Source organism: Gastrolobium bilobum, unplaced genomic scaffold (assembly GCF_033153095.1).
Source record: "Gastrolobium bilobum isolate Gb01-03AN ecotype WA unplaced genomic scaffold, APGP_CSIRO_Gbil_v1 utg1078, whole genome shotgun sequence".
In the NCBI taxonomy this organism is placed as follows: Eukaryota; Viridiplantae; Streptophyta; class Magnoliopsida; order Fabales; family Fabaceae; genus Gastrolobium; species Gastrolobium bilobum.
Window position 1 is genome coordinate 172,726 of NW_026898172.1, and position 72,089 is coordinate 244,814.

Here is a 72,089-nt window from a genome sequence, read left to right on the forward strand (position 1 = left end):
TATTTATTTTAGTATGTTGGTCTCAGAACAGATTCATGATAGTGATGATTTATTTATTTAGATTGAAAATGACGATTGAGTTTAATATTTTACCGTTAAAACTCTTTTATTGATCCGAGTTAATTGTCTTGGACTGGATATGGTTGATTCATATTTGTTTGAACATTATTTTGATCACTCTATTGGATTGTGCTATATGGTGAACATAAGCTCAATAGGTGAAATCATGGTTATTTGGGTCCATATGTGCTGGAGCCCAATAGCTTGCATTATATCTAGGATTTTCTAAGTTGGAGGTAACAATGTTGAGCATTCCAAACTTGATGTCTCTTGGTGTAATACTTCAAGCACCTCTAAACCCTTCTCTCTAAAATTCATAACCTCCAACATATTTTTCCTTAAAAGTTACAACTTTTTATAACTATCTATATGACCAAAAGAACATAAATGATGCTTATAACTAAAAGAGTTGTATGAACTTGAAAGGGTATGATTACTATCTATATGACAAAAAAAGGACTCACGACAAAAGGCGTGTATGAACCTAAGGGGGCAACCACCTTCCCTAGCCATTCCTTTGCTTCACCATTAGGGGTGTAAATGGACCAGGCTAGTCCAGCCCAGCCTACAACCCGGCCTACATTAAGCCCGGCCTAACCCGGCCTTTCAGAAAATTAGAGTAGGCTTAGACTTATAATAAAGCTTTTATAACAAATAGGCCATAAGCCAATTTTGTCAAGCTCGGCCTACAGCCTTGTAGGCTGGCCTATTTAATTTATTAAAATAAAATAATAAAATTATATTTATTTTATGTGGCAAAGTACCAATACCAACCCTAATTTTTATGTGCACCGTCGCTTCTCACTCTCGGCTTCGTCTTTTACTTTTTGTTGGTTTTATTTTATGAAAGGAAAACTTGTCTAATGTCTCCAAATTTTACATGCTGTTGCAGCTTAATACCATGGAGCAATGGGTACCTTGCTGGATTATGATGTTACTGATGAAGATCTTTCAATAATACTCTTCTTTCCCTTGTCTTGATGGTCGTTTAAAGATTTTTAGATGAATGACATTCTCTTTTTTTGGAGTTACCCAACCCTAATTATCTCTTTGAGACGAGTTGGCTCCCTCCGGTATCCCCACGAGCTTCGACTCTTTGAGCCGGCTATGGGACTAATCCGGAGTGCGAGGGAACAGTGATAGCTAAAGGTTCAGCCCCCTCCCCAAGAATGCATTCAGCGGGAATCGAACACATATCCAACTCCACTAACTCAGCGCCAAATTACCAACTGAGCTGCACCCATTGAGTATGAATGACATTCTCTTGTAGACTTTATTTCAGCATCGAGTAATTGTATTTTTCTTATTTTCTCCATTTCTTTGACTCTATTCCTCTATGATATACATTCTAGAGCTGGGGTATTATGTTGACTCTTTCTTGTTTGTCATTTTTTTCTTATGAGAAGTACTAGTGCATACATGAATGGAACTTTCTTTGCTCTATACAATTTTTTTTTCTCAGTATCTACAGTGGTAGGCCTACAAGGCCTGTAGGCCATGTCAGTCTTTCTTATTTTTAAAAATGGGCCGGGCTTGGCCTACAAATAAAGCATTTAATAAGTCAGTAGACCAGATAAGCTGAATTGTTTTTTTACGTAGTCTTGGACCAGGAAGGCCAAAGCCCAACCCATTTACACCCTTATTCACCATTGCTCACTCCTATGCGTTGACCTTTTTAGGCACTTCATCCATCTACGTTCACTTTAACTCATCCTTCTCAAAGGTAATTCTACCTAACAAATCTCTCACATTCTACTGCCGAGCAATCCTCCTACTTACATTACTTCACCAACATTTATCACGTTGTTCATGTAATAGATAGCACTTCTAATGACGGAGCACTTAGGTTGTGTCATATAGTGTGTGCCAGTGCTCATTCCTATTACGACTTTGGTCTTGTGTTTATAGCGTATCCACTCCGACAATAAGTTTTTCATCTTACTCAAAATTATCATGGACTATTCATGTTTTTACTGAGATAAGATGTATTAAATGTTTAGCACTGAGTAATGCATACCTACGCATGGTTGGATATTTAGATATCAGAGCAGGAAATCATTTGAATTCTATTTTTGGATAACGAAATCCTTTGAATTCTTCCTTTGAAGCTTTATTCTTGATGAGCAGAGGATAATTGAACATTTCAAAAGGATTTGACGAGATTTTGTTTAGGCAATTTGAAATAACTTTCACAAAGCACAGCTGATTTGAGCTTATATGAGAGTATCTAGTACTTTTACAAAGAACCTAAAGTCCAAATACTCTACCCATGAAGCTTGGATTACTTTTGTTGCATATCTTTCATGTATTTGTTGTTATCATCAAGCCATATTGATGTACCCTTTTTTGTTTTTACCAATATTAGGAACAACATCATAGGACAATTATATGGGTCAGGATTTGAGACTCTCAACATGGATATGCTTCCATATTTTTCATGTTTATAGGTACATATGTACCGTATGTTTGCATAAAACACCATAATTTTTATGAGAGATGAACAATAAGGTCTCCCTATTCATCATATATAGTTCCAAGACTAGATCAACAAGATGTAGAGTGTGTCCGATTCACGTATTAATAATTGTGTCAATTTGGGTCAGCCTAACCTATTTGGGCTAGTCCGCTACAAGCTAGGTCAATTTTAAGGTAAGCCAAGCCTTCTTGTGGATTTCTATTTAGCGAACTTAGCTCTATTGGACCACACGTTGAGTAGGCCAACCTGCTTGCTCAAAAAAAAATTAAATAAAAAAAATGAGAATCTATAATTACATAATACACCCCACATATATATTTTGAATACTTGAATTTTAGGCATCTATGTACTACAATTGATTTGGATAAATTAACTTCATCTATTGATAACTACAAGAAATTGGAGTTAGTTAAGCCCTAGCTGATGCATATCTATCTTGCTTTTTCCTAGTTTTTAGTTCTTTAATAAGGTTGTAGGTCTATATATATCTTTTTTGAGTTTGATTAGTCTCCTTCAAATTGTAAATTACGATCAATTTAGATATTATTGGTTGAATTTCTTAGGATTTTAAAATGTGTAGATACTTTATATATTTTATGATTTTGGTGCAGATTTGGACCTTCAGGGAGCTGGGGAGAGGCTAAATGAGGAAATAAATTAGTCCACATTGACTAGCCGAATAAAATGATTTAATATAGTTACACATGTATGCATCATTTTGATGAGGTGCAGCTCAGAATTTTCCTGATGTATGTGCATAAGTGCATTGTAGCACACAATTATATATATATATATATATATATATATATATATATATATATATATATATATATATATATATATATATATATATGGGTTCACTTTTTCTACAGTTATTGCAGATAAATTATCTGCAGTAAGCCCAATATGATGTCGTTTTGGAGCGGAAATCATGATATTTTTGTAATTTTAATTTATTTCAGGGTTATTATACTCTTTATAATTATAATTTTCCAATCTTTTAATCCCAAAACGACATCGTTTTGGAAGTAAATGCAGATAACTTATCTCCATTAACTGAAAAATATTTTTCTCTCTATATATATATATATATATATATATATATATATATATATATATATATATATATATATATGGCTTATCATTTCTCAAGGTGTTTAATATAATTTTATTTCCAGCTACTAAATCATAACCATACAAAGATGGATTAATGGTGATAAAGGAAGAGAGAGAAAGAGAATCATAACCATTCAAATGTGAATCTATTAATGTAAGGAAATAAATAAACAATACGACGTAGTTTTGGGGTGGACACAAATAAATATATCTCAAGCTGCTTGAGAAATATTTTTCTCATATATATATATATACATATATATATATATAGGGGTAAGCATTTCTACAACAATTTTAGATAAGATTATCTACAGCTACCCTTTATAACTATATACTACTGGTAGTACATAGTTATAACATTAAAGTTATTTTTTTTCTCTCTCCACAATCACTTTTCAGAATCTGTCTGCTGACGTAGAGAGAGAGAAAAAAAGTAATTTTAATGTTATAACTATGTACTACCGGTAGTACTTAGCTAGAAGGATAGTTGTAGATAATCTTATCTAAAGTGGCTGTAGAAATATTATTTTTTCTATATATGTATATATATGGAAAATTGTTTGTAAAGTGACTGCACCTAAAGATTAGTGCGGTTCACTATGTATTCCTGGAAGTACGTAGTTATAATAAATATTATAATTATGTACTCCCGGAAATACACTAGAGTACACTGTTCTTCTCTGGTGTACTTCCAGAAGTACATAGTTATAATATTTATTATAACTATGTACTTCCGGGAGTACATAGTTGACCGCACAACCCTTAGGTTGAGTCACTGTAAATACACTATACCAATATATATATATATATATATATATATGAAAATGGTTTGTCATGTGACTGGATACAAGATTTTGTCCAGTCACACATTTTTAACTATGTTCTACAGGTAGTATATAGTTATAATATTAAAGTTACTTTTTTTTAACTATGTACTACGGTAGTACATAATGATAATATTAAAGTTATTTTTTTATTTATGTACTACAGGTAGTACATAGTTATAATATTAAAGTTATTTTTTTAACTATGTACTACGGATAGTAGATGGTTATAATATTAGTGTCGTTTTGCAATCTATTATTTAATATTATAACTATGCACTACCTGTAGTTCATAGTTAAAAAAAACTTTAATATTATAACTGTGTACTACCCATAGTACATAGTTAAAAAAATAATTTTAATATTATAACTATATACTACGCATAATACATAGTTAAAAAATGTGTGACTGGACAAAATCTTATATCCAGTCGCATGACATCCACTAATCCCATATATATGTATGTGTGTGTGTGGGGGGGGGGGCTTAGTGGATGTACAATGACTGCACCTAAGGATTGGTGCGGTCAACTATGTACTCCCGGTAGTACATAGTTATAATAAATATTATAACTTTGTACACCCAGAAGTACACCAGAAAAGAACGGTGTACTCTGGTGTACTTCCGGGAGTACATACTTATAATATTTATTATAAATATGTACTTCCGAAACTACATAGTTCCCCACACTAATCTTTAGGTGCAATCACTTTACAAACAATTTTCCATATATATATAGTGAAAACCCTAATAGTTGGTTCAATATCCGAGACTAAAAATATGTATTATTCATGGTTAAAAGAGAGAGACCCCGAATTTATTGATTAGAAATTCGGCAATAGGTTCTTTAATGTTGCCTAATCATGTTCTTAGGGACTATGGGTTTATATATTACTTTGAAAGTGAAGGCTAATCCAACTAGAATTGGCCAAGGACTTGCCTTGTTCGCACACCTACACAAATGAAGTTAATGATTTTCCTTTGAGAAAACTCAGTTAATAGAGATGTGAGATATGCAAAGAAAGGATGCAAGCTCAAACTTTGTTATACACATTATCCGTTTATCGGTTGAGAACTTGATCCATCTACGTTCACTTTGGGTGTACATGACAATCATTCTGTTTCCCGGCACTGCTTCTGAAAAGAAATAATTATTTTCTATTTATGTGCCTTGGAACAGTTTTTCAGAAAAAATATGTTTGATAACATGTTCTATTTTTGTTCCGAGACTAAGAATTGTGTTTGATAACAAAACAAATAATAGAATAAAAAATTATTCCTATTAAGCATAAAATTTTTTTGGATCATCACTTTCCATTTCATATGGTGTGGTGGTCGTGGTTGTGGCGGCGGTGGCGGTAGTGGTGGCGATGGTGGTAGTGACGACAGTGGTTGCAGCGATGAAGGTGGTGGCGATGGCGTGGTGATGGTAGTGGTGACGGCAGTGACTGCGGGGATGGTGGTGGTAATGATAGCGATGGTGGTGGTGGCGGTGGCGATGACTTGGTGATGGTAGTGATGGTGGTGGTGATGGTAGTGGCTGCGGTGATGGTGGTGGTAACGACGGCAGTGGTGGTACGACGATGGCGGCAACATTGATGGAAGTTGTCATGTCAGGATGTGGTGGTGGTGGTGATGATAGTAGTGGTGGAGAGTGATTGAGAAAGACAAGTGTTTCTCATTTTGTGCCCGGAAATAAAAAAGTAAAAAAAAATTATTCTTTTTTCTATTCCCCAGCATAGAAATTGAAAAGGTTCATTCTCAGGAACAAAAAAATAAGTTAGTTTTGTCAAACACTATTTCTATCCATTTTCGTTCCCGGGAACAAAAATTGAAAAAAAAAAACTAATCTGGGAAGGTTGTCCTTCACACCTTTATCCCATCCTTCTTCGAGGCGAGTCTCCTTAACAAATCTCTCACTTTTTCTTTTACTTAGCAGTTCTCCTGCTTGCATTAATTCACCAACATTTATCATGTTGTTAGTGTAACAAAAAGTGCTTCTTGTTCTAGAAAGATTGGTTAGGCTTGCCTAAGCCTTTTCATTAGGCCATTTGGCAGCTCCAACCCATTAACTCAGTAGAGCACAAATGGTCTATTTACACCTAATTACTCCTTACGCTCACAAACGCATGACCTTTTGTATGTGAGAACTCACTAGCCTCACATTTAAGTAGGGCCCACAAGGTTGAAAACAATTATAATAACACAATTCCCATGCTAGGGAATCTTTTCTCATGCGATATATACTCGCGCTCCTACATTGAGGAGTCATCTTCTTTACCATTCCTCATATTGCTTTTACTCTATAGAAATCACCCTTCTCCAGCCATAATTGAAACATTTTCGCCTCCGTTAAGCTTTAGTCCATATTCTTACCTCATCTAGTCACTATTACATTGAGATACTTCATCCTTCTTATGGTTTAACAAATTCATTTCTAATGATGGGCCACTCAAGATGACTATTATTGTCGAAGAATGACGAACCACTCATGGAGACTATTATTATCAAAGATTATTTTTCAATTCCTCTTTTCACATATCATTCATGTGGTTATTGAAAGATATAAGGTTGGGTTTACAATTTCATTAAATAAAAAAATCTTTAAATGAGTTTTCATTTATTGGCATATGTATCTAGACTATTTACATGAAAGGTGCTTCCCTCAGTCCAAATCGTAGTTGGATTTGGAATGGAAGAGTCTATTGCAAATAAAGTGTATGTATTGATGATAACAAAAAGGCAATGACAAAAAGAGAAAAGCATTGGTCAAGAACAAAAATTATCAACCATGTGTGAAGATTGAACATATATTAGAGCTACACAAGAAGAATTATGAGTTAATAAAGTAGCAAGAACATGGATGAGTTATGAAGAAAGCTAAAAATAAATCAAGAGTAACAAGGAATAATTAGGAGGGAAAAATAAAGATCAAAGGCAACAAATCATGGACAACCTCCAAGAAAAGACGAATATCCCAAGCCACGGCTTAAAGGGATCAAGACAAACAAAGTGTCAAGTATTGTCAAATCCAACAAGTCAAGAATCAAGCTCAAGTGAAGATAAAGATTAAATAAACAATATAAGAATCTAAGTCCAAGACCATTAAAGAATTATATCTCTAGGACATAGACTTATATGTAAGGGTATATGTTGAATTGGATTGCATGAACTCAAAGTAAACATGTTTTTCAAATTTCATTAACCATATCTTTTAAATTCTTGAAAATGATATGAAAAATCCATGGAAAATATTCTTAACATGTCTTAGAACATTGAAATATTTTTTCTAAGTCAAGAACATGCATTTGAGAAGGTGTGGAGGCATTGGAATCAAAGGCAGGAATGCATAATTTGTTGTGTTAGAAAGATATTTCAATCCCACCTTGGTAGGTATTCGAATCCTTCACTATAAGTTGAAGGGATTGGAATCCCTCATAAAAAGAATTTGATTCCTCCTTTCGAAAAAGCAAGGATTCGATTCCCCCACGAAAAGGGATCAAATTCTTACTAGTCAGTATGCGTGTAACAATTATAAACGATCATAAACAGCTACTTTTGGTTGAGAACTTATATATACTCATTGATTATGCCTCAAACCAATCTTGGACACTATAAAATCATTATTTGAGCCTTCCTTTATAGATTTTATTGTTCTTTTACTTGCATAACTCATTCTTGATCATTTATAGTGTTTGAGCTTATTTCTTTGTGAAAGATTATATCCCCATAGAGCTTCATTTTGTGTTATCCACACTAGAGTGTAAATCATTATTCAAACACTTATTCCATTGAATTTTCAAATTGAGGGTAAAGAAGCGCAAAAGTGTAAAGGTTTCTAAGCACTAGTAAAGCTTAAAGATTGTAAAGTTGCTAAGCACATATGGAGCTTAGTAGATTGTAAGGTTTCCAAGCATCCGAAAGCTTGAAGGTTGTAAAGATTTGCCAAGCACTTGTGAAGCTTGACCTATAATGGAGAAAATCTTGAATGGTTGTATAATATCCCTCACCATAATATTTAAATTAATTGCATGTAATTAGGCAATTAATCTTGTATTAGTGAGTTGAATTAGTTCAATATCTAATTAAATTAATTATGGTCAGTTTTGAGGTAAAAAATGCAGTAAGTGAAAATTATGGGATAAAAATGTGTGTAGGCAAAAGTACTCAAAATATAAAAGTAAAATTAGAAATGTTCCTAGAAAAATATTTCAGACTATAGGATAAAGTTTGGAAGTGAACAGAGTTAAATAGGTAGATAAGCTTTTACCCGGTGGAAGTAACTTAACTATGTTAAGTTACAAGACATCACAACCTACCCCATTTCTTCATCTTCTTCGACGGACAAGCAAGGGAGAGAATGAGACATTTGTGAGCCCAAAACCCTATTTTTCTCATTTCTCATCCAAATAAATCCATTCTAAAGCCAAAATTACTTAGAATCTTTCCCTCTTTGTGAATCCAAGCTTAGATGTGAGTGATAAGCTTTGTGGAGAGAGATATGTCCTTCCCAAGAATTCAACCCACTTGGTGATTGGAGGAGTTTAATGGCATTTTCTTCCATGGGAGCTTAGGAGACCACCATTCCTTGGTTATGTGATCATTTGGGAAAAGTTTTCACTTCTCAAACCTTGTTTCCAAGGAGATTGCATGAGGTTGAAGATGATGAATAGTGATTTTATGAGTTTTATGAGCTTGAGTTAGATTAATGCTAAATCCTTGCGTAAAAATTGTTAGGAATGATGAATAAATGATAGAAATGAGTTTAGGTAGTCATTCGATTATTGTTCAATATATTGGAAAATTCATGCTTGGGCTTGTGAGTTTTCTAGCATTTTGAGCAATTAGTGAATTGGATGATGAATATGTCCATTGTGTTGACAGGGTTGGAGCAAGCAAGCCACCTTTGATTGATCAAGAACCGGTGAGACCATGGAACTTGATTAGCTCACTTGAATTGGTGAGTTTATGCCGAGTATACAGCAATTGATTGCTTTGGTTATGAATGCTTTTGTTGACCTTAATTGGTTGTATTCATAGATTGTATGATACCTTGATGTAGGTATTAATTGTGAAGTTTGATTGTTGCACATTGGTGATGAACAAAGGTTGAGATTGGAAGCAATTGAGGTAAGCCTTCGGACCTTGGGAATTAATCCCTTAATTCTTCCACCAAGCCTTGAAGGGTAGTGGTTGTCGATAGTGTATGTAAATACAATAAAGTAGTTTAATGCTTTATGATACGTATGTGTATGCACTGGGTGTGGCATAGGATGGTGTTTCCCTATGTTTGTATGTTGCATGACGAAGCATAGTTCATACTTGGTAGTTTAGCTGGCCAGTAGGACTATTTGCATCTGCGTATCCTTAGGTCATCATGAGAGCTCGAGCGATGTCTCTTGGAGATGTTTGACACACTGCATGGATATGTATTATTGCATTATTTACTATTATTGCTATTATACTGTGAGTGAACTATGGGGTGGAGAAATGCTTCAAGGACCCCTAGTTTACTAAGGTATATTCGTATATCTCACCTCGTGTTATGGGAACTATAATGACCCTATATGGTAAATCTTAATTAGAGATTTAATTTAAGGATTTAAATGTCATAATTAGATTCAGAAAGTGATTTCGAATATTTTGACTGTAATCATGAATAGGTCATGAACAATGCATTCTGCCGGATGTTCAGCATTGTTGTGTAGCAATCAGTAGAGCTTGGAAATAAGCAAAATGAGGTTAGAGACCTATTTGGAAATTCTGATGCCAAATATGAGTTCAGAACGGAAAATTGTATAGTCTGGAATTTTTTGTAAAAATCTTGTGAATAGTGTTTTTGCCGAGTATTTTGTATCGCTGTTCAAGCAGCTGGTAGAGTCCAGAACAAAAAATTGATGTAATAAGAATAAGAAAGTTAAATATAAGCCAAACAAGTCATGTTTAGACCAAAAGTATTAGGTTTATAAGTTTTAAGTTTCGTATGTAAACAGTGCACAGTTAGTGATTCATAGTGCATTTCGTCAAAAACGGTACAGAAACCCTATTGTGAATTATTAATATTGTTCCTTGAGAAATGAAAATTAATGTAAATGAGTTTAGAAAAATAAAATTATGTCTGTAGCTTTAAGTTAGTGATAGGTCCATTTAAGTGAAATTAAGTGAGAGGAAAACAACAGGTAAAAGACCACATGTCATTATATACTTAAGTTCCTTACACAGGTCACTATTCATATCAGTTTCTTCTTCTCTTCTCTCTCCTGGCCGAGTTCCATAATTGAAGGAGCTTAAGATTTTTATTTCTTTTTCCTTTGATTTCTCCCTCCACAATCAACCAAATCCTTAAGTGCATTACACGAAATTGATAGTAAATCGCTCAAGGAATCCATTCCACCCCTTTGTTTGGGCTGAAATTGCTTGTGGGAAGAGTTCTTCCTCCTCTATAGTTCGTGGCACTATTCACCCAAGTGTTAAAGTGTGGATTTTGAGTGAGCCAAGCTTGAGTTTTGTTCTCCAGACCTTGTATAAGTGATTTGATGTAAGAAATCCTCATTCCAATGGTTTGAATTTCATGATTTAAGTTTTGAATAATATTAGCACTTTTTAGTGGTATATCATTGAGTTTGAAATTTGAAATTGATGATGAATGAGTGTTTTTATGAAGTTATAATGTGAGATAAGCATGATAATGAGTTATAATTTAGAAAAATTTCCTTGCACCTTCCTCCCTAGGTTCGGCCATGGTGGGATATAAGGGGTATAGTGTGCAAAAAATTAAATTGAATAATTAGTGAAGGTTATATGTTTGTGGAAGTATGAATTGAGTGGTTAAATTGAGAGTATAAAGAAAAAAACTTCATTGACCCTTTTCCCCTAGATTTCGGCCTATAGGGTTATTTAGGGATTGATTATGTTAAACTTTGTTTTGATGATGTGTTGAGGTTCCAATGCATGGAATTGGTATGATTATGAAGTGAAATGGCTTAAGAAATGGAAAAAGACATCTTGGTTCCCTATATGTGTACCCCTCGGCCTTGTGAAGGAAAAATGGGCATGAATTATGTTTAAAATTCTTATGAGGATACATAGTTAACTTAGGGACCAAGTGTGAGTTCTAGGAACTATTGGTTGTGTCAATTAGAATGATGAAATCTTTAGCCCTCCCTAGGCCTTGGTTTCGGCCATTTTAGGGTCTTTGGGGCTATGGGGTGTTAATAGGTCATTCTAGGACCTTATGTAAGTGTGAAACCATGTGGTTGCTTATGGTGCAAGTAATCATCCTTAAATGGTCTAATAAATGAGTTTAAGAAATTACGGTCTTAACTTGTGGATTGGCATATGATTGGCATCAGTATAAAGAAATGAAAGTAAACAATAAAGTTTATGTCTTGTGTAATTACATGGCATTGTATCATTTTATTGAGTTTTGTTTTGAATTCCTTCTCTAGGTGTGCCTAGGGATTGAGAGCCTTTGGATTCCTTTGGAGCTAGATAAGTAACTTGTGCTACAAGTAAACAAATTGGTACAGCTTCAAGAGGTAAGCTCTGTGTTTAAGGAGTCTTCTCCTATTTGTGTGCTCCACCATGGTTAGTGGACTATGGTTGGATTGTGTGATTGTATTTGATGTTTTGTATAGATGCATTCATATAGAGTTATATGATAATATGATGTGTTTTGTTCTGATGTGATTTCTGTAATGATCTTTGGCCTTTAATTCTATATGCACTGATGTCTACTTGGAGTCCTCCCTTGGGACTGATTGTGTACACCTCTGATATATGTTTGGTTCCGCTCGGGGTCCTCCCTTGGGAACATATGCGTTGATTTTCGCTTGGGGTCCTCCCTTGGGAATGACTGCGTATGCCTCTGATAAGATATGTATATGTGTTTTGCTCAGTTATGATATTTGTTATATGATGTCTTGTATACTTTGTATCCGAATTTCATACAGGAGTGGACCCAGGGTATGGATAATTCTCTATAAACCTGGAGCTTATTGAGATTTCTTTCTCGATGTCCCCATTTGGGGACATCGTTTCAGGTGTTCAGATTTTCGGTGAGCCCTCACGGGGCAGGGACACCCATGGCTAGAGGTGCTGCAACAGACCGAATTTTGAGTAGCTGTAGGCTACTGATATTTTGAAGTGCATTTATGTTGCTTTAGTATTTCATTATTTTGGGATCATGATGTCTGATCTGTTACTTGTATATGGTCTGTATATGTCTTGTACATGTTTTTCATTTTGGTGCATGTACAATTGTGTATTCAAGCATGTGTATATGATGATGTAGTATTCAGATATGTGTATGTGTTGGTTATGCATGTTGTTAGATTTAGTGGCACGAAGCCAAGTTATGCATGTGCCCATGGATGGGCATATGATTCTTTATGGACATTTGGTATTTCTGTAATTATAGATTGTATAAATTGTTTATCAGGATACCTTGAGAGTGGGATTCGTAAATCCGCACTTGTCCGATTTTCAGCCGTTACTCTGTCCGATTTTCGTCTCTGTTAGATGGAATGTAAACTAGAAGGAGTTATGCATTGTTATATATTATGTGAAAAGAATAAAAGAAAAAGAAAAATTTATCTCGTATTTTCGTAAGTTAAGTCTTCCGCTGTTCATGTTTTGTATCATTTGTGTGTTAACTGAACCGACTTGAGACAGAGATGTTATAGGAACCCCCTTTCAGGTACAGATGCTGCAGGAGCCTCTGGTGGCAAGTGGTCATACCTGGGCTAGATTGATACATGAAGATGTTGCATTATTTTGGTTATGCATGTCATTTGGTAGTTCCTATGTATAGGATTTACATTTGATAGACAATTGATATATGTACATCATTCTCTATTTTGATGGACTTAGCCTATGCTCACCTCTTTTGGTGTCTCATGTTGTTGATGGGAGCCAAGGATTTGATCATAGTGTTTTGTAGCTAAGTCTCATGGGTATGTATTAAAGACATTTGGAGATTGTGTAATATTGTACTTATTGTGTATATGATGGAAGCGCATGGATGCCTATTTTGATAAATGTGTGTCTTAAAATTGTAAGGATTATGTCTTGTAGTAGTTATACAATGCCAATTAGGTGAAATTTTAGGTTGAGAATCAATGTAAATATAAGGATATCATGTCTTGTTATTCATTTTTCATATCCTATATGATAGATTTGGACCCTTGTGTCTTAATGGAAGTTATAGATCTTTTTCTTAGTTTTTCAATGAGACCAAGATTGCGTCAATCGGATAAGTATAACTCAAGTTATGAGTGAAATCTCCAGAAGCATGGCGTTTTTTACGCCAAGATGGCGCTATTGGCACCACCAAACAGTGGGTTGGCACTGATGGCGCCGTAAGACAGGGAAAAGTCAGTGTTGTGGCGCTATCAGCGCAGGACCCTGTGAAATTCATTACCCTTTTCTTTAAAAATTCATAACTTGAGCTACGGTGCTCCAAATTAAGCACGGTTTGAACCCACGTGTAGCTAGTGAAGAGATATATAAGATAGTGGGAGATGAGAACCATAGAGAAATTATAAAATTCCTTGAGTAAATAAAAAGTGATGATGTTTAGTGTTTTGTATCAATAAAAATGAGTTTTAAGTCTTGTTGGTCTAAGGGGACTACTTGGCATTTTAGGCGAGCGATATATGGCATGTTTAAATTAACCTTAAGTGTTCTGCATATTATTTAAGTTATGATTACAATTTTTGAAATTATTTTAATTACAGAATTGATTTTAAATAAAAATGTTTACTAACGAAAAAAGGAAAAAGTTTATCCGTATTGTAATTTAATTGTTGTGATTGTAACTGCGTTTAATTCCATACGTAATATTAACAAACCAGTTCTAGAACAGGATGTTACAAGTTGTATTCTAGATGTAGATTACAAGTAGTGATGGTCGAATCAGTATAAATTGAGTTTGCGTTACTTCTAACCCTTAATTTTTTACTTTTAGCACTTTACTTATTCCTTGTTATCATTTATGTTCTAGTATAGATTGTACAATTTTAATAGTTCATGTATCATGGGTTATTTGAATATTTTGATAATCATTTCATCGATCAAAGTTTCATTGAAATGATAATTTAGAAATAAAAATAATGGGGCTTTTGTTAAAATTTTATTTTTTTTTGGAAAATTTGTTAAAATTTTATAATACTCAATTTATCTCCTTTCTTGGGCATGGGAATCCACACTCCTAGTATCTAGATGTTCACTTCACATAATGTGACGGGTATACACAATTGAAGAGCCAAGCGAAGAAGGATCTACTTTTTATAAGAACAAAAATTATGGAGGGACATGTTATCAAAAAAAAAAAAAATTTATTGAGGGACAATGGGACATTATCGTTTATATAAATTTTTTAAATTAAATCAGTTTTCACATTTTACGCTATCAAAATATTAAATCTACGAATCATGGTTTTTCAGTAAGCAAGCAGACTTTTAAAGACACGGAACAATTTTCGGTTTTTATTTTTGGAAACATTTTTCGGTTTTTATTTTTGGAAACATTTTTCGGTTTTTTTTTCTATACTTTATGCTTAATGCTTGACATAAACATTACAAAAATGTTGATAATTGTCTTTTATACGTTATACTATGTACCAATTAATGTGATTTCAATTTTAATTTCATGGTTTTAACAAAGAATATATTTCTTTTTTCACAAAAAAAAAAAAAAAATGCATCTTTCCACACATAATTAATAACTACCGCTGTCTCTTTTTGGGTGTAATTTCTTTGTTTCAATTTTTCTTTTCCGTGAACATTTAAAGGAATTTGTTCACAAGAAGCTGTCACATGTCCCAGGATCACACACCTTTATTGATTATAATAAGTTTCATTTTTTGTGTCCCAATTAGATAGTCTGTATCTCTTGATGCTCATCATCACGTTGTACTTGGTCAATTTTCATTGATTCATTAAATTAGGACTCTTTAATATTGGTCATGTTTCTTAATTTGGAAGTTGAAATTGGGTTAAAAAGATGTACATATTGCATGTATTGAGCCTCCAGCAACGTAGTTACCATTAAGACAAATTACACTTTTACACGTTATTGATATTTACGTCACATAAGCTTTTTTTTTTTTGGAAAGCAATCCAAGTTTGAGTTTTCCGTGTCCAAGTGCAAAGCCTCCTACTCGGTCATGCCTCAAATTTTCACATGGAAAACATACTTTATATACTTTATGTACTTTTCACATGAAGGTGATGGTAGATCCACTATGTTTTGGTTTAATAACTGGCTTCCTGAATGTGGCCCTCTGATTACTTATGCTCAGTCTCATGTTTCTGATGCTGACCGATTGCAATATGTGACAGACTATGTGGATGTGTCGGGTTATTGGAAATGGGATTCTTTGCATTATCTGTTTCCTGCTTGCTTCATCCAGCGGCTCATGAATTTTCTTCCCCCCTCTGATCAAGATGGTAAGGACCACATCATTTGGAGCGAGACATCAGATGGGATTTTCACTCTAAAGTCAGCTTATGATTTGCTAAATAACAACACAGCTACAGCTCTAGCTTATCAATGGGACAATATCTGGAGGTGGATGGGACCGGAACGAATACGTATGTTCCTTTGGTTGTTGGTTGGAGAAAAGTTGTTGACTAATAGTCGGAGGCTTCAACGTCACATGACCTCTTCGGGTGTTTGCCCTAGATGTAATATCTCTTGTGAAACTAATCTCCACGCTATCCGGGATTGCCCTCAGTCAAAAGAGGTTTGGAGGTTGGTGGTTCATCAAACCAGTTGGCAGGTATTCTTCTCGCTTAATCTGCATGACTGGATCTTCTCTAACTTAAAAAATTGTAGAAGCTTGGCAATGGACGATGATTGGCCTTTGACTTTTGGGATATTAGCGTGGAGCATTTGGAGGAGTAGAAACACTTGGGTTTTTGAAGGAAAAATCAATAATGCTTACACAATTGCCCACTCAGCCTTGGGGTATAGCAATTGTGTCAAGCATACAGCTACCACTCTCCATGCAGCAGGTCTTCAACCGAGAAACAGTGTAGAGAAGATGATAGCTTGGTCTTGTCCTCTGTTAGGATGGGTTAAACTTAATGTTGATGGAGCTAGAGCTGCTAATGGGAACAGATCAGGATGTGGTGGTGTTATTCGTGACCCGTCCGGAGCTTGGATTATCGGTTTCTGCAAGAATTTGGGGCCAGGTACTATTTTGCGTGCAGAATTATGGGCTTGTTTGGAAGGTTTGCGTTTAGCATGGGAAAAAGGATTTAGAAAAGTGTGGCTGGAAGGAGATTCCCTCTCATCCCAACAGATTATATCTAATGGGTGTCATCAGGATCACCCTTCGTCGAGCTTGGTGCAACGTATTAGAGGAATGTTGCAAAGATGCTGGCAGGTGCAGATTTCTCATGTCCATCGTGAAGGAAACAAAGTAGCTGATTTCTTAGCTTCACATGCGTATAGCTTTCCATGGGATGTGCAAGTCTTTGATGACCCTCCTCCTGGCTGTCTTCAAAGTTTATACAGCGACACTGTAGGTGTTCGCTGGGCTAGGTTCTGTACTTAGGCCTTTTTGCTGTGTTTTTCATTTCCATTATCTTTTAAAAAAAAATAAAGAATCGAAGAAGCGTTATGTGAAATTTGAAAATTAATCTCTTGAAATTTTGTATTGACAGTTGACACAATAAAAAATACTACAAACTATCATAACGTGTTGGATGAACTTAATTACTTCTTTTCTTTCATGAAATTTCTCTCTTTTCTTTCATGTTACTACAAACTACCTCCTTGACACCTAATTGACAAATCATCAATCCATGCACACATGTATACCTATCCACTAGCATTTTAAGCCATATCCATCTATGGATTCACAAGTCTTGGCATCAGGACATGAAGCATCATTACATAAGTTCCCATACCTCATGTTGTATGAACTGCACCATTCACTTAGTATTCAAAATACATGCGTTTCAATCAACATTCATAAACTTGAATCTAAGGTCATGTTCAACATTTATATGCCAATACGTACCAAGGATTACAAGATCTCCCCCAAAAGAATGGTTTTAAAAGTAAATATACCCCAAAAAGATGTACAAGTAAAACCCAAAATACACATGTGAATCACATCATGCTCTATTAAATGACTCGAAGACCTAAGCATGCTTATTTTCTTTTGATGAGCTAGCACCTTCTTCTTGGGAACCTAAAACATATCCCCAAACGGAATGATATATAAATCTCAATAAATTAAGAGTTCTTGGAGATTACTCCAATCCAGAAGTTTAATTGCATGCATGAAAGATTAGAACACATGGTGTAATATAACATCATAATATGAGGCAAACTAAAATTGATTGATCTGTGCACCAAGTACACTGGGACAACCCGATGAGTCGTAACTCAAAGTGAGTGTCAACATGGCTTCCTTGAGTTGGACTTCTTATGATGAGTCCCCAAAAGGGAAGCCTATGTCATATTCTTTTGCCAAATGAACCTACACAAGCATAAATGCTCTCCGTGAATCCAGTACTAGGAGCACTCTGGTGAGTCATACCTCAAGGTGAGTGTTTGTATGGAACTCCTAAGAGTTAAACCTCTTCAGATGAATCCTTTCAAGGGAAAGTCAATACCATATTCTTTTGGCCAATCAACCTCAATCAATCACTTCTTGATTACATGGCTATATGAACAAGCACATCATACCACACACCTAACTGTATTTTAGCTCATACACTAATCATACAATCTGGCTTCTAGTGCTTGTTCATTGGTCCTTACACCAATGAATAACGACTCTCTATATGAATGCACATTACACCATACACTAACAATCCAAAAATCATCCAATACAAGAACCACTACTCCAAAGGAGTATTGTGGAACAATACGTGAGACTAATTCTAAGTTTCAAGTGCTTACCCCTTGAAGTAAAGTTTCCAAAGCCTTTACCCCAAAACTTATAATATTTACACTTTTGCTATAAATTAAAACTTAACTCAAATTAGATTTTTCACTTAATTTAGCCCTTTAATTAACTCATTAGTTCCCATTTATCAAAATGTAATTTGGGTTATTATAGAAACCACAAAATCTTATAAGAGGAATGTGTATATCATCCATGGAGAAAGTGAGACAACCCATTCTTCAAAAAATCTTATAAGTGAACCTTAATGGAAATGACTATCACAAGCCTAATCATTTGCTTTAGAATCACACTATCCCTTCCATATTAGATTATTAGAGTTTGTATATAGCACACAATGGTTTTAAATATATATATATATATATATATATATATATATATATATATATATATATATATATGGACAGGATTTCTTGACACCAAATTTTAACTGTTAATTTTCATAAATATAGTGGTATAATTTATTGGGTCATACTTATTAATTAATTATTAATTTTTAATAAATTATAAATTGATGAAAATGAATACTTTTTAATTTGATACGGGTATCAAATAAACATGACACAGAGAGAGAGAGAGAGTTTAATATGAAGGTTGTACATCCGCACCATGTTCCTTTTTTCACACTTGATCTCTCTTGTATGCACAAACACTTCGCACAGCTGCTTACATTTAAATGAGGCTCACAAGCTAAAATTATTACGCTCACTCACTCCATGCCAGGGAATCTCGCAAAATATATATACCTCACTCTTTCATCAAAAAGTCACCCTCTAAATAGGATAAATATGTTCCTTTTTTTTCACACTTGATCTCTCTTGTATGCACGCACACTTCACACAGGTGAGGATGTGCTGCTTACATTTAAATGAGGCTCATAGGCTAAAACGATTAGGCTCACTCACTCCATTGCAGTGAATCTCCCAAAATATATATACCTAACTCTTTCATCAAAAAGTCACCTTTTACATCACACTCACCATTGTGATTATGCTTAGATTTAGCCTCAATACAGCCAAACGTGCCCTTCACCTCGCCCTTATTCTTAGCTCTAATCTAAGATCACATTTGAGCTCTAATCTATTACCTAGCTAAATCACATTAATATACTTCATTTTTAAAGGGGAAAAACATTACACCGGCCAATCTCAAAGAGATCAAAAGGATTAAAAAATTTCATTGCTAGCAGGACTGTGACTCAAAAGTTGTCAACTCACACTCGTCATTCTCAATTTCCCACCATTATTTTCTTCACGCAAATTCACAATTTGTAGAACAACATTCGAAGCAAGTCACACATCATAAATTTGTATAACTTAACAAAATACAAAATTGTATTTAAACAAAAAGATTTGACTTAATTAATACAAAAGGTAATGTTTTATTCAAGCTAAAATGACTATATACATATATGAAATCGCAGTTATATTTCTTGGATGCACCTATTTACTTCTTTTCCTTCGTGAAGAAACGTTTAGGCCTAGTGGTTTTAAGAATTTTTTTTTTTTTTACCAAGAACTGTTTTATCCTTTAATTTCATAATGAAATAATAATAATTCGTAAAACATAAAAAGAGCTCCATTTGTTATCTGGCTCTTGATAACATATTCTATGGATACAAGAAAGGAATTACAGACAGATAGTTTCTTTAAAGACGCATATTGATCTTTTTCTAAATCATTTTTTTTGTAATATTTTAAATCATTTTTATCTGTTGCTTATGTAGCCTGCTAGGTCTCAAATAATAAGATTAACAGGGACTAAAATTAACAAAAATTTATGAATCTCGAGAATGGTCGATTTTAATTATCTAACAATTAAATGCCGAAAAATATGCATGATCTACATTTACAATAAATATTTAGAAATGTACCCAAGAAAAAGAAAGAATAAATATTTAGAAAATAGTTATTGAAAAAATATATCAAGTCAAAAAATTGAAAAATCTTCATTGTCAGTGGGACTGTGAGTACTCAACTTGAACTTGTCAACCCACACCATCTTATTATTCTCCCCATTATCCTTTTTTTCTTCCACCTTTTTATTTTTCTCTCCATCATCATCATGACTACTGGGGAAAAAAACCTCATGGACAAACAACTCTACATCTTTTTTATTAAACCCAACCGTGTCCTCAACCTCATTTCGAGGAATATAAGGAGGCCTTGCTATTTGCAACACCATGTCCCACTTAACTCCTCTGAAGAAATCGTGGCCCTTGATTTCATCCACCTGGATCCGACGGTCAGGATCTTTTTCCAGCAATCTCCCAATCAAATCCCTTAACGCCGTCTTCTCCCCCGTCAGCTCCGGTTCCTTCGTCAAAATCCGGAAAAACGTTTCTTTCCGATTATCTCCCCTAAACGGCGTCGTTCCATATAGCAACTCGTACAAAACGACGCCGAATGACCACCAATCAACACCAAAACCGTGACCCTTTCCAGATACAATTTCAGGTGCCACATACTCTTCCGTTCCGACGAACGAGTTCGATTTCTCAACCGAGTCCGACTCGGTCCTCCGCGCTGAGTTGATCACGGGTTGAGGCTCCGAGTCCGAGTCACACGGCGAGATGCCCGAGTTACAGTAACTGTAGAGCCGTAAGAGTCGTCGCTTACTCATGTGTTTCTCCGTCAACGAGTTACGACTCGCCGACGAGTCGCGACTCAGTGATTGAGCGAGTTTAGGGTTCAACTTCGTGGAGAGATCGAAATCGACGAGCATTATGTGACCGTTTTCTTGGATCATCACATTCTCTGGCTTCAAATCTCTGTATACTATTCCCAAATGGTGCAAATACTCCAATGCGAGGACCAATTCCACAGCGTAAAACCTTTACAAAAAGTCAAAAAAAATTAATTAATAATCAAAAGAATTTTTTTTTCTTCGTTTGGTTGTTAAGAAAATGAAAGAAAATAAAATATTTTTGTGTTTTTTTTTCTCACTTTTGACTAATTCCTTAGATTTTTATCATACATTACAAAGCACAAAATTTAGGAATTCTCGGATTCTCCAAAACTTTCGCGGCAACCAATCAGAACGAGTCCTCAGATTCGTTATAAAATCGAAACAAAATTTCCAACTTTTTTCTTTTCCCGAAACAAAACAAAAACAAAGAAAATAACTTGTTTACAAAGAAACAGAAAGAAAATTACTTGTTAAACAAACAAAACTTCGCAAATTTTCTTTTTACCGAGCTTTCTCGGTAACCAAACAACGAGAAGGAGAAAAAAATTACTTTCTCGGTAACAGAAATTTACTTGGTTTCACCAAATTTCCCAGACTCTTCACATAAAACAAACACCACTTCGCAAATTTTCATTTTCCAAAATTTTCTAGGTAGCCAAACAGCGAGAAGGAGAAAAAAAATGACTCACTTAATAAGAAACAGAAAGGAAAATTACTTGACAATTAACGAGATTCTTTACTTAAAATAATATAGTCTCGGAAAATTTAATTTTCCTAAACTTTCTCAGTAACCAAACAGCATAAAATTTATTGATTTGAAGTACCTGATGGTATCATCAGCAAACATTTTCTCAGTCTGTTTCTTTCTAAGAGAATGGAGGCTGCCACCGTGGCAGTAGTCAATGGCGAACCCAACGATTTTCTCGGTTTCCAAAACCCCTTGCAAACGCGGCAGAAGTGGGTGATCAAAACGACGTAGCACTTGCTGTTCAAACGACACCCTCTTGTACTCGCCAGAACCTTCGTCGTCGTTTTTGTTGGTCTTCGCATTCTTCTGAAGAATCAGAGCTTTTGAGATCACTTTCAGAGCCACACACTCGTTCGAAGACCGGTCACCGGTTTTCGCGAGGAACACGATACCCTTGGCGCCGCGCCCCACGGCGGAGATGACTTTGAGATTTTGAAAGTCTAGTGATCGTAAGGTGTCGTTTTGGTGGTCGTCGACGTCTTTCATGGTGCAGATGACCGGGTACCGGGAGAGAACCGGATGACTCGGGGCGCAGAATTTTAAGCTGTGATTTGTTGTGTTTAGAGAGGTTTTATAATGTGCTTTGTGGTTGTTGGTTCTTTCCTTTCTTGTTGGACAAGAAATTCATTAAACTAATGGGTTCCCCTTTATGTATTAAAAAATAAATAAATGGGTTCCCCTTTATGGGTTGAACGACGCAGCGTCATGACACGCGTAAAGCATTACGTCGTAATAATTGACTATGTATTGTTGCATGAAGAAAGATAAACAGTGGGAACGTGACCAAAAGACCGCAAATGCTAGGGTTAAGAAATGCGCGTGATATCTAGTTTCCAGGTGCTAAGAAGTGAAAGTGGTAGGAATGTTCAAAATCAATGATGCTAGAGTATATAATTACCACAAAAAAGAAAAAAACAGATGGTGGAGTATAATATAATAATAATAATAAGAGAAAGCATGTGACTATGGGTTTAAAGCTATTATTTAAGGCTAAGGTACTTTGACTACATTTTGTTCCTTTTACCACGGAAACGGTCTTTAGCTTTGTTGTTACGTTGGACAACAGTGCAGTGCCTTTTATTTTATTTTTATTTAAAAAATATAACATTTACGATGAGTTCACACTAACATAATTGTTTGATTTTTCACCACTTTTTCTTCTCACCTTCTAGGTATTTGCATTATCATATTTGAAAGAAATTCAAATACCAAAAATAAAAGTAAAGCATATATTGTCTTCAATTTATATAACATTGGTGGAGGACAATTAGAGAAGATACTGCCGGAAAATATAAATAAGAAAAGAGTGAAGTGAAGAAGAGTATTAGATGTTTGATCGAGGACTTGACCCCTGTATTCATAGAAGGACAAGCCATTGGATTTATAACTGTGGTTACATTCCGAGTACCCAAGACTAGGGTGCTATTCCCCCGAAATTTCAAAACCCCTCTTTTTTTTTCCTAATGGTGATTGTGAAGCTCATTTTCACCGCTAGAGGGTTTAACGAGTTGTGCTTTCAAGTCAGAGATAGGCTTTCTGCTGCATGATATATATTTTTGGCTAGTGGCTTGTAAAAAATAGCTAAAGAGAGGACCATCTTTGAATAGTTCCGCTTATAATCTTTCTTGTGGCATACATGCATGGGTTTTGCATATTGTATAGAGAACAAATATGGTTTGACACTTATTATAGCATACATGCATGCCGTTTTGAGTAGTGTAAGGGAATAAATATGGTTTGACAAAATGGAATAGAAGCTCATTAATAAATTGAACTAAAGTTTCTTCATGGTTTGGCAATTGGCATACATACATGTAGTTTTGCATATCGGAACAAATATAGTTTGACAAAATTTCCATATATTGTTTTTCATGTTGTAGGAGATAAGTTCCTGGGGTCCATGTTATTTTCTTTCTCTTTCTTCTCCTCATATGGACCTCACACACTTTTATGTGTGTGTAGAAGATAAATTTATCTACTACAACATGAGATACACTAAACTCATATATATATATATATATATATGGTGTAGGGTTGACAATTTTCAACACGACCTGCTATACAACACGAAAAATTCATATTTGGGTTGACCCATTTTCAAATTCGTATCGTATTGGCAAAAATTGACACAAAAAAAGTTATGCCATGTCACGTGTCAACCCGCAAATACAAAATTGACCTGTGTTAATCTTCTTACACGTTATTCGTGTGGTGTCATATCATGTCGTGTCTACATGACATTAGTAAAAGCAACATTCAATATATAGGTTATTTGTGTCTAATAGTGTTGTGTCAACTCGTAAAATTGTTAGGCTCCCTTCTTCAATGCTAAGCCCAAGCTCATTGAGGGATTTCCAAAAACCCTAAACCCTAGATTTCGTCTCCTCTATATATTCATTAGTTGTGGGTGGAGGCTAGGTCAAAAGAAGATTATTGATAAACTCTTGAGTGACACTTGAGAGATTTGTGAGTAAAGCTTTGAGCTTTGCATTTGAGAGCACCTCTAGAGAGAGTTTGAGTGAAACATCTCTAAGGAAGTTTGATTATCACCATTGTTAGAGAGATTGACTGAACCACCACTTTGGTGAAGGTTGATTCTTTATCCATTATTATCATAGTGGAAGTTTGAACTGGACTAGGTCCCGTGAATTTTTACTTCTTCATTGAAGAAGGTTTTTCCACGTTAAAATCTGCTTGTGATCTCTCTCTCTCTCTCCTTTGTGTTTTTTTGTTTTTCCGCTGCGCTGGCCGACCTGGTGAAGTTCAGGCCAAGTTCAAATTGCCAAGATCCGAGATCTAGGATCTTGTTGATTGACTTCTTCGAAAAGGCTTTTGAACCAAGTTCCAAACAGTGGTATCAGAGTCCAGGTTCGACGAGTTCTGAAGGAGACGAGATAGAGACCAATGGCATAACCCAAGACAGAGATATGTCCAAGCTAACCACAAATGATTTCACTTATTGGAGACCGATGATGAAAAATTCTCTACTGTAAAGATTTACATGAGACCATTATCCTTTATGAGAGACCGATAGGCAAAATCGATAAGGAGTGGGAGATCCTGAGCCTTAAGGCGGTAGCTACAATCAGGAAATACATAGACAAAAGCCACTTTGAGCATGTGTCCAAGTTCATGAACGCGTACGAGTTGTGGACAAAGCTGTAATCCATGATTCAGAAGAAGATTCACAGGAACAAAGTACACCTAGTTTGCCGACTTGTGAAGCTCGAATACGAAAATGGCATGAGCATGATTGAACACCTCAACGCCTAAAAAGGGATTGTGAATCAGTTGTCAAAAGCCAAGATAAAAATTGATGACGAGATCCAGGCTTTGCTGCTGCTGAGCTCACTGCCATAAAGCTGGGATACTCTAGTGGTGACTTTGAGTAATTCGACTCCAGAAGAAAAATTGAAGATGGATGTCGTAATAGATAGTTCCCTGAAAAAGGAAGCCATGAGAAGAGAATGAGGTGTTTCCAGCACGTCTGAGGCCAACATTGCTGAGAACATAGGGAAATTCGACTTTCGGGGTGAAATAAGAGCCGGGGTCGAGATCGTGACAGACGAGAACAGTCCAGAGGCCGGTCAAAGCCGAAATATGAGTTGAAGTGCTTCTAAATTAGGAAGCCAGGTCATAGAAAGCAAGATTGCAGGACTCTGCAGAATGACAAGAAGAATGGCTCTGTGAAGCCAGACCAGATTATTCCCAAGAAGAAGAAAGACAAGAGTACCACTGCGGTGGCTGCCAACTCGGATGCTGAGATATTTTTCCTCGAAGAAGGCAATTATTTAAATATTGCATATGATGATTGCCCATGGATTGTTGACTCTAGTGCCTTCTTCCATGTTACTCCACATAAAGGTTTTTTTTCATCTTACCGAGGTGGTGATTTTGGAGTCGTGAAGATGGAAAATCAAGTGACTAGCAAGATTATTGGTGTCGGTGATGTGACTCTGACCATGGATGTTAGATGCTGACTTGTGTTGAAAGATGTAAGGTATGTTCCTAACATGCGATTAAACCTAATCTCGCTAGGCAAGCTTGACGATGCCGGGTTAGTGAACTACTTCGATAGTGATAGATGGAAGCTGTTCAAAGGAAACTTGGTTGTTACCCGAGGTAAGAATGAAAGCTCCTTGTGCGTGACGCATAGAAAGATAAATGGTGGAGGAGCCAATTCTGTTCGAGATGGGCATAGCTTGGAGCTGTGGCACAAGCGCCTCAGCCATATGAGCGTGAAAGGGCTCCAAACCTTAACAAGAAATGATTATTGACTGGGTTGAAAAGCTAAGCGTTGGAGAGTTGCACACACTGTCTAGCTGAAAAGTAGCACTGGGTTTCTTTCGTGAAACCAGATCAACCCATAAGACGCATGTATATTCTTGACCTCGTCCATACTGATGTCTGCTCCATGTCGAAGAGATCTCTTGGAGGAGCTCAGTACTTTGTTTCATTCATTGATGACCATTCTCGCAAAGTGTGGGTTTATTTGTTGAAATATAAATACCAGGTACTCCAATCCCTTAAAGAGTTTCATGCTATGGTTGAAAGGGAGACTGGAAAATAATTGAAGGTGGTCCGATCTGACAATGGTGGTGATTATTACGGCCCATTTGATACATATTGCAGAGTGGTCGGGATCCTACTTGAGAAGATACCCCCAAAGACTCCACAGTTGAATGGACTGGCTGAGAGGATGAACCGAACTATTGAAAAAAAGGTCTGAAGTATGTTATCCAATGCCGAATTGCCGAAATTATTATGGGGAGAAGCCGTCACAACTGCTGTTGACTTGATCAACCTCTCACTATCACGGCCACTTAAAAGAGACATGCCAGAAGAAGTCTGGACAAGTCGTAAAGTGGCCTGTGATCACCTGAAGGTGTTTGGATGCCGAGTTTTTGTGCATATCTCTAAAGATGAAAGGGAAAAACTCGACACAAAGACAAAGGAATGTATTTATCTCGGTTCACCAAAATCTAAGTTTGGTTTTCAACTTTGGGATCTAGTCAATAGAAGATAGTGAGAAGTCGAGATGATATCTTTCATGAATATGAGATCATTCATGACATCTCGAAACCCAAAGTCCAGGTTACTGCCAAACGTGAAGAATCCATCCCTCCTAGTCAAGCTGAAGCAGGCGGAGAAAATGAAAAGAATGAAGAAAATGATGACCAGCAACAAGCTGATAATGACCAAGATAATGAGGTCCGAGTTGATGATGAGATTCAGGATGAGAATGAAGAATCAAGTTCTCAAACTGAAGAACAGTCGAGATATCAACTCGAGAAAGAAGACCCTCTACAAGGTACCCACCTGATGAATACATCGTTGATGCTAAAGATGGTGAGCCTTAGAGTTATGATGAGGTAATGAAGAACTCAGACAAAGAAGAATGGGAGAAGGCAATGCAAGACTAGATGAAGTCTCTGCATGAAAATCAGAATTATGAGCTAACTGAGTTGCCTGAAGAAAGACGAGCTCTGAAAAATAAATGGATCTACAAGATTAAGAATGAAGAAAACGGGCAGAAGCCGAGATAGAAAGCCCGTATTATAGTGAAAGGATCTAATCAGAAGAAGGGAGTAGACTTTGAGGAGATTTTTTCTCCTGTGGTAAAAATGAGCTCAGTCTGAACCGTGTTAGCAATGGCGGCTTCGATGGACCTTGAGGTAGAACAAATGGACGTGAAGAAAGCATTTCTTCATGGTGATTTAGAAGAATATATATATATATATATATGGAGCAACCTGAGGGTTTTCAAGCTCCAAAATAAGAAGACTTGGTATGTCGGTTGAAAAAGAGCTTATATAGCTTAAAGCAAGCACCTCGACAATGGTATAAGAAATTTGAATCTTTCATGAATGATCACAAGTTCGAGAAGACAGAGGCCGACCACTTCGTATTTGTGAGGAGGTATGAGGCTAGAGATTTTTTGATTTTGTTGTTATATGTTGACGACATGCTTATTGTAGGAAAAGACAAATCAAGGATAGCCGCCCTGAAGAAGGCGTTGAACTCGTCCTTCGCAATGAAGGACCTCAGCCCTGCAAAGTAAATACTCAGAATCAAGATTATCCGAGATAGATAGAAGAAGCTACTATGGTTGAGTCAAGAGAAGTATTTGAGAAGATTCTGAAGAGATTCAACATAGACAAAGCCAAAACAGTGAGCACCCCCTAGCTGGACACATAAAGCTAAATAAGAAGCAATGTCCGAGATCTGCTAAAGATAAAGACGAGATGCTGAAGATCCCATACCAATCCACTGCTGAGAGCTAGATATATGTAATGGTTTGCACTAGACTTGACTTGGCATATGCTATTGGAATGGTGAGTCGATATCTGTCAAACCCCGGCAAAGAGAACTGGGAAGCAGTGAAGTGGATCTTCAAGTACCTTCGAGGTACGACCAACTTATGTCTCCATTTTGGAGAAGGTAGAGCCAAGTTGCAAGGCTATAAGGCTACTCGGATGCTGATTTAGGGAGAGATGCCGATTCAAGAAAGTCGACTACAGGATACTTGATAAGATTTGCCAGAGGAGCTGTCTCTTGGCAATCAAGACATCAGAAGTGTGTTGCACTATTAACAATCGAGGCTGAGTACATTGCCGCTACTGAGGCAAGCAAAGAGATATTGTGGATGAAGAAGTTCCTCACGAAACTCGGCTATGATCATGACAAGTACGAGCTGGGATGTGACAATCAAAGCGCAATTCATCTTGCGAAGAATTTGACCTTTCACTCCCGCACTAAGCACATTGATGTGAGGTATCACTGGATCTGGGATGTGGTGGAAGATGGAGAGCTCGAGCTCGTCAAAGTGCACACTGACCAAAATTGGTCCGACATGATGACAAAGCCGGTTCCAGCAAGGAATTTTGAAGACTGCTGTGAAGGAGCTGGGTTGATGCTGAAGCCAACGCATTGAAGTTGGAGACGGAGATTTGTTGGGCTTCCTCCTTCAATGCTAAGCCTAAGCCCATTGAGGGGTTTCTTAAAAACCCTAAATCCTAGATTCCATCTCCTCTATACATTCATTAGTTGTGGGTGGAGGCTAGGTCAAAAGAAGATTATTGAGAAACTCTTGAGTGACACTTGAGAGATTTATGAGTAAAGCTTTGAGTTTTGCATTTGAGAGCACCTCTACAGAGATTTTGAGTGAAACATCTCTAGGAAAGTTTGATTATCACCATTGTTGGAGAGGTTGAGTGAACCACCACTTTGATGAAGGTTGATTCTTTTACCCATTATTATCATAGTGGACGTTTGAACTGGATTAGATCTCATGGATTTTTAAGTTATATCACTTTTTTTTAAAATGCGTGCTTTTTCTTTAAAATGAACAACTTTTAAGTTAAACATTTTATATAATCATCAAACAGCTTGTAGCTTTATTTTTTTTAAAAAAAATTAGCTTTAGCTTGAAAAAAGAGAGGTGTCAAACAGGCTTTAAATGTCATTGATGGATTTTCACTTACCCACTTAAGTTTTTAGGTTGAATTACTTGGTTAAATGTTAAGTAAAAGCTCGTCAATGATTTTTATATTATTTCTACCACTTCCTTAGGTGCCCATGTTTCCCTTGCAGCCTGCACAACTTAAAATTGTTACCATGCCTCTAATTTCGTCCTCTAATTATTGGTTAACCCAAATGAAGAGGCCTTTTATTCATATCTTTCAAAAACAAAGCCAACAATCCTTACAGGAAGACAAGGCCTTGTAGATTTCCTATTGTATCTGGGATTATGGGATAGGACCAATGAAACCACAACCAACAAGAGATCTGGAAGATAAAATAAGAAAAAATGTTGTTGAGTTGTCTGATCATATAGTAATCAGAATTAATTACAATCTAAACAACATTCAATACTGCCTGACATGATTATCAACTTTGTCAAGTCTCCAATTTCAATGGGAAGTGGTTTCGTTAAATTCTTATTGTAAGATAGATCCCTTCTAAGGAAAATCAAGAACAAAACACAAAGGGACCACTTTATGAAAATCAGTTTCCAATACCAAAATCAAGGAAGTTATAAATAAGAGTGAAATAAACTCTTAATGCAATTCTATAGATAGTAGCCAAACATAATTACTTTCCAGGATGCACAGTCCGCGGATAATTCCTCGACATTATTTTTAGATATTTGATCATTGTCAATAAGTAATCGTGTTGAAGCTAAGCATTGTTTATGTTACGAAGAGAAACTCCACACATGCGAGGGTTCATCAACTAAGCTCAGGGATTATGTAGCCTAGTGTTAGTTAGTTAGGAGGTTGTTAAAGAACAGTTGTAGTTAGTTATTCAGAGCCACTTGTAGAGATAAGTGCAGTAGAGGTCTCTGAATAACTGGATATAAAAACTGATATTGTAAGGAGGAGGTGCATTGAATAATATTTTTCTCGATTGTTCTTTTATCCTTATCTCTTTTCTTGTCATTAGAGTTCATCCTTAATATTTGGTGCTTTCATCGCATGAACACCACAGATCACAGAAAGCGAGTACAAGACCTTGCAGAAGAGTTTTCCACCTTTCAGCAACGGGTGGATGGGCATCTTGTTGATCATCAGACACAGATGACTCGCGTTGAATCTCGGCTCGAGGATCATCAAGCACAGATGAATCGCTTGGAATCTAGGCTTGATGAAAACCAGAACCAAATGACGTTGTTGCTAGCGCAATTGCAACAACTTAACAACAATTTTGTGACGATGGATCCAAGAATGAATACAAGAATGGGGGAATCAGTGCAACGCCCTTCAATCCTTCCCCAACCTTCTGAGACGATTCCTCCGGGTGGAGTGCGTCCGGAGCTCAATCTTTCGAAATCAATTCATCTAGAAATTTCGGTGTTTAATGACACTAAGCCTAATACTTGGATTTTTAAAACAGAGGTGTTTTTTCATCTTCAACAAATACCAGAGGAATTTAAGGTTCTGTTAGCGGGTTTGCGTATGGATGGCATTGCTGGAGCTTGGTACCATGGATGTATCGCTATGGAACGATTCGTTCATGGGGAGATCTAGTAATAGCCTTGCGTCAGAGGTGTGGTGTATCTGCCTTTACGAATCTCAAGGGTGTCTTATCAAAACTCTCTCAGACAGGAACTTTACGTGATTATATTTGGGATTTTGAGGCTCTCATCAATCAAGTTCCAGGATTGGATGATGAACTCTATATGAATTTCTTTCTGTCTGGTTTAATACCAGAACTTATAAGTGCGGTTCAGCTCCTTACTCCATCCACACTTCATTTGGAAATGCAAATCGCACTTGCTTATGATGACCATCATTCTGAGTTAAAAGCTTCATTCTCTGTGAATCAGAGGAAAGGATTTTCAAAATCTTTTGCACATGTTGAGACCTCACCATCACCAGCTAACGGTAACCCTGTGTTACAACTTCCAAATGCAACTCAGCCTTTGTCACTACCAGAACCTAACTCAGTGAAACGTCTATCTCACACTGAGTTACAGCAGAAGCGTGAACAAGGGCTGTGTTACTACTGCAATGAAAAATGGAATGGTAAACATAGATGTAAAAATAAACTGCTATTGTTGATTGGAGATATCAAAGAGTCAGACAATGATGAAGAGGAGGAAGAGATTGTCTTGAGATCAAAAAATGATACCACAGAGATCAAAGATACAACATTACGTGCTATGGGAGATCATTTTCATGTACGTTCCCTCATGTTTACGACAGTGTTCTCGAATAAGGAGGTAAGTGTACTGATTGATTTTGGAAGTACTCATAATTTTATTCAAAAGAATTTAGCTTTTGAACTAAACCTGCCAATGACTCGAGTTCAGAGGATGCGTGTATTTCTGGGGAATGGGGAGTTTTTAATAACTGATCGTAAATGTTTCAATGTGCCTATTGAGTTACAAGACAATCTATTTGCTGTTGACTTGTGGGTGCTAGAGTTGAGTGAGTTACAGGTTATTTTGGGTATGCCTTGGCTGGAGAAATTAGGAAGAGTTACCCATGATTATTCTAAGGGTTCTATGGAGTTTGTATGGCACGATAGAGGAGTGATATTAACTAGGATACAAGGAGATAAATTTCAGGCAGAAACAGAAGATCTGAAGGTGATTGATAAGGCTATTTGTTATGCATTGTCACAAGGAAGTGCTCATTTGAGGCGGTCAATCCTGATTTAGCTGGCCTTCGTAACCAAATAGCAGAGGAATTGTGGCAAGTATTATTTCAATTCCAATCTTTTTTTCAAGTACCTAATGAGCTACCTCTATTTCGTGGCTTAGACCATGCTATTCATCTCATTGACAAGACTCAACCGGTAAACGTAAAGCCATACAGATATGCTTATTTTCTGAAAATATAGATTGAACAGAAAATTTCTGAATTACTTGCAAATGGGCTCATACAACATTCCCATAGCCCTTTTTCATCTCCAGTCCTATTGATCAAGAAACAAGACGGGTTGTGGAAGATGTGTATCGACTATAGGCCTTAAATGCTATCACAATTCGTGATAGGTTTCCTATCCCCACTATCGATGAATTGCTAGATGAGTTGGGCAAGGCTTCGGTGTTCCCTAAACTTGATTTGAGGGCTGGCTACCATCAGATAAGAGTTCTTCCTGTAGATGTGGAGAAGACAGCGTTTAGGACGCATGAAGGGCACTACGAATTCCTTGTAATGCCCTTTGGTTTAACAAATGCTCCTGCAACATTCCAGGCTGCAATGAATCATCTTTTCAAACCGTATTTGAGGAAGTTTATTATTGTACTCTTTGACGATATCTTGGTGTTTAGCAAGTCAGTAACATACCACATGGAGCATTTGCGCATAACTTTAATGAATCTGCAGAAGCATAAGTTCTTTGTTAAGCTTTCTAAATGAAAATTTGGTGCATCATCTATTGATTACTTGGGTCATATTGTTTCAGAGCAAGGAGTCCAGGCTGATCCAAAGAAGATAGCTGCAATGATGACTTGGCCTGCACCCAAATCCTTGAAACAACTGAGGGGATTTTAGGGGTTAACAGGCTATTACCGAAGATTTGTTCAAGGTTATGCTTCATTGGCAGCCCCATTAACAAACCTGTTGAAAGCTAGCAAGGCGTTTCACTGGTCTGATGCAGCAGTTCATGCCTTCATTCGATTGAAGGAGGCAATGGCTAACACCCCTATGTTGGTATTACCTTATTTTAAGTTACCCTTTGTCGTTGAAACAGATGCCTCAAACAATGGGATAGGGGCTGTCCTTTTACAGCAGGAGAGACCATTGGCATTTTTTAGTAAGAAGCTTGGGAATAGGATGGAAAATGCATCCACGTATGTGAGGGAACTCTATGCCATCACAGCAGCAGTCAAATGATGGCGCCAATATCTCCTAGGTTCTTTTTTCATCATCAGAACAAACCATAGGAGCGTTAAGGAATTGCTTACCCAAACCATCCAAACGACAGAACAACAGAAGTATTTGTGTAAGTTGATGGGGTATACGTTTCATATTGAATATAAGGTAGGGAGCTCTAATGTAGTTGCAGATGCTCTATCCCAAGTTCATGAAGAAGCATCAGTGAATATCTTGTTCTCCGAGCCTGTATTTGAAGTCCTATAAGAGATTAAGCAACAGAATGTAGAGGATCCTTATCTACTGAACTGTCATCAACAGGTTAAGGATGATCCAAATGCAGTGAGCTTTTTATCTGTAAGGGACGGCATTTTATTTCATAAACACAGGTTTCTTTTGAGTCCTAATTCTTCATTGATTCTTAGTTTAATTCGAGAAGCTCATGCATCAATAGTTGGAGGCCACGCTGGAATCTTACGCACCTTCTTGCGTTTATCAGCAACTTTTTTTTGGACTTCCATGAGGGAAGATGTGAAGCAATTCGTTAGGGAATGTTCAACTTGTCAACAGGTGAAGTATGAAACCAATAAACCAACAGGGTTATTACAACCTCTGCCCTTCCCAGAAGGTATATTCGAAGATCTGTCAAAGGATTTTATCGTGGGATTACCACCTTCTAATGGTTGTTGCACCATACTTGTGGTCATTGATAGAATTTCGAAATTTGCTTATTTTGGAAAACTTCCTCGTTCATATACAGCAGCAGTGGTAGCTCAACTTTTCTGGGAATTAGTTGTAAGGAATCATGGATTTCCTCGTTCTTTATTAACTGATTGAGATCCAATTTTTGTGAGCCAATTTTGGACTCATTTGTTTAAGTTGAGTGGTACTAAGTTGCGGACTACTTCCTCCTACCATCCACAATCGGATGGACAAACAGAGGTCACCAATAGGTATCTAGAGCAGTATCTGAGATCTTTTTGTCATAAGCAACCATTGTAGTGGTCTCGGTTCATATGTTGGGCTCAGCTCCATTATAACTCCTCAGTCCACTCAGCTATTGGCATCACTCCCTATGAAGCAATTTATGGGAAGCCTCGTACTTTGATTCCTCATTACCCGAGGGGGTTGTTAAAAGTGGAAGTTGTGGATTCAACATTAGCTCAACGTAATGAAGTGTTGTCAAGGCTAAAAGCTCACTTAGAAAGAGATAGGAACCGTATGAAGATGCAATCAGATAAACATAAGAGGGAACACACGTTTAATGTGGGAGATCTGGTATGGGTTAAGTTTCAACCTTACAGGCAGGTTTCAGTCTTTCGCAGAGCAAATCATAAGTTGGAAGCTTGTTTTTTTGGAACTTTTCCAATTGAGCAGAAGCTTAGTGATGTGGCTTATCGTCTGAGTTTACCACCTAGAAGCCAAACTCATCCCACTTTTCATGTGTCCTTGCTGAAACCCTTTATGAAGTCAGAGGACTCAATAACAGCAACCGTACCACTTCCTTTACTAGCCATCGATAATAAACCAGTACAGGAACCTTTGGCAGTAGTGGCCAAACGATTAGTTCAGATCAGTGGCCATTCTCAACACCAATTTTTGGTGCAGTGGACTCATGCAGTACCCGAAGACTCAACTTGGGAGAACGAGGAGGAGCTTCGAAGATGCTATCCATCCTTGAACCTCGAGGACAAGGTTGTTTCTGAAGGAGAGGGAAATGTTACGAAGAGAAGTTCCACATGTGTGAGGGTTCATTCAACTAAGCTCAGGGATTATGTAGCCTAATGTTAGTTAGATAGGAGGTTGTTAAAGAACAGTTGTAGTTAGTTATTTAGAGCCACTTGTAGAGATAAGTGCAGTAGAGGTCTCTGAATAACTGGATATAAAAAGTGATATTGTAAGGAGGAGGTTCTTGAATAAGATTTTTCTCGATTGTTCTTTTATCCTTCTCTCTTTTCTTGTCATCAGGGTTCATCCCTAACAGTTTCACATACATTTATATGTGGATTGAATATGATATATTACTAGAAAATACCAAAGTAGAACACGTACAAAATCTTCAATTCAGATAGTAATCCAATATCTTGAATAAGGTGGCCAGTCAAATCCATGCTTCCTAATGAGCTGAAACACAAGAAACCAAGTTGAACTCACAAAAGACAATTCAAGAGAAGGTAGCAACTTCACATAAGAATAAAAAAGAGAAAGTACATGGAGTTAATGCTTCCATCGGTGAACCGTGCACTTAATGCCATCCTAATCATCACCACAAGGATCTGAGTCCGCCAAATTAAATGGAGAATAATGATAACATGCCACATAACTGATTGGCTTCCTTCACATATAGTTTAGCAGCAAATATATTAATGGGGCGTTTGGTAGAGGAGAAAACTGTTTGGTAAGCCAAAATAATTTCAGGAATGTTGGCTCAAGTTTACTGATTTTATGTTTGGTTGATTGTCAATAATTCCTGAAAATGTGGGCTGATTTTACAAAACTAAACCTTTTAATTAATTTCCGAAAAAAATTCTAATATGTCGAACGTAGGGCTTTAACAATAGGGTATTTTAGTTTTAAATATTGTAAAGCAGGGTTATTTATGTCGTATAATTTATGTAAAAGATTTCCATCATGTGGGAATCCAAGAATACCATCCATTATTTCATGGGATTCTTATTCACAATTTTAATTCCCAGAAAAATTTTAAGAATCCTTGCACCAAATGTGGGTAACTTGGATTCTCAATGTAAGTTTCCTAAGAATCTAAAATTTATCCTTCTACCAAACGGCCCGTAAAGCTCTCTGTGTAGCTATATACAATGGATTCTTTGGATGTTATTAATTCAAGCACAATCTTCTTTTTTGCATTTTTTCCCATAAAATAAGAATGTTGCAGTGCAAAAGTATTAATTTTTATTCAAAGGATTTCTTATCTTTAAATGTTGCAATTATATACTTTCTCTCAATGAATCAGTCTTATGGTGAAACACATTAAGAAAATTAAGAATAAAACTTAAGTATTGAAGTTAAGAACCTGATTTCTTGGCCTTTGCAATTTCTTCCATTGCATCGATGCTGATTACATGAACCGCATATAAAGGAGTGTTAATAAAATATGCTAGTGGGAATTAACAAGGAACAAATGATACGTTAGAAAGCAGAAAGTAACATAAACTTAAGATGTTAGAAAGCACTGCTCTAGAGGCGCCAAAAAGAGCACACCTCACTGAAAACAGGCAATTAACATGAAATATTATAACGTTATGTATAAAGCATATATAAATGCCATCAAAAGCATGTCTACAGCAGTAAACATAGCATCTAGTTAACAGCAGCAACAAAACCAGAAAACAATAAAATCAATAGAAAAACAAAACAATGAAAGAAATTTCCTTCAGATGGCTTTAAAAGAATGAATGCCTTTAATTTAAAAACAAAAGAGTATTATTTGATTGAACAAAAGCAACATAGCTCACTTTTATGTGATTTTAAGCTTGGAGAATGAAGGATAAAGAAGGAAGGGTTCATGAGTTAGTTAGGCTATCTTCCTTTAACAACTGAGAGAATATTCAAATGGATCTTTAGAGCAATGTCACTACTCACGTTATGATTTCCAAGGAAAACAATATAGAAGTTCTGCAAACATGTCAAAAAAAAGTTCAAGCTCACAGAATATAAAACAAAAATTGACATGTTAGAAGCTGTACCAAATAAGAAAGAAATCAAATTTACCTATGTCAAAAGAACTGTCAAGCTCACCCATAACCTGTATGTCAAGTGTGAAACAAGGATAGCAGCAGCTGGTAGGATCCATTATTTCAAGCATTTATAAATTTAACAGAATAGCTAGCAAGAGTGAAATAAAGTGCCCATGAGGAGAGTTTCCAACTAGGAAAAATGTTAAAACATCTATGTAGGGTCTAGAGATTAGGGAAGAAGTTATAGAGAGAGATTGGAGTTTGAGAGAGAGAGAGAGAGAGAGAAGAATAGATGTGTCCAAACTTTCTTACTTTTCTTTACCGCCCCTCATGGGCTATATACTATTTTCTGAATTGTCCCATTATCTATTTAACATTAATTCTAGTAAATTGAATCAAAGACATAAAAAGGCCTAACAATTGGCTTCTGCCATTAATCATTATAACGGGCTGGAATGCATTTGATACGAATGGGCCTCTTGTTGCTCAGTCCATCATCTAAGGCCACAACATTCCCTTATCCACGAAAAACGGGCTCGTCCTCGAGCCCATTAACTTCAGCTGAAACGTGGGGGTCCAATTGTGGCGTGGGTGGGTTGGCAAAACACAACGCGTCCAAGGGAAGCATCTGGTCGTTGGAAGTACTTGGGTTACAGCTGGATGGCACAAACGTGTGATTGGACACTGGTGAGATAAGAATCTGGTCTTGCGCATCCTGATTGGCTGAAATCTGATCAGGGGTTGAAAAACGCGTTATGACTTGGGAAAGTAAGGAGGGACTCAAGCCATTCAATGGCAAACCCTGAAGCTCCCTTTGAGGTTCCTTCACTCTGTTGTCTATGGGTTCTGTGGAGGGAAACGAGTGAGCTTGGGCGTCTGTCAAACCCTGAGTAGTAGCCACCATGTCCGACTGCTGCAAGTAGCTCTGGTGGTCATCGACAACCCGTGGAACAGTGTCCCTGGGTTGAAAAGCTTGAGTCTTGGAGTGTGAAACAGTGGTCCTGGGCTAGAAAGTTTAAGTCTTTGAGTGTGAAACAGTAGCCAAAGAATCTTCGTCTTCCCACGTAGAGTCTTCAGGTTGTAACCCACTCCATTGAACCAAAACCTGGGGAACTTGTTGTCCCTGTCTCCAGATCGTGCGGTGAGAAACAAAGGCAACCGGAACATGAGGTTGTTCTAATGTCGAAGAATCCCCCACTAAGTCGTGGATCTGGTACTTGCCAGCCAAAAAGAACGAACGAAGCAACGAAATATGGAATACAGGGTGTATCCGGGAAGTAGGAGGTAAACGGAGACGATAAGCCACACTACCGATCCTCTCCAGCACCTCAAACGGTCCGTAAAAATGCAAAGCAAGTTTATTGGAGGACCTTCGATGCACTGAAAGCTGGCGAAAAGGTTGTAATCGGAGGAGCACCATTTCACCAACAGTAAAGATAAGTGCTTTACGCTTCCGATCAGCTTGTACCTTCATCATTATTTGTGCCTTGCGTAAATTGTTTTTTAACGAGGCAAGGATTTTTGTACGTTGTGCAGGTCAGAATCAAGAGCTTCGATGGAAGTAGACCCCAAAGCATATGCCAGCAGACATGAGGGTGAACGACCGTAGGTAGCTATGAAGGGCGAAGTGCCAATCGAACGGTTGTGAGCAGTGTTGTAGTGAAACTCAGCCCAACTGAGGAAGCGATGCCAAGCCGTAGGATGTTCATGCACGAAGCAACGCAGGTACTGTTCCAAACTTCTATTTACTCTCTCTGTCTGACTATCTGACTGAGGGTGGTATGCGGAACTATAGTGTAAATGAGTCCCATGTAAAGTAAATAAGGTTTTCCAAAACTCACTCTGAAAAATAGGATATCTGTCACTAACAATGGCCTTGGGAAATCCATGTAATTTACCCACTGTATACCAGAAAACTTGGGCTACCTTGGCCGCGGTATACTTAGTTGGGAGTGCAGCAAAATATGCTCCCTTTGTGAGTCTGTCCACCACGATTAAAATAGATGAGAAACCAGCTGAGGGTGGGAGATGAGTGATAAAATCCATAGACAATTTTGACCATATTTGTTCTGGAATCTCTAAGGGTTGCAGTAAACCATAGGGAAGATGGTTAGGAGATTTGATTTTCTGATAGATTTCACATTGTCGAACAAATGTCTTAACATCTGTGTTCATTGTTTTCCAGGTAAAATTGGCACTTAACCGCAACAAGGTGCGACGCACGCCGGCATGGCCGCCTACTTTAGAAGAGTGGAATTCCTGCAAAAGGAGAGGAATTAGTGAAGACGCAGCCGGAATGTACAAGCGGTGCTGATGATACAATAAGCCATTTTGAATCCTCCATAAAGGCCATTTGGCAGGATGTGTTGTAGATCTACTATAATTTTTGTAGCATAGCTATCAGATTGTAACTCGGACTGTATAACTGGACTATACTGTGTAGTAGGGACTGTGATAGCCATTAAAGTAGGGGATAAACTCGTAGAATGCCCCTCTGGTTGACGCGATAAAGCATCAGCCACCGTATTTGTCTTTCTTGGCTTGTATTGGATTGAGTAATTGAAACCCAACAGTTTTGCAAGAAACTGTTGTTGGTCAGGAGTTTGAATCACTTGAGACATCAACTGGAACAAACTTTTGTTATCAGTCCTGATAATGAAGGACGATCCAAGGAGATACTGCCTTCATTTGGCAACAGCAGTAATGATAGCATACATCTCACGGAAATAGGTAGATTTGGATTGCATGAGCTTAGATAATTTCCGACTAAAATATGCAATAGGATGATTATCTTGTAGTAACACAGCTCCCACACCCACACCCGAGGCGTCCGTTTCGAGAACAAAGGGTAATTGAAAATTTGGCAAAGCCAAAATAGGAGCATGTGTCAGTAAGTCCTTGAGAGTTTCAAAAGCCTTAGTAGCAGTCGCAGACCAAGTGAACCCATCTTTAGATAATAAATCGGTGAGGGGAGCCGCCACTATAGCATAACCCTTGATAAATTGTCTATAGTAGCCCGAAAACCCCAAAAATGCACGGAGTTGAGTGAATGAATTAGGCAGTGGCCAATTACGAACCGCCTGCAGCTTGGAAGGGTCAGGGGAAACACCTGTAGCAAAAATAATGTGACCAAGAAAATGTATTTCCTGCACACCAAAACAACATTTTTTCAATTTAGCGAATAGCTTATGATGCCTCAGAAGCTGAAAGACCTGAGTTAAATGGTGAGCATGGTCTTGAAGTGATGGACTACAAACCAAAATGCCATCAAAGAATATGACAACAAATCGGCGTAGCACAGTAGAGAAGATGTCATTCATAGTGGCTTGGAAGGTAGAAGGAGCATTGGACAAGCCGAATGGCATCACTAAGAACTCAAAATGTCCAGTGTGAGTGCGGAAAGCAGTCTTGTGAATGTCCTTATGAGCCATTTTGATCTGATGATAGCCTGAGCGCAAGTCTAATTTAGAAAAAATTGTAGCACCATGTAACTCATCTAAAAGCTCATCCACAGTAGGGATAGGAAATTTGTCGGGAACTGTGAGGGTGTTGAGTGCGCGGTAGTCCACACAGAAACGCCATGTTCCATCCTTCTTGTGGACCAATAAAACCGGAGAGCTAAAAGGTGATTGACTAGGCTGGATTAAACCATGCTGTAGCATTTCATTTACCATGGTTTCAATTTCTGCTTTCTAAAAATGGGGGTAGCGATAGGGTCGAACCTGGACAGGTTTGGAATCGGGAAAAAGGTTAATTTGATGGTTAAAAGGTCTATCAGGGGGTAAGGCGGTGGGTTTATCGAAAATGGTAGGGAATTGGTCAAGGACCGCTTGGATAGTTGGGGAAATTGGGGTAAGTGTGTCGGTTGGGCACGGTGGGGTAGGTGAACTGGTTAAGCACATAAAACATGAGGAAACCGAGTCTTGGGCCATCAATTTGTGAAACTGGGCATTAGAAATAGGTTTGGGAAACGGTGAAGTGGTCCCTTGTAGTGAAACAGTAGAATCCAAATAGCTAAAGGACATAGTCATTGTGGCATAGTCGGTCACAATAGGGCCCAGAGTGGCAAGCCACTGTACACCTAGCACCAAATCAGCTCCCTTAAAATCTAGAACAAATAGATCGACCTCAAATAAGTGTGTTTGCAGAAGTAAGGGTACCGAATTGCACGATGTTGTGCAAGATAGGGCATCGCCATTCCCTACGTGGACCTGGAAAGGGGTAACGTGGTGAAGTGTTAACTTCAAAAAGGTTTCCATGCGTTCCGTGATAAAGTTATGGGTACTCCCTCCATCTATCAGAATGTGAATTGTGCTGCCTTTGATGGTACCAGTAAGTCGAAATGAACGTGAACTGTGATGACCAAAAAGGGCATTAAAGCTAATTTCTGGTGATAGAACTACAGGAGGGGGTTCATCATCAGGAGGAACTGGTTCAGGGAGTGGTTCATCGTCAGTCCCTTCCAAATAAAGCAAGACAGCACGTCCCTTACATTTGTGACTAAAAGAGTAAGGCTCATCGCAGTTATAACAGAGATTCTTCTCTCCTTTAAGCTACATCTCGGTTGGGGAAATTCGTTTAATGGGTATGGCTGCTATAGGGTGAATAGAATTGGAAACAGGTTTGGTGGAATTGATGGAATGGGGTGTAGTGGTGATTGGTAATGGGGACTTATAGGAAACAGACCAGGGTCATTGGTAAGGGTTAGACTTAGCAGTTTGATCTTCATACACACGAGCTAAAGAGTAAGCCTCGTGATAGTCACGAGGTCTGTGGGTTAAAACCAATCGACGAATATGTGCTTTGAGGCCAGATACAAAAATACTACGGAGAAGAGGGCTTGATAAACCCGGCACCTTACTAACCAGTTTCTCAAAATAGGCTTGATAATCCAAGATAGAACCACCTTGATTAATTTTAACAAGAGCTGCAGCAGGATCATCAAATTCAGAAGGACCAAATCGGTGTTGTAACGCCGTGCAAAAAGTACGCCAATCGGTCATAAGACCGTTTTGATCAGCTCCATAGGACCAACTATCAGCAGGATCATTTAAATGAAATGCAGCTAAATTTAACCTATCTGGCAAGGGAACTTGATAAAATGTAAAGTACCGCTCAGCTGCAACGATCCATGTTGTAGGGTCACCAGATGAGAATCTGGGAAAATCCAGTTTAACTTGTCTAGATCTGGACCCGTCCTGAGCAGACGTAGATCCATTTGAAGGAGCAGATCCTAATAAACCACGGTTGAGTGAATTCTGTTGAAGATCCAGAAGACGAGTGAGATCCTGATGAAGGCGAACTTGTGATTCCTGCATCTGGAGCTGAGACTCGCGAAACTGAGCATTAATATAAGAACCTGCACCGTTAATTAAGAAATTAATTAATTAATGATGTTAATTTAGAAAATAATTCCATAATTGACCCTAATAATTATTAAGAGGCTTTAATAATTATGATAAGTGATTAAGAATGTTGAAAGTCGCTTTTCGGAAGAAAAGTGCAGATACCGGTTCTGCTAGTCGGTATAAATGCGTACCAAAAAAGTATCCCGGAAAATTATAATAAGAGCATGATAATTCCTAGAATAATACTTTTAACTTTTTAAACGAGTTTCAAGTTAAAATAATGAGAACTGGTGCCAGAAACTGGTACTGGCTACGAAAAGCGCGTACCGAAAAGGTGCTCCGAAAATTATAAGAAAAATATGATAATTCTTGTAAAATTGAGTAGGTTAAGAATCCAAAGTTTGGGATTAAAATGCTAAGCGTAGCAATTAAAGTTAATACTGTGTGTTTTATGCGTAAGTGGCTATATATACTCTTATTAGCACAAAACCTTAGGCATTTTGAGTGATTCCTACGTGAAGGTGGCTGGTCAGGGAGGGTTTGCACTGTTCCATTGCTGATCCTTCCCATTTTGGTGAGCCAAGTGGTCTTTCTTGCTTATTTCCTCATTGATCCTTTTCTCCTTCTCCTTCCATACACTTGTGAGCATCCTTGTGAGGGTGAGAGGTAGCATTACTGAGTGTCTAGCCACTACTTGGGAGAGTTGGAGCTGAGTTTCCTTGCTTTGAGTTGTTGGAGCCTTTAACTTGGCTTGTTGAAGCTTCAAGTATTCATCTTGATGTAGTAAAAGACTAACCTTGGTGCCATTTTCGTATTTCCTTGAAGTCAGAACTGTGAGGACCTTTCGGTGAGCTCCAAGAGCCTTCATTTGCTGAGTTTGAAGCCTTGAGTAAGTGTTGAACCTTTGGTCATGTGTTTTGATGATTAAAAGAGGTGTCTTGGTATGATTAATGAGTTAAACAAGTAACCAACAATTGTATGAACCTTAATGTGCCTAAAAATGCATGCTTTAACGTGTTTAAGTGTTAAAAATGGAACCTTGGAAGGATATCTTCGCGAAATGCAGAAACTGCATTCTGTCGCGAAATATCCGGATATCTGATCGTGAAATATTCGGATATTGGATATTCGGATATGGGGATCTGGATATCCAGATATTAATATCCGGATATTAATATCCAGATATGGGGATCTGGATATCCGGATATTGATATCTGGATATGGACAGTGAGATATCCGGATATTGCATATCTGGATATGTCCCCGAGGAATATCCGGATATTCTGGGTTGCGAGGAACAGTAGCGTATTGTTCATCCAAAACTGATCTATGGGTTTGTGGACCCTAGTTTGAGGAAGTTGAACTTCTGTAATTAATTAATGCAAGTCAGAATCATGGGATTAAGGGCTTATGGCTTGGTGAGAAGCCTTAAGACGTAAAACGTAATGAAAAGGCGTTGTCTTTATGTTGTATACTTGTAGAGTATGATTGTTGATGTATTGTTGGTCCATATCAGATTGTGATTCTGCTGTGTTTGGACTTTGAGCTGTGGACTCTTGGCTTTGGGTGTTAGCTTACATGGTAAGCTTTCGTGTCCTCGGTTTAGCCATGTTGTGGTTCCACCATGTCCCATGGGGGTATGGTTATATGCATGTTGTGTTACATGCTTTTGATGATTTGGAAATGCTGTTGAGCTGTTATATGCTAGTGCATTTATGATATGCATATGGTGTTCCACCTATACGGTAAGCCTGGGTATGTGGTACATACAAGATGGTGAGGCTATGGGTGAGGTGCAAGCGGTGTTCCTTGTACTACGTGTGGGTAATAGACGTATTCCTACATTTCTCTGGCCAGTAGAATAGTGATAAACACACATGGCATGAATATCTATTGCACTGCATAGTTTTGGAACTGATATTGATATTACTGCTTTTAGAACTTATATTGCACATGTAAGTGAGCTTGGGGTGGAAGATCCTTGAGGACCCCTTGTCTTACTGAGATTTCTGGTTTAGAGATCTCACCCCACGTTTGGGGAATGCTTATTTCAGGTTCAGGTAATGCGGGGGTTGAGACCTCTAGTGGCAGGAGGCCAGAGCTTAGCTGATAGATGTTGCATGTTTATGCTGCTATGTTTGATGCTGGATCCTGTTTACTGTCTTATGCTTTTAGCTTCAGTTCATGGATTATTATGTTGAGACTTGGTTGATTATGCTGTTGATTGGGTGAGCGTGGGGATTGTCCATGCCACTTAGACTTGTTTATGTCTTGTTTTATTTGGAGTTGTAATAATGTATCAGGATATTGTCCGGATTACGTGTTGTAATGCCGTGACTTAGATACTCATTTTGAGGTATTTCAATTAGATGTCTTATTGCAATTTACATACAGGCGATATTTTATGAAATTGATTAAGTAATCAACTTGGCTAAGTATAATGACATCATAAATGAAAAGAAAAAGATATTCCGCATTTTTAATTAAGCGCAGCTTAATACGATAGTATGATAACATTACCGGGTATACACGGGGTGTTACAATTAGCGTCTTGGAGAGATAGAAATTGTTGCTCGCGGCTGACCTCTGCCGCCCGGAATTGTTGCTCAAGTGTATCCAAACGTTGCTGGACTTCACGTAAGCGAGTATTCTCCGCCATGACAAGGAGGATGAGACAAGAATGAAAGCACCAATTGTAGGGTCTAGAGATTAGGGAAGAAGTTATAGAGAGAGATTGGAGTTTGAGAGAGAGAGAAGAATAGATGTGCCAAACTTTCTTACTTTTCTTTACCGCCCCTCATGGGCTATATACTATTTTCTGAATTGTCTCATTATCTATTTAACATTAATTCTAGTAGATTGAATCAAAGACATAAAAAGGCCTAACAATTGGCTTCTGCCATTAATCATTATAACGGGCTGGAATGCGTTTGATACGAATGGGCCTCCTGTTACTCAGTCCATCGTCTAAGGCCACAACAATCTATTAGTTATGCAATGAACACATACATTACATTAGTTATGCAATAATGGGCAGAAAATCCAAGTTAGCAGTCATATGTGGGAGAATGAAAATGATTAAGATTAATACATTAATTATACATTATACTATTGAGATGTCATGAAATCATAAGAATAGAGAATATGGGGCATTCAAATGATAATCTAAAGATAATTAAACTCAAAGAATGTAAAAAATAAGTTATAAAGTGTCTTCTAGACCACAGTAGCTTGACAAAATCATCAGAATAGAAACTAAAAATTTAATTGATTTTTTAAGCAGAACACAACTGAAAATACACAATGGTCAATCAATATCAAGGGTACTTGAGGTCAAACAGGTAACATCTTATTAAGAAACCATCGTTGTGAAAGAAGAAAAATATCCAATTGCTTATTAAATCAAAATATAATAAAAACATTTAATTATTTTTATTATCTTACCAATTTTCTCAAGCTCTTCATTTGAAAGCACTGAAAAAGGTGTTCATTTCAACCAATCTTGTGTGTAGACAAGCACATCCACTGTAGAGACATGTATAACAACACCTCTTTAGCAATGCTTGCAAGCATTGGAAATCGACTTGAATTTAATTTCCACCAAGTTAAAATATCAACATCTGAAGAGTTCTCTAAAGCTTCATCCAAGTACCTATTTAGTTCAGTTTTATCATGTGATTTGTGCCTAATTGTTTGCATAAAATGATCAACAAAATCATTATCATCATCATTGAATTGTGTTTCTTGTTAAACATCTTGAGAGACCCATTTCTGACCACTATTTTCTTCAAAAAGGGACTTCAAACAAGATTCTAACTTTACTTTCAAGCCAGTTGCTTCACCAATATTAAAAATTTGATTAAGAGACCAATTTAAAAAATTCATTTTGCACCTAGGATCAAGCACAACTGCAATTAATAGCAGCATATTCATCGAGATTTCTCCAATACTTATCATATTTTATCTTCATCCTCGGAGTCAGTCCACTTATATCATTGGACTTGCATATCTGGCAAATCTTCTTCCCAATTTTGAATACCTCTGTCGTATATTTTTTACTGGTAACATAAGAGGTATCAGAAATACACAAAATAACTCGATAGAAAATATTTAAAAACGGTAAAATTAACGAGCTTGGTTCCGGTCTTCATATGTAGGCACGCCCTTGCCTTTTTCTAACTCATGAACATAATTCTTATCTTGCAACTCAAGCTACTAAAATCCCTTTTTCGTTTTTCAAAGTTGCCTCTAACATAAGATAAGTTGAATTACATCTAATTTCAACATCTAAACAAACCATACCCTTATAGTCAACATTTAGCTTTTCAACACACGCTTTGAATTTCAATAACCTAGATGGATGCAGCGCGGATTCTTAAATTGGAATAATCAGTATCTTTCAATCTTAGAATAAAAATATGTGCAAAACATCTCATGTGAATGTGATAACCCTTCAAAACTAAGTCGCTCTAAAGCATTAACCTCTTCTTTAGGTTTTGAATCCCATTATCATTTGATATAGCATTGGCCCTTTCGATGATACAAATGCATGACAACTTTTTCTGAATCTGAACACATGAATTAAAAAGCAACAAACACATGAATTAAAATTGAAACATGAACATACAGCAAAGTCCATTCCATAAAAGCAACGAGGAAGAGGGTTAATGACAGTTTATTGTTAATATCTTTGATCAAGAGCAAATGCTTTATAAGGATTATTAGGCCTCATCTCAAAGTTGAAACCAGCACTTGTCGCCACCACACACCCAACACCAACAACCACCATTTTCCATTTATCAAGGGAAGGACAAACACCAATTTTTTGGAGTTGAGAGCAACTGTACATGCAAGACAAACAGAAGAATCTGAATGTGACACGCACTCAGATTTAGTATGGGTGAAAGGAAGCAAGCAAAACATGTACAGAAATTAGGAAGCTTGCTACACACACTCGTGTTCCTTTGAGTGGTTCCAGCATTAATATGCTCAGACCTTTTGGTCGCAATTACTTTCCTCTTTCCAACAAATCAAAGATTAAGACAAGTGACGAATCACAAGCAGCAAGAAGAAGGGTAGAGAAGTAGGAATCACCTTTAGCTCGGAAGTAAAAAACTGAATCACAAGCCGCAAAAAGAACGAGAGAGAAGTAATAAGCAATTTAATGGCTAAGTCAGCAAGAAGAACGATAACGAGAGAAAAGTAGAGATTGGAAATTGAGGATTTTCCTTACGTGTTTCAATTGTCTTTCGTGTTTCAATTATGGGTCGAAGATAAAAGTTATACAAACCAATTCGGTTTCCTAGTTTTCAAAACCAGTTATTTTGGTTCAGTTAAAATTTTAAATTAATTTATAAAAACAGTTCAGTTTACAAAACTGATTTAGAAAAAATAATTCAGTCCACTTCGATTTAGTTATTTTACACACCCCAATTCAATGATTGTTCAACAGGCTCCTTGCTGAACTTTCCTTAAACCATTTATCTTCTTTTGTTTCTAACCAGTTTGTTGGTTGCTAACTGCTACGCGATTCATTAGTAGGTGCCAGTGCTTTATCCAAGCGTCATTTATTCCTGTCACCATTTAAAGGATAATAATATACCTTTATGTTCTAAATAGGACAGCAAGACAATAATCACATATACATCATTATCTTTAACACCTCAAAGGCACTCTCCTATAGCAGCAGGCATCTCTGTCAAATCCTCCTTCATAAAATTCACGAAATAAACTAGCTACAATTTCCAACGATGAATTCTGTAATAGAAACTACAAAAACAGGTTTGCTTGCTGTGAAGTGATATGTTATACAGTATAAATAAAATTACTCCACTCTCAACATTGGACAAGATAGCATATACCACACCCAAGAAATAACCATCACTTGTGGCAATTGGAAGAAACTTTTATTCAAATTTCTTAATCAAGGAGAGGTCATTTAACATTTTCTCAATTGCTTCATCATCCTGAGCCCGTCCTCTTGTCTGCAGGTAAAACAAAACGAGGCAATTAACGTAAAAGATATAATAGTTGGTTTTTTGTTTATCATTCAAATATATTATGTAAAATGTAACTTGCTTAGCAACTTCACGAAGCCGATTGGGCATGAATATAATTTCCAAGTAACGGGCAGGCCTATTTTATCTCATCAGCAAATGCATAAAACCTCATGTTTGACCACAACAACACTTGAGACCAGAAATCAAAAAACACAAGACTTTGATCACAATTGCAAGGATAAGACCGCATATAAGAATTCTTCTCACACCAAACCTCACAGGTCAGGTGTCATGGGAAGTGGTTTTTTTTTTAAAGTGCTATAATTCTAAACACAAAATACTCAAGAGTTAGCATGCATGAATATTTTCAAATATCAATCACCCTATTAATTCTTCAAAAGCTACCACCACCTTGGAAGGTTTAATTTACAATACGACAATAACATAGACCACCCAAACAGAAAGGTTTCTTTACTAATTCTACTTAATAGAGAAAACTTTTGAACCACGTCCAATGTGACAAATATTTGAAGCTTGTGAGACTATAATAAAAGACAAGAGAACTAAGTATCTGAAGCAGCATGTTCAGAGCCACGATAAATGATAGAAATTGTTTGAGATTTCTAGTTAACCTACCAAAATCCTTCAGCAATCACAGGTCTAAGGGAAAGGAAAAATTTACAGAAAGAGGGGAAGCAAATGATCTCTACCTTGATAGATGGCACCATAGCAATAGCTTCCTCCACAGTTTCTGGGCAAAGATTGCCAAGGACACACAGCTGCAACAAATTCATTTAAACAGAGAATCATATATTGTAATGTGTGGAATGAGAACTCACTCACTCTTTTTGAATAAAATGTGAAAACTCGCATGCTAAACAGCATTCATGAAGTGAATAGGCACATTACCTCAAACTCAGCCAATTGGTATCTAGCCAGAATTCTGAAAGTCAGTTAAGATCACAATTCTGATGCAAGGGTTTAAAATTTCAAGTTTCTTATTATTCCCTTCCATGAAAAGAAATTAGCATAGACCAATTCTCTGAGATAGTGAGATGTACTGAGATACAATAGCCCTTCAATTTATTAAATGAATAACACACAATTTCTCAAAAACATAAAAATAAAATTGTGTTAATTCGAAATCAAGAAAGACAATAGAAAAGTTAATCAGTATTTAAAAGAAAATTAGGTCAATCATCATTGAGAAATATCATGATACAGACACCAACATAATTCGATTGAAAGTAGATGCATGGAAAGACAGAAATAGCAAATGGTTCTTCAACTCGGTTTTGGAGGATACTCTCGTACTTGTCTAACAGCATCGGGATTTTTATAGCGGCTGAAACGCTTTACATATTGCAATGACTTTTCAAATACCCTGAAAAAAGATAGAGAAAAATACTATAAGGTTTTAATAACATCCATCAACTTGTTCCTCTTTTCAATGTCAAATCTATTAGTGGCAAGGTGTTGATTGGGAAGCTCAAGATGGTTTATAAGTTAATATTATTACAGTTCAAGGACACCAAAGTGCAAACTAGATTTTAAATGTCCTATACCTGAGATAAAAAGAAATTGCCCTTAGGGCAGTAAAAACATTATTCCTGACCTTTATGTCAAACTAACACCATGAATTTGATGAAGAAATTAACTCACTGAGAAACTTGATTCATGGGATCATCAGCCGTCTGCTGAAGCTGCTCATACTTGTGCTCAAGAATCAATGAAACTTCACAATTCATCAAGCACTTTGCCTTCAAAAACTCTGAAAAAATTTATTTCACGAGTGTGAAATGATAGGGTGATAACAAATTAACAATTATACCACCAAACTACAAAAATGCTCAAGCAATTAAACATGACATAAGACATTAGAATCATCTAAAATAGATCCAATCAGATTTCCGATGGTATAATGAATGAAGCTATGTGCAAGGTGCAAGGTTCAAAGTGCATCCTGCATGATGCTACCTCACAACCAACCAAAGAAGCATCCATAATTTATTACTCTCACACCCATAATTTAGAAGGCATAAAGATATAAACCGACATACTTATTATCTTTATAAAAAGGCTAGCCTAATGCTACAAAGCTTATCTTGCATTTGCAAGAGGCTGATTACATGAATCGAACGTGTGACTTTCGAGTCATATGAACAACATCACCAATTATTGTGACAAGGCTCCCCTTCCCTTATTATATTTATATTATTAGAATAAAACAAGTAAGAATCCTAAACGAAGAATTATGATATTCAAAAAAAAAAAAAAGGGTAAAACTTCCAATAAGGGATTTCAAAATTTGCATAAAAAGAAAAACCTTGAACAACTAGCTCTATGCCTATTGTGAAAAGGACAAGCTCAGTTAACCAATTAATATCTCGGTGCCACTTGAGCAACATCTATTTTAACTTCAATTTATAGCAAAGAGAATCAATTTTTAGTAAACGAATTTGAAGAAAATAAAGAGAATGAGTGAGATTATGATTACCGTCTCCGATTTTAAGCTCTGCAGCGTTTTCTTCCTCTTCCCCAGACATTTTTCAGAAAACAATTGAATTTCCTTTTGATTTTTAGGTAACTGAGAAACACAAACAAGAATCTCATAAGAAACCATAAAATAAAGCATGAGAGTGAACAAGAGTGTGAAGAAACGTTGAAACGAAACTCACCGGAAATCAAATTGAACAAAGGTTTCGGATTTGGTGCGTTGGAAGCAAAGGAACCCTTGAGTTGTTGTCCTGAGTTGTTTGGTATTGTGCAACTGTTAAACGACGCTCAGTTAGACGAGATTGCACTTTATAGACTTTCATAAAAGGATTTTTTTTATTTTGTTTGAAAGGTTAGAAGTATTATCTCTTTTTTTTACTAGCTCTTATTATTGAATATTAATAGTTAATTTTTGTCAATTTAATAATTATAATTTACTAAAAATTAATAATTAATTAATAAATATGATTCGATAAATTACGATTGTTAGATTGATGAAAATCAACGGTTAAGATTTGATAATAAAAAATACTATGAGAAAAGAAGTAGTAAGTATAACATCTTGTAAATTATTTACGTTTTCAATAGAATATATGAAAAATATTTTCAAATAAAAATTATTTAAATTTAAAAAATTATAAGCACTTTTATATAAAAGATTATTATAAATAACATATAATAATAACGGATGGGGATGCTGGAGTAGAATTGAGACAAAACTGGACTTAGAGAAAATTATTTTATTTTATTTAATAAAATTCAAAAAAATTGGGTTACAAAATTATTTCTTGAACTTTTTTTTAAAAAAAAAAATACATCTTAATATATAAATTAAATAAAAAGAATTTTTATGTTGAACAAAATATGCTCGTTGATAAAAATAAAAAAATAAAATTCAGCCCAATTGACTCTAAACGAGTGTATTGCATTTACTGGTTTAGTATCCCTATTATCTCCAAAAATAATAATAATTGTGTGATTATTTTTTGGAAAAGTATTTTTCCCGTGGAGATAAAGTTATCTTCGGTAAGCCCAAAACGATATCGTTTTAAATTGTAAGCTTAAAAAATTATAATAATAAAGACTAATATATTCCTGCAATAAATTATAATTATAAAAACAACATAATTTCCGTCTTAAAACGGCATTGTTTTGAGCTCACCGGAAATAATTTATCTTCATTGACTTGAGAAATCCTTTACCTGTTCTTGATACATAACATATCAGAGAGCAAGTGTGTGATAATAAAGTAAGCAAGCAAATAGATAGACACAATTTACAAATGCAATTTCAATACTAAAGTAAGGAGTTTAAGGTTAGAGAAATTGCAAACTAGATGTATCTTGGTTCGGTCACTACCACCGTGACCTACGTCCAGACTGAAGCCGCTCGATCAAACTTTTTCACTAGCTATCAAGCTTGAAGGTGCTTGACAAACCACTACAACCTTTCAAGACTTCGGGCTCTTGATGTCTTACAATTTTTCACTCCAAATTTTCTTAGGAATTTGGTGACCTTTCAAGTGTAAAGGGTTCACTCCCCTAACTATTCAAGAAATCAAATGGAGGTGTTTAACAATAGCTAAGTACTCTCTAAGTACAGATTATACAAGTTGAAGAACTATGGGTGTTGACACTCTCACAAGAATTAAGCTCAAAGAGTATTTATGATCAAGATGAATGAAAATAAGCAAATGATATGAATTAAATTAAGAATTATGATCAAGAAGAGTTGTCCAATCAATGGAACAATAGTCTCTATTTATAGAAGGGGTCCATGAGCCTTTGTACACCCATTTTCGCAAAATTAGCCGTTTATAGCCGTTATTTTCGTCCTCTGGTGCACGAGGGAATCGATTCATTTGCTATGAGAATCGATTTCCAACTTTTCCAGAGAGTGGGAATTGATTCCCACTCATAAGGAACCGATTCCCAACTTATTGGAAATGTTGGAAATACTTTCATAAGCATTCTTCTTTTATTTTAAATCTCTTTCAAACATGTTTAATTGCTTGATTGAATCTTGAAAACATGTTTTTATAAAAGTGTGATGCTATAAATCTTTTTTGTTATCAAATAATGATTTAATGCATGTGCTTTAACAGAAATATTTTTGAGCTTATTCATGCAAGAAGTCAATTACCCTCACAATTAATTCTAAGTCCTAAAATATATTACTTGAGAATTCTTGGACTTAGATTCTTCTTTTGAAGCTTGAATCTTGCTCTGCTCACTAGTGATGGTGATGCAGTCTGCGAGAATCATCTGATTTCTCGATTACGGACATGGATTCAAAAGGATTGGTGAGTTCATCCGGTTCATACTTTCAGAGAAGAAAACTGTTGTGCGGATTGACTGGCAAATTTTCCTTTTATGAATGTTAATTCTGATGATTTTTGTGTTTTTAATTCTCCCACTTGGAATTGATCTGCTGTTTGATGCATGATCTGGATAAATACTATGCAAATACAAGGCCCAACATAAAAGCCTTCACAATGAAGCAAAGCCTTAGTCCAAGAAGGCTGCAAGCTCCACCATGATAAATACATGTTGCTATCTTATCTCTTCCACCAAGGCTATCTCAGCAAGCACCTTAATATTTATGGCTACATGACAAACAAGCTCCATGACAGCCAGCAAGCTCCTCAACCTTAAAGACACCATGACAGCAAGCTCCTCAACATTTAATCATGGCAGCTCAATTACTTAGCCTCCAAGGCAAAGCAAACTTGATCACTAAGTAACATCTTCCCAAGCTGCTCATCTCTCCACTATAAATGCATGTATCAACACTAAGGTACATCATCTTCTTCTACATACTTAAACCCGCTTGAACCATAACTGACTTGAGTGTCGGAGTGTCTTGCAGGTACACCCCCATCGCGTTCCACAGAAGACCCATGGGATAAAGCGGCCCAACTGCAAGATGCTCTGACCCAAGACGTTCACAGGCTGTGTAGAGGAAGATCACATGATCTGCCCATTTGTAATTATCTAGTCTGATCATTGGCGCCGTCTGTGGGGACGACAAATTTCTACTCCCACCACCATGTGCAAAACCAACGCTATGTGCAAAACCAACGCGGAAGGATACCAGGGAAGTCCCAATACTCTTATTTTTCTATCTCGCTATTATTTTCGCACAACTTCAACTCCTACCCAAAAAAGGTACACGCACTCTGCTTGTGTTTTTTTATATTTCGTGACTGGAGGTAATTATTACTACAAATATATGATCATTGCACAAGCCATGATTGTCTACCACGCGCAAGGATGAAATGTTTCATCGCGCCAATTGGATTATCCTGATTACTACGCAATGATCCCACTTTTAATGGGATATCTCCCAATAGTGTGCGATACTGATGTTGTGAATCTCACATAAACAGTCTCATACCATCCATATCCCGGAAATTGTGTCACACAATTCACCATATAAGCATTGTGGGGCATCCATTTTTGCCACGTATCAATTGTATATACTTGCCAGCCACAAATTAACCAAGCCATGCATAAACCACACTTTCTTACTAAAAGTGATGTCATCATGCTTGGTCAAAAGGCTTATCATTTGAGATAAAGTAAGACCAAATAAAATGTAAAATAATATAATATCAAAACTTACATACAGTATTTGGCGACATTTATTGCGCAAAGCCAATAGCTTTGTCTTTGTGTAAAGCCAATAGATATAATATATTGGTTACAAAACATATATTATCAAAGTAAAATAGCATTCTGCCAATAGCTTGGTCAAATATATTGTGCAAAGACATTTATTGCGCAGAGCCAATAGCATTCTTTAAATGAAGTCAAAACAGTGTGCGATGCCCGTACAATGAGAGCGCGACGCAACACTTATCGATGTCCAGATTTGAAGTTCAAGGGATGCTTGTAGTCTGACCATTGGGTTTTTGAGTTATTTTCATAGGCACCATGATACATATCGCGAGTTTAAGAGAGGGATATCAACTTTTCACATGTGGAAACCGTGTGACCATTACCTATTGTCCATTTTTATGCTCTCTGAAACCACAAACCCGAATGCTTATTGAAAAGCCCATACTTATACATATCATATTTATATGTGTTGCGCCACATTCATATCTATCGCGCGATAAAAATTGTTCTATTACTTTGAAGCACGAAGGGATAAGTATCGCGCACCAAAGGATAAGCCATGATATTGGATATTGTCCTTTTGAAGAATATTTTAAAGTTTTAGGACATCATTGTGCAAGGACAGACCATGTTTTGGACATCATCCTTATTAGAATATTCAAAACTAAAGCTAGAGTTTGCACAGCCCTTGAACCGTATGCCAAAGTTTACCCACGTCAACTTTAAAGGATCCATACGTCAACTTTTTTGGTTATCGCGCCATTACTTTTGATATACTACCATTTTATTTGGTTCGCGCAAGTATACTGGATTCATTATAGGATATGATCATGAGCTGAACTTGCTTTACATGGTTAAACTTTAAAGTTGTTGGGGACTTTACTCAAGGATCCAGTAACCAAACTATCTATTTGATCAAGTAGCCAAAATTTAGTGAGGCTGGATATCATTATTACGATGACAGAACTGCCAAAGGTTTATTAAAACAATGTTTTATAGAGCTGGAAGGTCCCATATGTCGCAATAAAAGAACTTGAAGGATGAATATTTTTAGGCTTATGATCACAGTATGGCACAGAAAGTTACATTATAGGTTTACAGTTATATAAGGCAACATGACCACCTAGTTGCAGGATGCTTTGAGTAAAAGTCAAATTAACAAAGTCTAGTCTGAGCACATCCTAGGCTTATGAATCATTTTTATGAATCATCCTAGTCCTGCTACAAGGGTTGAACTATGACAAGCATAAAATAAAGGCCTAGCAGGCTATCATATATTGAATCTTCATGTGCCCCTTTCAGAAGGTATTATGAATGCTGACATCACTTTTTGATCATATATATGCTCACATCACTTTTTGATCATATTTCTTGTGAGACTACATAAACTCACAGGATGCTCACGCAGTAAAAATCGTGACATATCTGACTATATCTGACTTATTTTGATAATCTTATGTCTCTGTTATGAAACTCATACAAGTTGCAAGGACTCATGGACAATAAACAGTGAAGATCTCAATCTCACTGAAAATGCAGATAGACTTAGAACAATTTATCTGATTTATATGCCCTTATCTTGAGGTATCTTAACTACTTCTATTGTGAAATCCATAAGAGATTGCAGGGCTCCATGACTGCTAAAAGGCGAAGACAAAAATCTCGCGTGAAATGCAGACAAACTCAAAAACAAATGGTACATTTCCTATCAGCAACATTATTATTCTAACATGATATTGTTACAATTATCATCTCAATGATATGTTGTTATTATTCTGTGAGATCTATGGAAATTACAGGTTTCACCAAACAGAAGAAAAGTCCTCCAAGTTAAAGCGCAATGAAGAACATTACAGGGTTCTCTTACGAATCCTCCAATTAACAGGAAACCTCTCACAGTTCATATCAACTTACAGGTTCTCTCACGAATCCTCCAATTAACAGGAAACCCCTCACAGTTCCTATCAACTTACAGGGTTCTCTCACGAATCCTCCAATTTACAGGAAACCTCTCACGGTTCCTATCAACTTACATGGTTCTCTCACGAATCCTCCAATTTACAGGAAACCTCTCACGGTTCCTATCAACTTACAGGGTTCTCTCACGAATCCTCTAATCTACAGGAAACCTCTCACGGTTCTTATCAACTTACAGGGTTCTCTCACGAATCCTCCAATTAACAGGATACCTCTCATGGATCCTATCAAGTAACAGGATTCTCTCACGAATCCTTCAATTGACAGGATTCTCCCACGAATCCTCCAATCAAGAGACTCTCTCACAAGAATCCTCTCAACGGATCGGAACCATTCACATCGCGATCCTCCAAGTCTTATCGCGATCCTCCATGATCAAGCGCGATACAAGGCAGGATGAACCCCACCTAGGGTCAAACTCCTTCCTAAAGCGCGATACATTTGGCATACGACAACATGTCAATAACAAATGTACGCAAAATATATGCATTATGAATTATGAACTGTATAAAACTGCAGGATACAACTATGAAGCTCTCCAGTACTCATACAAAGTACAGACCATAGTTCCAGATAAAGGAACAAGTGCAACGCAGCTTTCAGGTGCAAGTCAAATGAATTTCCTGGGCTGATAAACAGACAAATCATCTCGCAGACTTATACATCTCGCTCCTCATGCCTTCGGCATAAGCATCGAGCTGGGGGGCTTCTGATCTGGATAAATACTATGCAAATACAAGGCCCAATATAAAAGCCTTCACAATGAAGCAAAGCCTTAGTCCAAGAAGGCTGCAAGCTCCACCATAATAAATACATGCTGCTATCTTATCTCTTCCACCAAGGCTATCTCAGCAAGCACCTTAATATTTATGGCTACATGACAAACAAGCTCCATGACAGCCAGCAAGCTCCTCAACCTTAAAGACACCATGACAGCAAGCTCCTCAACATTTAATCATGGCAGCTCAATTACTTAGCCTCCAAGGCAAAGCAAACCTGATCACTAAGTAACATATTCCCAAGCTGCTCATCTCTCACTATAAATACATGTATCAACACTAAGGTACATCACCTTCTTCTACATACTTAAACCTGCTTGAACCATAACTGACTTGAGCGTTGGAGTGTCTTGCAGGTACACCTCCCATCGCGTTCCACAGAAGACCCATGGGATAAAGCGGTCCAACTGCAAGATGCTCTGACCCAAGACGCTCACAGGCTGTGTAGAGGAAGATCACATGATCAGCCCATTTGTAATTATCTGGTCTGATCAATGCAGATTTAGCTTCTATTTGTAGAACTCGTCGTATTTCAGTTTTTTTTTTTTTTTTTGGTATTCATGAGGGGCCAAGCCCTGAAACAACAAACAAACAGAGTTTCACATAACAGAAACCCAGCAAAAGAAAACAACAAAAACAACAAAATAAAACTCAACAGAAAACTAAAACCAAAGCTGATTAACCAGAGTCAAGGTTATCAGCTTCCATAAGCTTGGCCAACTCAGGATGAGGTGAGAAGATTAGTTGCAGCCCAAATACATCTGCAATAGTCTCCTTAGCAATCCAATATGCACAACAATTAATTGATCTAGATATATGAGACAAGGCCACCCTCCAATCTTTCTGTTATTTAATTTGTGTTGTGGTGTGTTTTATCCAGCTTACCAAAAAAAAAAAAAAGCATCGGATTGGGTTGAGCACCAATCAGCATTGGATTGGGTTGAGCAAATAATTTATGATTCTGAATTATATTTGACTTGCTATTAGTCAACATTTATTTGACCCATACCTGAATTAATATTCTTAATTATTTCTTTCAGCACGTATGGCTTTTAAAAGAAGGCATGTGTTACGAGTTTTTTTTTTTTTTTCTAAATCACGGATTTTTATTTCAATAACGAATGTGCATGCTTTATAATAAAATTGATACATTCTTGTTTTATAGCATATGGAAATCATTTATTCACCTTCTTCTTCACGTGAAATTTGAATTTTTTTTTTTTGCGCGGTTTTTCTTAATGAATATGTGATTTTAAGTAAAAAAAAAAAAAAAACTTCTAAATCATTTGTAAACCTGTTCATGTAACTTTATTGTGAGGTTAATCCTGAGCCGTAATCGATGCCTAAGTTAAGTGATAAAAATATATTTAACTTGACAAGACTAAATATTACAGAAATATATTAAGAAAATGATATTGCAAAATGTACTTTTATATTTCGATAGAATTTCCCATATAATTCAACATCCAAAAAAATATAAGCACTTGCTACAATATTTATACAACTAATCAACTTTAAAAGGAAATAAAATATATATTTCATATTACCAAAAAAAATATGTATATTTTTCAAGTATTAAAATATTCAATATAACCTAAAACAACTAATTTCTTATAGTTACATAATGTCAAAGTCCCAAAATATAATAAAGAAATCACTTATACATAAGATACTTAACGAAGAAATAACAAAGTTACTAAGTAGGTCCTTGACTTTTATATTCTGTTATTCAGTTGTATGGTAATTTGGAAAAAAAATATATAAATGATAAGTCACATAGGCAAATTCTCTAAGGGTATAATAACTACAATTAATTATAAGGGAAAACATAAATATCTCTAAGTCATTTACTCATTTCAAGATTGAGTAATAATCATCCTAAAAAATGAAAATAGATAATACAAAAAGATAAATAAAATACATGAGTGATGAGAAGTAAATTTTTTTATAAATAATGTAATATTTATCTCACAAGCATAAGATAAGATATATAATGGAATGATGAAATATGATATAAATCTCATATTTTTTTTTCCATTAAATTGCATGCACACATTCATATTTATTTTTATTTCGATCAAACGACTTCAATTTATCAATGATGAGTGAACTCGTAACCGATTTTCATCTTCCACAAATTCATTTCCCTGATTTTTTTTTCCTTAATGTTGCAACTTCTCGATTGAACACACACCCAACACAACAGAGTTTCTCTCCCACAATCTCTATGTCGCATTTGTCAAGCAAGTCTTGGGGGAGCTCATGGCAGAGGACCAATGAATTAAATTGTACCAACCATAGCAAGTGAGTATGACATCATATCTCAACCTAAAGTCTTAAGACTTTAGGTTTATGGGTCCTCCCACCTTTATGGACTTACTTAGCCTATTACCAATCAACGTGAGACTCATCACACTTGAATATCCCAGCAATCTCTCCCTCAAGTGTGAAACTTTACATAAGTATGCTCCCCCTTAACTAAGTACTATAGGCTCAAGTACTCAACCCTCCTCTAGTCAAACACCAAGCTAGCTCGAGTCAAACCTGACTCTGATACCATTGTCAGGTAAGTCCAGGAAGAGCCTGTGACGGGGGATCACCACAAATGGGTTAAGGTTAGACCACCATATCAAGTGGGTCTGACACCATATTTCAACCAAAAACTTTAAGTCGTTGGGTTCATGGGTCCTCCCACTTATATGAACTTCATTTATCCCATTATCAACCAATGAGGGACTCATCACACTTGAATACTCCAACAATCTTCCATCAACTGTGAACTCATCATTGATATGCTCCCCCTCTTTTCGAGTACCTAAGACCCAAATACTCAACTCGCCTTTAGCTGGTCACTAGGTTAGATCGAGTCTAACTCAAAAAATAAAATGGTTGAATCTTCGAACAATAGCCCTCAGGGAAATCTCAAGTACTTAACAATGAGTTCAATGCTACGTTTAATGCAACTATTGGCTCGCCTTGCTGACTTTCAACTTTGTGTTATGGTAGAATCAGGAAGTTCACATAACTTCATTCAACGACAGTTAGCACTAGACTAGGGCTTTCCTCTTCCTCAAACATGAAGTATGAAGGTAATCTTAGGTAGTGGTCATTTTATGTTTTGTGATCCTAAATGACTACCATTTTCAATTATTATTCAAAATCACACATTCGTAGTTAACATATGATTTATGGAATTAAAAGGACTTCATATATGCTAAATTATTGGCATTAAAACCCTTACTTTCTAATGGTATTTGGCAAGATTTGGTCAAATATCACTCTGAATTTTCCATTCCGAAGGGACTTCCCCCTTCACGAGGTATTAATCATTCCATTCACTAGCTCAAGTACTCGATACTTATCAATGTTAAGCCATATCGCTATCCTCACTCAAAATTTAAGAAACGTGTAGAATTTGCTTACACAAGGCTATATTCAACCCAGTTGTAGCCAGAGGCGGACCTAGGGGGCTAGGGTGGGCCGATGACCCCCCCTAAAATTTGAAAAAAAATTATTTGGGTCCAATAATTTTTAAATCTTCTTCTTACTTTGCAACTCAACTGCAACTGAATTAATGAAACTGTATTTCATTTAGCCTTGGATCGTGACCCAGTCAACACTCTCCACGAGCCCATTATTTCAGAAAATTCAAATCTTCTTCCAAGCTTTAAACCATGGGCAAAATACTTCTTATGTCACTGGAGAAGGGGTTTTCTGCAGCCACAAACTCAACTTTAATTTTAGTTTTTTTTTATAAAAAAAAATGGTGCCTCACCATGTTTTTTTGTCTGCAGGAGAACAACAAAATTTACTGTTGATGTAGAGATTCAAACCCCTTAAACCTTATTTAAAAAACTTGAATTTTTAACGGCTTTAAATAATTTTAGTTAAATATATATTTTCAGTTTTCATATCTATCATTTATTTTTAATTTAGCTTTTTTGTGAAAAATTTTCTTTAGTTTAAGTTTTGTGTATACAATCATTTTTAATTTTTTTTGTCATCTATTAAAACTGAGATATTATAATAAAACTATTAAATATACTTATATAGATATTATTTTAGAAATAAATGTTAGGTATAACGACTGAAAATATAATATTTTTAGTTTTTATATGTGACAGTTTCTAAATTTAATTAAAAACATTTAAGTATGTAAAATAAGACATAAAAATAAAAATAAAATCATTTGGGTTGATATGATATCGAGCCTAATATGAATTGGCAAAAATATGATACATTTTAAGGCAAAAAATTATGATACATTTCACAACACATTTTACCTAACTTCGTTCAAAATGCTGTTAGAAATCCTACTCGCTCTATATCATACTGTAAGTACTTTTATTTATAATATAATATTTTCATTTTTGCCTCCCTCATATAAATTCCTGGGTTGCCACTGGTTGTAGCCCATACTCATCTCATGTCCTCTTGGTGAAGAAAATGATGGATCATAGCGCATGTGCTTTGACTATTGAGCATTAAACACGATGACAATTTACGATTGTTTCTCATACACATTATAAATGAGCTCTTCGATGAGCTTTGCCATGCTTCTATCTTTTTGAAATTGGATCTTCGTGCAGGCTACCACCAGATCAAGGTTCATGAATTTGACATCTTCAAAATAACCTTTAGAACCCATTATGAACATTACAAGTTCATCGTAATGCCATTTGGTCTTACGAACGTGCCATCAACGTATTAATCTATAATGAACAACAATTTTTTCCCCTTACTTAAGCAAATTTATCATCAGTTTCTATGATTTTCTTGTTTATAGAAGGTCTGTTCAAGAGCATGCACTATATTTGGCATTGGCTTTGGAAATCTTGTAGTAGCATGATTTCTATATTAAGCTTATGAAATGTTCCTTTGCAGCAACAAAAATTAATTACTTTGGCCATATTGTCTCATCCATGGGGGTTAAGGCAGGTCATGTTAAGGTTTTTGCAATGCTCGAATGACCTCGTCCATCATCCAATAAACAACTCAGAGGCTTTTTGGGTTTACAGAGATTTGTTTGTGGATATGTTAAGGTTATTACACCATTAACAAACCTTTTGTCATCTAATTAATTAACTTGGTCCCAATCTGCAGAAGCTTCCTTTTATGCGTTGAAAAGTGCAATGGCTTCCACTCCAATCCTCACTTTGCTAGATTTTTCCATTCCATTCGTTGTGGAGACAGACTATTCCAGCATTGGAATTGGAGTTGTCTTGCTCAACATGGTAAACCATTTCTTATTTTAGCCGCAAATTGGGACCTAGAATGGTAATAGCTTCTGCTTACGTTCAAGAATCATTTCCCATTGTGGAAGTTGTCAAAATGTGGAATCCTTATCTCTTGGACTCTAATTTTTGTTGGAAATCGATAATTTCACACAAACACAAATCAAAAATAGAAAAGAGAAAGGGAAGAGAAATTGACACAATAATTTACTCTAGTTCACCCAATATAGGTACGTCTTGCTTGTCTGTACTATATTCTTCTCATCGACACTCGTTATAAGTCACTCAATTTACAAGGAGAATATAAATAGGATTAAGAAACCCTAATAGCAGTTATTCATGGGTCTAAGCCCAAACCACTAAGAAAAAGGAAATATAATAAGTTAGAGGCTCACAACAGTACCAGACTTTCTGCTGACCCTGCCAACAAGGTTAATCATTTGAGTTCGAAGTATGAGCCATACCCAATGATTTTTGGATATAATTAGATCATCGTAGCGTCAAGGAGATTTCATCACAGACTATTTTATTCCTAGATTAGCATGGGTATGTATCTAAACTAATGGGCTATTATTTTACATTGGAATATAAACCAGGGACCACTGACGTTGTAGCTGAATGACTTTCTCATCAACACGAGCCCATAACTATGGGTGCTTGCTATTTTTTTTCTCTAAACCTTCATTTGAGATTTTCACCCTCATTAAGTTTGAAAGTTCATCTAAACTTGATTTGTTTGCGATTCATGACTGTTTGGATAAATGTGATAATATAGACCCTGCATCACCTGTCATGGTGAATTTTGTTCCATAATAACTAGTTCTTATTGAGTTCTACTTTTGCTCTCAAGCCTACATTTTACATAAGCCTATTATTTTTTGGCATGTGATCATGCAAGGAATTCATGTATACGTTTGCACCTATCATCCACTTTTTATTGGCCTAGAGTGAAGAACGTTGTTCGTGACTTTGTCCTGCATTGCCTCATTTTCCAGAGCATTAAATCTATTAATTCTTATTAGCCTAGAACGAAGAACATTGTTCGTGACTTTATCCTGCATTGCCCCATTTTCCAAAGCATTCAATTTTTCAATTCTCCACTAGTTGGGTTGCTTCACCCTTTACCCATTCTAGAGGGTGACTTTGAGGACCTTACCATAGACTTAATTACTGGATTACCTTCGTCTAAGGTTTTCTCTGTAATTCTTGTCATTTTGGATCGTCTGACAAAGTATGACCACTTTGGGGCATTGTCTGCTAAAATCATAATTGTTTTCATGGCTCAATTATTTGCCAATATGTTTATCAAACTTCATGGATTTCCTAGATCCATTGTACCTGATAGATTCAACATCTTCTTAAGTAAATTTTGGCAGCAACTCTTCCATTTTAGTGGTACCAAGCTTCACGTGAGCATTGCTTACCATCCCAAGACTGATGGACAATTCGAAGTTACTAACTTCTACTTGGAACAGTACTTGTGTGATTACTGTCACGATCATAATGCTAAATGACCCCCCCTCTTTGTCATAGGTTGAGCTTCATAACAATACCTATGTTCACTCTTATATTCATATGTCTCCTTTTTCAAGCATTATATGGTCGATTACCACCTTCACTTCCTCCCTACCATCATGGAATGGTACGTGTAGAAACTTTCGATGAAGTTTGAGTGATCACAGTGATCTTTTATGTGACCTTAAATGCAAATCTAACGCAAACTCAGCAACACATAAAGCTGCATGCTGATAAGCATATGGTGAATTGCAGATTCGAGATGGGTGACTTGGGAGTTTTAGCATGACCATTGCCAAGCTTACTCCACGCTCGACCTTGAGGACAAGGTCAGTGTCCATGGGGAGGGTATTGATATATGGCCATGCATATTGTTAAGAATGTTTTTTCCATACTCAAGAGGGGTGTGAATTGAGTATTACAAAATTATCGTAAAAACCCCTTTTTAGTTTTTAAATAATCATTTCAAGCAAACTTTGATATGTGGAAAGCTTTAACACATTTAAACAATCCATAATATATAATATATCACAATTATAGAGCTTGTGCTAGCACAAACAAAACATCAAAGAAGCAATTAAAGTGCTAGAAATAAAGAGTTTAGAGTTTAAAAAAATATAAACTCAATATATCCTGGTTCAGTCAGTACCACTTGTGACCTACGTCCAAACTGAAGCCGATCGATCAATTCTTTCACTATTCGTCAAGCTTCATGGTGCTTGACAAACCACTATAACTTTTCAAGACTGCGGACTTTTGGATGCATTACAACCTTCCAAGACTTTGGGCTCTTGGATGCCTTTCACTCCAAATTTACTTAGGTATTTAGGTATCTCTCAAATACAATGGGTCTCACAACCCTCTCAACTCAAGAATACAAAGGACGAAATGTTTGGAAATAAATATACACTCTCTAACTGTGGATATACAACTTGAAGCACTACGAGTATATGAATTTTCAAGATATAAGCTCAAATATGTTTCATCTTTGAAATATATGAGATAATATGCAAATAATTGTATAAAAGCTCTCAAATTATCATTAAGATGTGTAGGAATAGTGATCAAAACATTTTAAGGTGATAAGGACTGTATTTATAGTTATTTTTCTCAAAACTAGTCGTTTATAGCCGTTATAGGCTTTTTGTTGTAGAGGGAATCGATTCCTATACTTAGGGAATCGATTCCCAGCCTTTCTAGGGAAAGGGAATCGATTACTACATGGTGGTAATCAATTTCCTAGTTGGGGAATCGATTCCTAACCTATTGGAAGGCTGGAAATTCGACAACAATAATATTATTTCGTATTTTGGGCATAACATGAGCTATTCTCGTCAGATTGATGTGATCTGTGTCTCGTTAGAAAGATAAAAGAAAGATCTAAAACTTATGTACAGAACACAAGATCCAAATCCATCATCTTGTATACAAAAATTGTGTGGAAGGAAGCATCGAAATTATGCAGCAAATTTTAAGTTCAAATGTGTTCTAGCTTGCTTCTAACCGCAATTTTATGAAAGATCTTGACTTGATAAATATGTTTTGAATTTATAAAACATGTCAAGGATCTTTTCCATGGGTTTTTCAAATTTCTTTCAAGTATATAAAGGTTATGATTATGCAATTCGAAAAACATGTTTTCTTTGAGAAAAATTTTGAGCTCATACAATGCAATCTATCATATATTCTAAGTCCTAAAGATATATTTTAAATATGATTTTAGACTTAGCTTCATGTCTTATGTCTTGGATCTTTACTTGAGCTTGATGTTTTGACTTGTTGGATATGACAATGCTTGACATTTTGTTGGTTTTGATCATTTTTCACCATGGCTATGATATTGTGCTTTTCTTAAATGTTGTCTATAACAGCCCGTTACGTACCAGTGTTGTTAATATTGATTATGATATTAAGCGCAGTTACAATCATAGCAGTTCATTTAAAAATGCGAGTAAACTTTTTCCTTTTCATTACGTAAGCGTTTTAAAAATAATAACAAAATGTAATGGTAAAAGTTGTGATCATAACTGAAATCTAAACGCGGAATAATTAAAATAAATGCCTAACTATCATACAATGCTTATCTTAAGTCACTAAGGGGTTCCCATAAAATCACTTAGCATAAATCTCACTTTTACGGTTTTTACAAAACTGAACATGGTTCAGTCTTTTGGACATTGTGAGAGATATAGTGGTTACAAGCCTCTCATATTTTAGTATGTTATTCTAGACTCAATTACCTTTCTAACAAGGTATCACACGCCAATAAAGTTCTCGTTTTCTCCTGTTATCATCGTTTGAAGTTGGACAAGCAAAACTGCCAGCCATCCTCAAACAGGACACCAAACATACCCTACCATTTCTGCGATTCTGAACAAAATACTTCACCAATTTCTCTCAAAGTTTTACACAATAAACTAGGCACCTTAAGGTTCAATTTTATATATCATGGGTCTAATTTGACTAATAATTGAGGGATAAATAATTTTTTAAAAACTGCCACCTGACAGCCCACAAGTGCAGAGCATTCTGGACAGTACTCACTCAAACGCATCTCCAGGTCTGTACACAGCTCCAATGGCTACCAAATGTTTACACAAGATATTTGAGAACCTAAGCTTCAAAATGGTATATGACACGTCCCTATTGCACCTCTGTGGAGGGAGATATGATCTCCCAAAGTTAGCCTAAAAACTGCCATTTTGGTATATTTCGACGACACTTCCTTTGTTTATTTAACTTATCCCACTTTACCAAAGTGTGTTCTAATTCCTCAAAATGTACCTAATCGACAAGGGTGGCACACAAGGATCAGTAAACCTTAATGCTCTTACAACCCACAATATACAATAATTCCAGGTCATATAAATCAGTGTACAGACATGATCCATAACTCTATACATATATATATATATATATATATATATATATATATATATATATATATCATATCAAAAGGTGTCTCTGTGCCATAACTACAACATCCCACATCAACCTACATAAACATAATACATGATAGTGTCACAAATATATACATCTGTACATAGGCTAGTATAGCCTCTCAAAAAGCCCAACTAATAACCATGAATCGGCAAAATATCAAATAGCTAGACCACAGTGGAACATATATATACAACAGACTCCTAAAATAAGCAGGCAACATCTATGCTCAGATCTACTCATCAACCACGGGCCTCTTGTCCCGAGAACGATCATCAACTGCTGCTGTACCTGAAATATGTCCTCATAACGCGGGGTGAGAATGAATCTCAATAAACTTGGGGTTTATGGAGCAATCTCCACCCAAGAGTCCACTTCCTGTAAGAAAATATCAAATACCAAAACATATATAACACCATATAATCCATATTAAACTTTTGTATCATATATATTTTCTTATAATTCTTACGTATTCTTATAACAGAATTTATTATTAATCTTTTGTCTGTTCATATCTTATGTACAATTAAGGTTTTCCTCTTATCTTCGTAATACTACCTTATCGTATATTGCATCATATGTATTTAATATCATATTCATAATTATCATAAAACTAAAGTCCCCTTGGTCATACCTTTTATATACTGTGATTATAGCCATAAACGTTTCTACCATTCAGAAACCGCAACTTACACTTCCGGGGTTGTGTCCCATTGAAAGATCATATCATAATAACATATCGAAACATATCATAACTAATATCATATGCATGCACTATATGAATGCAACTATGTAAAGTATCAATATTAACAATAGTCATGTCTATACGGAAACCATAATCCCCATTGATCATGGCAGAACAACAAAAGATAGAGAAAACTCTTAAACCGAAATTTTACCTGAACATTTTCCATCTCTACAACTTGTTATTCAAGAAGTTTATGAAATTAGCTATCCACGCGTAGTCTATCTCACTTGATTCAAAACTCTTGGATTCACGCCTCTTGGTTTTCACTGGTACTATTAATAGCGTACCATTAATGATAGTTAATTACATACTTGCAATACAAGTAACCAACATTCTTTAGGTTACATTCGATCATTAACTTAGTGATTTCTAAGATCTATTAACATTCCTTATTCATTACAATTCATGGCATACAAGGTCTTACTCTTAATTCACAAGTTATAATAGACCCTTAACCAGTTAGTTCAACCACTAATACACATAAATATTCTTATCTCATTAAGATTTAGCATACACTGTTACGGTCTACAAAACATAGATAAACAATTCATATAATCTCATTCAAATTCATTTCTTTTACTAACCGAAATCATACATATATAATTTCATCAAGTTTAATTAGCTTAACTCTTGTGAAAGCATTCATACACTATAATTCCATTAACTTGACATAAAACTAACATCAATTTCCTTAGCCATGTAATACATATTGGTCGAATAGTTACATATACATATACTCATGGATTTACCATTTCCTCTTAGTTAATTCATGCTTCATGTTACTAGCAATTGCAAGGAACATCACACACTCATAATATTAATTAACACCATTCAATGGCCTAAATACATGTATAGCCGAAATGTGCCCATGTAAGTTCCCCACAATTCATCAACTTTTATATCATAAAACAAGCATTCTTTAAGCATACCTACATGATCAATAATCATTCTTTGTCACTCTTGCACTATATGGCCAATTGGCCTATTTAATGATTCCATAATTTTCTTTCAAGCTTTCAATCAATTACATCATATTCAAGGAACCTCCGACACCATTTAGCTTAATGACAAAATAATTCCATTCACTTTAATGAAATAGCCGATTGGTACTTATAGATTTTTAAGGATTTTCTCACCACCTCTACTCTTTATTCTTTATTCTCATCAATCTTTAACCAATCATTGAACATGAATTCATATGCAAAATTAATCAAACACATCATGTACCTATTTAAACTACCATACCCGAATAATAACTATATGACAAATTGAGAATTCTATCAACTTCACTACATTAATACCAACTTGTTTCATGCTAAGTAACCTTCTAATATATATTTTTAGTCACACACTCACATAAGAACAAGATCAAAACATGTCTTGTGTAATTTATTTTACTTGGCCGAATTGGCCTATAAAGGATTCTATAAACTTTCTTCATAACTTCACTCTTAATTTAATTAAAGCAATCATCAAACAATCACTTGAAATCAATGTTTCTTTTAGACAATCTAACAAACACATGGTTGGCACCACTTAATCACATTATAGCTGAAAATTTCTTTGTATATATAAGGTTCCTATATTTTTATTTTCAACTAAAGCAAGCACACATAAACTTCCAACAACTAAATACCAATAATCATACATAAAAATCATCAATATTTTCATGATTAAACTTATTAATAACAGCCCCCCTACTAGCTTTACCAATCACCAAGGAAGACTCTCCAAAGCTTAAAACTATGAAATAATGTATTTTTTCTTTCTTTTCCTATGCAGGTCGCTGCTACGCAAAGGAGGAAAAAAAGAGATTTAAAGCTTCCCACAAAGAAATAACTCTAGAAATAGGTTTACAACATAGTTATCTACAAGTTTCATGAAGACCACAAAGTGAAATAATGACTAGAACCTAACCTTACCTAACCTTCAAACTTGCACTTTCTCCATTGAAGGTCTTGAACTAATGAAGAAGAAAGAAAGAGAAGTGCAGCGTGAAAAAGAAAGAAAAGAAAGGGGCCGCCTAGGTGATTAGTTGGAGGCCAAGTAGTCTTACTTTTCTTTTTGACTAACAACTCACATTCTCATTGGTTTAAACAGCCAAACTATTTGCTTGTTGCTTTCTTCCTAAAGTCTACGGCCCACATAAGTGAAAACAAAGAAAAGAAAGCATAAAATCTTCATGAAGCAGCATAGGATAAGTTTGGTGAATAACTTTTAATGAAACTTGGTGATAAATAACTTAATTCCACCAAATATAGATTTGTCAACATGAAATACTATTGCTTCTTTAATTCTTCATTTGACTAATCAAATATCATCTTGAATATCTATCGGTCCAATTCTATCAAATTTCCACTTCTTTTTTACTAAAGCTACGTACATGACAATTTAAAGAAGACACAACATTTGCAACTTAAATAATTAAGACTAAGAATATTGTTTGACTTTTTACTAATCAAAACTCATCTTATTGCTTAATAATTCATCCATCTTTTCCTTAATTTTAATAATTAATCTAAGCATCATTTAATTAATTTAAAGATACTTTGAACCTACTAATTTCTCTAAACTAATTAATTATTCAACATAAATTATATTTAGGCCTAATTACCAAGGTAAACCCAAACTTACTCCATATAAATATTTATGTTCTTAATTATATCTAATAATTATATTTGAATCCTATTAGACTTGTATGACATGAATTGTATTATCTTATTATTTATCACATGAGTCTATTAATGTAACTCTCACAATTTCATTGAATAAGTATTTAATCTAATTAACCACCTAATTAATTCATTTTCCTTAATTTACTAATGAGGGTTGTTATATTGTCTATTATTTGTTGTCTTTGATCTTAGTGTTGCTCTTCTAATTATTCCTTGTTGCTCTTGATCCAATGATTTTGCCACTTTGATATGTCATTACTCTTTTTGTGTGGCTATATCATACATCTTTAATATCCACATATGATTGATGCTTTTTGCTCTTGATTAATACTTTTCTCTTTTTGTTGTTGCCACTTTGTAATCATCAAAACATACATTATATCTACACATATTACTTGGGAATAAAGAAGTTCTAGTAAAGAGAAATAAGTCTGCACGAAAGAGAAGAACTCTGCCTTTGTTGAAGGACTTTGCATTATGATGTGGGAGTGGAGTTACGCGGGTGCAAATTTGTTATAGTCTGTTATAATAAGCAGTAGTTTAAGAGTGAAAAGTTAGGGAGTGAAGGTGTTGTACTCTCTTTTGTAGTTATATAAATAAGTTGTAACGATGTACAAGCATGCATGCAAAAAATTGATATCAGTATTAGTTTCTTCTCTATCTTTTTTCTTCACATTTTCTCTCTTTTCTTCCACTCCGATCAACAAGTGTAACAGATTAATTCAAAGTTGCTGTTTTGAAGTTCAAAACAAAGAAAAAGAAAAGAGTTCAAGTTCAAGTCCAAGTAAAAGGAAATGAGTGATGGACAGATGAAGAGTGGTGGTGGTTGAGGAGAAAGAGAAGTTTATATTGTAGTTGGATGGAACGTGAGATAAGAACGCCCCTGTTTTAAACTTTAAAATGTTTTGTTAATGGGTGTTGCGACTTCGGCAAGCGCACCAGTCGTACAAATAATAAAGTGTAACGAGTACGGGATCATTCCCACGAGGATTATAATTTCAATCATTAATTCACTACTCTCGCTTAAGTTGGACAATCAATTATGAATTTTAATTTGGATTCGAAATTTATAAAAATAAATAAAGACAAGAACAAGAATGTAAAATTCAAATTGCTTGACAGATAAGAAATGTAGCTAGGGTTTCAACTTCCCATAATATCCCCTTTATGTTTTGAATTACCTCTTTCAGATTAAACGTCCTTAATATAAAGCCAATCGATTCTACTAATTTAATTAGGGTTCAATCCCATGACACTCTAAATCTTTATAATCTTGAAAGAACCCTAGTTCCCCGGTTATTCCTTAAGAAAATAAGCCTTACGTTCAAGAATCATATGATTGCATAAAATCCTATGTCTATCCCTAGAATCATAAGGATTACGATGAAATTATCATGTACAGATCATGTACCAACATTCCTATTGCCATACATTTACCTTAGATCAATCTACAAGACTCACTCATAGAAGAATTAAGAAAAGATAACTTCATTCAAAATAAAAAGGAAGATTAACATCAAGAATTCATTTAAAACATAAAAGATCAATTATGTTCCATCTAACCCTAACTACAGATAAAAACTTAGTCTAACATGGTAGAATCAAGAACAAAAGAAAATGATAAATCTTCCCCAAACTCCATTGATATGATAGTATGGTGAATCTTCAAGACTTCCCGTGCAAACGTGATTTAAACCCGTCTCTGATTCTCAAGAACATGAACTACATGCTTCTATGCTTCAAACTCTGCTTTAACTCTCCAAAAGTGATCCAAAGATACAATTCCCTCTACAATTTCCCTTTAAAAGGTTGAAGAGTCAGTGCCCTAAGTGGAAACCATCAAATGGGCCTAAGTTGGGTCGTAATGGGAGCTTAAGCGCAGACAAGCGAGCTTAAGCT

General features: G+C 36.1%; 2 protein-coding genes across 2 annotated transcripts; both read right to left on the bottom strand.

Moving 5' to 3' along the window:
* Positions 1-20,330: 20,330 nt before the first annotated feature.
* On the bottom strand, positions 20,331-22,369 carry LOC133313545 (serine/threonine-protein kinase OXI1-like). Its single transcript, XM_061514936.1, has 2 exons — positions 21,914-22,369; positions 20,331-21,234 (listed from the first exon to the last, which is right to left on the bottom strand). The coding sequence occupies exons 1-2, from the start codon at positions 22,321-22,323 to the stop codon at positions 20,331-20,333; spliced, it is 1,314 nt and encodes a 437-aa protein (XP_061370920.1). The 5' UTR covers positions 22,324-22,369.
* A 25,401-nt stretch (positions 22,370-47,770) lies between these two features.
* Positions 47,771-51,004, bottom strand: LOC133313552 (DNA-directed RNA polymerase II subunit 4). Its single transcript, XM_061514944.1, has 7 exons — positions 50,885-51,004; positions 50,704-50,793; positions 49,869-49,977; positions 49,513-49,590; positions 49,116-49,149; positions 48,917-48,985; positions 47,771-48,191 (listed from the first exon to the last, which is right to left on the bottom strand). The coding sequence occupies exons 2-7, from the start codon at positions 50,750-50,752 to the stop codon at positions 48,114-48,116; spliced, it is 417 nt and encodes a 138-aa protein (XP_061370928.1). The 5' UTR covers positions 50,753-50,793; positions 50,885-51,004; the 3' UTR covers positions 47,771-48,113.
* Between the last annotated feature and the right edge of the window lie 21,085 nt (positions 51,005-72,089).

Excerpts from the sequence above, each read along its gene's own strand:
- LOC133313552 (XM_061514944.1), bottom strand. The coding sequence starts at position 50,752 with ATGTCTGGGGAAGAGGAAGAAAACGCTGCAGAGCTTAAAATCGGAGAC. Across the intron at positions 49,150-49,512 it reads GCTGTTAGACAAGTACGAGA|AATTCTGGCTAGATACCAAT; the intron begins GTATCCTCCAAA and ends ACTGACTTTCAG. Across the intron at positions 48,192-48,916 it reads CTATGGTGCCATCTATCAAG|ACAAGAGGACGGGCTCAGGA; the intron begins GTAGAGATCATT and ends TTTTACCTGCAG.
- LOC133313545 (XM_061514936.1), bottom strand. The coding sequence starts at position 22,323 with ATGAAAGACGTCGACGACCACCAAAACGACACCTTACGATCACTAGAC. Across the intron at positions 21,235-21,913 it reads TTTGCTGATGATACCATCAG|GTTTTACGCTGTGGAATTGG; the intron begins GTACTTCAAATC and ends CTTTTTGTAAAG.